The following is a 54,808-nucleotide window of genomic DNA, read 5'->3' on the forward strand; positions in this document are numbered from 1 at the left end:
TTTGATGCAGTCTTAACTCAGCTACACCCTGAACACAGCCATGAACATGGTTGAAGGGCTGAGTTTGAATAATTCTGAACCATCGAAATGATGATAAGTAAATAAATGTGTGTGTGTGCGTGTGTGTGTGTGTGTGTATGTGTGCACCCCTCAGGGACGAACATCATCCTCTAAAGAATCCCAGCTGTCTATTAAGTCTATACAGGGACATTACAGTATCATGTTGGACTTTGGAGTCACACAAATCTCTCTGTAAATTTTGGTTCTGCCCTATAGTGGCTGGTGAGTTTGGGAAAGTTGCTTAACCTCTTTAAGTTTCTATTTGCTTACCTGAAAATTGAGGATAATTAAATATCCTCCCTGAGTTGTTAAAAGAAATCAAAGAACTAATAATAATAATGACTCTATACTACCTTGCACATAAATGCTAAATGAATGCTGGTTATTATGATTATTATCATCGTGGAAGCTGGAATTTATTTTGCAGCCAAAGTCTACATGTTACCCTGTCTGAACTGCAAGCTGTTAGAATGTGTGAGTCAGTTCTAAGATTCTGAATGGCAGGCATCACAGCGAAGACTGTGTGTACTGGAATACCACCCATCAACTTCTGTCTGCTGCAGAAACTCTCCTCCCCATTCATGAATTGGTCTTAATGAGGGTAACTAAGGCTTTCATTCCTTCCTGCAGTGAGCCCCTCAGCTAATCCAGCTGTCCTTCCTCCTGGTTGACCCTATGTCTTCCCGATCTACAGATGTGGCTTTTACTTCTGAGGATTTAGTGAAAACTTCCTGGTTCAAGCATGAAAAAAAAGATTATATATATATATTTGCCTCTGTGTGTGTGTGTGTGTGTGTATATATATATATCTATAGGGTTGCCTGTAAGTGAGGCATTACAAAAATCAAAAATCAATTGCTTTTAATTCATCAAAAATGGATTAAACACCATGTTCTGTAACTATATTTGAATCCACGTTGGCAAATCAATGTTATTCAAGTAGTTTTATTTATAAGACAGCCTCATGACTAATCAAGTAGGATTCTTAGCTTGATCTTCTGTTTTAAGCATTTGGCTTGACCATAGAAGTCTTTTGGCTATTTAAAATATCAAATTTATTTTCAAAGGATAAAGATTTTTCCCTTTTGGAAAACAGCACCTCTGAAAGCAATCCCAAAGATGTAATTACTGCAATATAAAATTTGGAACTTAACTTCCAACAGTGACCGCTTCAGAAGTTTATGATTAAGTATAAATTCTGGTGTAATAGCTTAATTTCATTCTCATTATTTTTACAGCCATATCTATAAAGAATACGTACTAGTGTTACGTTTGTATACTTAATGCATGTATGAAGTTAATGTTTTAGTGTTTTAAATCTGCCACTGTCATAGAGAAATTTAGATCTAGTTTTCCAGTTTAAGGATGTCCTTGAAGTACATTTATTTTATATTTGTTTTATCTAATTCGATGTAATCTCCTAAGCAGATCATTTTAACTTAGCTATAATTACATAGCCAAACACTCCTCTTATAACCCTGATTGGTCTGGAAAACATGATTCCTTTATTTTTTCCCATAGGAAACTTGATGAGAGAGCAAGGGTGAATCTGTACAAAGAATTCGACTCTTGAAGAGACAGCTCAGCCCTCATGTCTGTCTGACAATGTGTCTTCAGCACCAACTTTTTATATGAGAGGTTATGTACATTATCTCCTGTCAGGTACACAGTGTCTGCAAAGGGATAGCAAAATGTAGATGACCAGCTCTTACCTCTTTATGGTTCTTTTTGAGGTAAGTCATCTCCTCACTCAGGGTTTCGTACTGAATCTCCAGATCTGTTCTGCACAGGGTTATTTCATCCAAAACTCTTCGTAACCCATTGACATCAGCCTCTACACTCTGGTGAAGAGCCAGCTCATTTTCGTACCTTAAAGAGTGTTAATGATTTCCTAATTTGTCACATGGTTGGAGACATAGTCACCGATCAATGACAAATGCTAGAATTCCGGAATTTTGAAGATTTGGCCACAAGAGGCATTTTCAAAACTTGTTGCATAATAATAATTATTATTGTTTCTACTTTGCAGTATTTGACAGAAAAAGAACTAGTTTTAATAGCAGTTCACGCTTTGTATTTAATAGTCAAAGCATAAAAAAGTAATAACATCCTGTTTATGTGAAATTCAAGTGTGTTATAGTTTTGGAATAAGAGTTGCAAATTTGATGTAATGCTTTGCATGAATTGCCATGAATTCATTTCACTCTGGCAGTCTACTTACTTGAGTCTGAAATCATCGGCTGTAAGCCTGGCATTATCGATCTGCAGAACAGCATTAGCGTTGCTGGTGGTGGAAGCGATGATCTAGAAATGGGAATTTGACTTTTATCATGAACTAAACCAACTGAATCTACTTAATGCTTATTTCCAATGCTAAATTGGAATTCTCTTTAAGAAATCACAAGTAGGTGGGTGTGGTGGAAGGCGCCTGTAATCCCAGCTACTCAGGAGGCTGAGGCAGGAGAATCTCTTGAACCCAGGAGGTGGAGGTTGCAGTGAGCTGAGATCCTGCCACTGCACTCCAGCCTGGGCAGCAAGAGCAAAACTCCTTCTCAAAAAAAAAAAAAAAAAAAAATCACAAGTAGGAACAATAAATGTTTTTAGAATTTAATAAAGAAAGGAAAACAAAATTTAGAAATAAAGGTACATGAAAATGATTGTGAAGTATGATTTCTTACCTGGTTTTTAAGGTCATCAATTATCGGGAAATATCTGCTATAGTCATGATCAAGACCACGGCAAGAGCCGGGCCCAAATTTCTCATACCAGCCCTTGATCTTCTGCTCCAGGTCAGCGTTGGCCTCCTCCAGAGCACGCACGTTGTCCAGGTAGGATGCCAGGCGGTCATTGAGGTTCTGCATGGTCACTTTCTCATTGCCAGAAAGGAGCCCCCCCTCATTCACAGTGAAGCCAGCACAGGGATTGCCTCCCGCTGCATTTCCTCCCGATGAGCTGCCTCCGAGGGCACAAGAGAAGCTACTTCCAATCCCCGAAATGCCACAAGCATTTCCAGCCCCAAAGCTGGTTCCCCCACCAGAGAGTCTGAGTGATCCTGTGGTGGAACGAGGACAGGACCTCCTGGAGGCACTGGAAAGTCGAAGAGACATGGTATCAGGGCAGACACGTTGCAGAGCTGTATTCGTGAAAGCTAGAATGGAGTCCCTTCTTGTCTAAATGGTTCTGTTTGCCTTTTTATAGGCAAGTCCCAAGTGTGTTCTGAATGAGATTCTGCCTACATAGAGTAAAACATGGCTTGCCAGTCTCAGCAAGTTGGCATAATTGGGTGATTTTTTCTAATTAGTAACTCACTTTGCTGGGCTCATTCCTGTAGGAGGGCAGTTGCCCTCAGGTCGGTGGTAATCTGAGAAATGGGTCTGGGTGGAGCAATGTCAGGTTCATTATTACATTTTTAAATGTTGGGTGAGTCATTCTTCACTTCCATCCTTAGAAGATAAACCTCATCAGCTCATTACTGAATAGAAATTTGGCATCATGGTTTTGGGCTATTATGCCAAGGCAGGCTGTGATGTTTCTGAGACTTTTTCTGCTTTTATTGTCACAAGTTTTTCTACATAAGTAGAGAATAGAACTGTAATCATTATTTCCCCAACCTGGTTCTTCAACCAATAGGTTTTTGTTTTTATTTTTAAATTCCTCTTGCCACTGTTTCCCAAGGGAAGTTAACTTCCATTCTGGCTGACATGTGCATCATATTTTGTTGACACTTATGACTGGGGAGAGTTGCCTTATCTTATCCATTTTGATAATTACGAGCACACCCCTAATTGGTGTTATGTTTTGTGGGAGTTTGGAAAGACATTAACTTATTTCCTGACCCTGCAAAATCTGAAGCAAACCTGGAAGGAACTATTTCTTCTGTCTTAATTTACTGTGGTTTAGCTCAGGTGAAAGTCATCAGTAAGGTATTTAGTGGGCGGGAATTCACATATATTTACTAAAAACTCTACCTATTATGGAAATATAAAATATTGACAAATAAGGCCGGGCGTGGTGGCTCACGACTGTAATCCCAGCACTTTGGGAGGCTGAGGCAGGTGGATCACTTGAGGTCAGGCATTTGAGACCAGCCTCACCAACATGGTGAAACCCCGTTTCTACTAAAAAATACAAAAATTGGCCAGGCATCATGGCGAGGCGCCTGTAATCCCAGCTACTTGGGAGGCCGAGGCAAGAGAATCTATTGAACCTGGGAGGCAGAGGTTACAGTAAGCTGAGATTGTGTCACTGCACTCCAGCTGGGGTGACAGAATGAGACTCTGTCTCAAAAATTTTTTTTGACAAATAAAAATTGTATATATTAATGGTGTACAACATGATTTTTTAATATATGAATATATTGTGTACCAAATCAAGCTAATTGACATATCTATTATCTCACATACCTATTTTGTGGTAAGAACATTTAAAATCTACTTTCTTATTGTTATTAACTATAGTCACCATATTGTAGAATAGTTATCCTCAACTTATTTCTCCTACTTAAATGAAATTTTGTATTCTTTGACCAAAATTTCCCTAGCGCACTTCCCTGATGATTAGTGATGTTGAGCACCTTTTCATAAACCTACTGGCTATTTGTATGTCTTTTGAGAAATGTCTTCTTTTTTTCTTTTTTTTTTTTTTTTTGAGACAAGTCTCGCTCTGTTGCCCAGGCTGGAGTGCAGTGGTGCGATCTGGGCTCACTGCAAGCTCCGCCTCCCGGGTTCATGCCATTCTCCTGCCTCAGCCTCCCGAGTAGCTGGGACTACAGGCGCCTGCCACCAAGCCCGGCTAATTTCTTTTTGTATTTTTACTAGAGACAGGGTTTCACTGTGTTAGCCAGGATGGTCTCGATCTCCTGACCTTGTGATCCACCCGCCTCGGCCTCCCAAAGTGCTGGGATTACAGGCATGAGCCACTGCACCCAGCCGAGAAATGTCTGTTTAATCACATTCTTTTCTTGTTATTGAGCTGCTTGAATTACTTATATATTTTGGATATTAAGCCTTGATCAGATGTATGGTTCACAGCATTTCATCCAACAGGTTCATCCATGTTGTCACAAATGAGAGAATTTCCCTTTGTAAAGGCTGAATAGTATTCCGTTGGGTATATATACTATATTTTCTTTATTACTTCATTTGTTGATGGATGTTTAGGTTGAATCCCTATCTTGGCTATTGTGAATCATGCTACAATGTGCATGGAATGCAGATATCTCCTTGACATACTGATTTCATTTCCTTTAAATACTCAGTAGTGGGATTTTTGGGTCACATGGTAGTTCCACTTTTAATTTTTTGAGGAATCGCTATACTGCTTTCCATAATGGCTGCATTGATTTACATTTCCACTAACAGTGTACAAGGATTTTCTTTCTCCACTTTCTTACTAACACTTGTTATTCCTTGCCATTTTCATAATAGCCATTCTAGCAGGTGTGAGGTGATATCTCAGTGTGTTTTTCATTTGCATTTCATTCATGATTAGTAGTGTTGAGCAATTTTTCCATATACCTGTTGGCCATTTATATGTCTTCTTTTAAGAAATGCCTTTTAAATTGGATTGTTTTTGTTATTGTTGTTGAGTTGCTTGAGTTTCTTATATATTTTGGATATTAGTCCTGTGTCACATGTGTGCTTCACAATATTTTCTCCCAATCCGAGAGTTATCTCTTCATTCTGTTAATTATTTCGTTTGCTATGTAGAAGCTTTTTAGTTTAATGTAATCCTATTTATGTATTTTTTCTTTTGTTGCCTGTGTATTTAGGGTCATATAAAAAAAATTTTGCCCAGACTAATGTCAAGAAGTTTTTCCCCTGTGTTTTCTTCTAGTAGGTTTACAGTTTCATGTGTTATGCTTACCTGCTTAATACATTTTGAGTGGATTCTTGTATGTAGGGTGAGATAAAGGTCCAATTTCATTTTTCTGAAATATAGTTTCCCCAGCACCATTTACTAAAAATACTGTTCTTTCCCCATTTTGTGTTCCTGGCACCTTTGTTTGAAAATCATTTTGCTATAAGTGCATAGATTTATTTCTGGGCTCTTTATTCTGTCTCATTGGTCTGTATGTCACTTTCTGTGCCAGTGTTGTGATGTTTTCATTACTATAGATTTGTAGTAGATTTTGAGATCAGATAGTGTGATGCTTCCAACTGTTCTTTTTGCTTAAGATTGCTTTGGCTATTCAGGATCTTTTGTGGTTCTATATGAATTTTAGAATTCATGTTTTTTTCTCTTTTTGTGAAAATGCCATTGGAATTTTGATAGGAATTACATTGGATCTGTATATCACTTTGGGTAATATAAACATTTTAACAATATTAATTCTTCCAATCAATGAACATGGCATATCTTTCCATTTATTTTTGTCCTCATCAATTTATTTCATCAATGTTTTATAGTTTCACTTATTTCTCTTCTGATCCTTGGTATTTTCTCCTTCTACCAACTTTGGGCTTAGGTTGTTCTTCTTTTTTTCTAGTTCCTTCATGTGTAATGGTAGGTTATTTCTTTTTTTTTAATGTAGGTATTTATTGTTATAAACTGCCCTCTTAAAACTGCTTCTGCTACATCCCATACATTTTGTCATATGTCTCCATCTTCATTTGTCTCTAGACAGTTTTTGATTTCCCTTTTGATTTCTTCTTTGTTCCACTGGTTGTTCAGGAACATATTGTTTAATTTTCACATATTTGTGAACTTTCCAAATTTCCTCCTGTTATTGATTTCTAATTTCATACTATTGTGGAGAAAAAATACTTGATGTAATTTTAATCTGAAGTTTGTTAAGACCTGTTTGTGACTTAACATATAATCTGTCATGGAGACTGTTCTGTGTGTGCTTGAGAAGAATGTGTATTCTGCTCTTGTTTGATACAATGTTCTATATACATCTGTTAGGTCCACTTGGTCTAAAGTGTAGTTTAAGTCTAATCTTTCCTCACTAATTTTCTGTCTGGACGATTGATCCATTGTTGAAACTGTAGTACCGAAGTCCCCTACTATTGTTGTATTGTTGTCTATTGCTCCCTTCATATCTGTTAATAATTGCTTTATAAAGGTGCTCTGATGTTGGGTGCATATTTATTTACAATTGTTATATCCTCTTGATGAATTGTCTTCTTTATCATTGCATAATGACTTTCTTTTTATAGTTTTTGACTTAAAGTCTATTTTTCTCTGATATAAATATAGGTACCTTTGCTCTTTTTTGTTTCTATTTGCATGGAATATCTTTTTCCATCCCTCACTTTTAGTCTACGTGTGTCCTTAAAGCTGAAGTGAGTCTCTTGTAGACAGCATATAGATTTTGTGTATGTGTGTGTGTTTGTTTGCCTTTTTAATACCCTTAGCTATTCTGTGTCATTTGATTGGAGAATGTAATCCATTTATAGTCAAGGTAATTATTGATAGGTAAGGACTTACTACTGCCATTTTGTTGTTTTCCAGTTGTTTTGTAGATCCTTTGTTTCTTTTTTCCTCTCTTGCTGTCTGCCTTTGTGATTTGACAACTTTCTGTAGTGGTATGCTTTGATTCCTTTCTCTTTCTTTTTTTGTGTATCTACTATAGATTTTTGCTTTGTGGTTATCATGAGACGTACACTGAACATGTTAGAACAGGTTATTTTAAGCCGATAACTTTAATCGCATTAAAAAATTTACAGTTTTACTACTCCTCCATCTACTTTTTTGATGTCATAATTTATATCTTTTTATATGTATATTCCTTAACAAAGTATTGTACCTACAGTTAGTTTTAATAGTTTGGTCTTTTAACCTTTATACCAGATATAAGTGATTTGTACACCACCATTACAGTAGTATATTTTGAATTTGTATATTTACCTTTAACAGTGAGGTTTTTTTTTTTACTTTCATATGTTTTCATGTTGTTAATTAGAGTTCCTTTGTTTCAACTCATTGACCTATCTTTATCATTTCTTATAAGGGAGGCAATGAACTCCCTGAGCTTTTGTTTGTCTGGGAATATCTCCTTAATTTCTGAAGCACAGACTTTTCTGGGTATGATATTCTTGGTTGGCAGGCTTTTTACCTTCAGCACTTGAATGTATTATCCTACTCTCCTGACTTGCAAAGTTTCTATTGAGAAGTCTGTTGATAGCCTCATAGGGGTTCCATTGTATGTAATGAGTCTCTTATCTCTTGCTGCTTTCAAGATTCTTTCTGCCTTTTGACAATTTTTAAAAAATTTTACTTTAAGTTCTGGGATACATGTGCAGAATGTGCAGGTTTGTTACATAGGTATACATGTGCCATGGTGGTTTGCTGCACCTATCAACCTGTCATCTAGGTTTTAAGCCCTGCATGAATTAATGTGCCTCATAGTGTTTGTTTTTGGGTTGATCTTGCTTGGGATCCTTTGAATTTCGTGAATCTATATGTCCATATCCCTCCCAAGATTTGGGATGTATTTCTTTACATAAGCTTTCTTTCCTTTTCTCTCTCTCTTTCCTCCTTCTGAAACCCTCATAATGTATATATTTGTATGCTTGGTGGGATAGAATAGATCCTTTATGCCTTCTTTACTCTTTTTTATTATTTAAACATTTTTGTTCCTCTAATTGGGTAATTTAAAATGCCCTGTCTTTGAGCTTGCTAATTCTTTCTTCTGCATGATAGAGTCTGCTTTTGAAGCTTTCTACTGAATTTTTCAGTTTTGTCATTGTATTCTTCAGATCCAGGATTTCTGTTTGTTTTATTTATGGTTTCTATTTTTAAAATTAAACTTCTCATCTTGTTTATGCATTTTTTTCCTAATTTCATTTAGTTATTTATCTACATCTTTTGCATCTTATTAAGCTTCTTTAAGATAATTATTTTGAATTTTCTTTCAGGCAATTTATAGATCTCCCTTTCTTTGGGGTCAGTTACCAGATCCTTATTAGTTTCCTTTGGAGGTGTCATTCTTGCCTTATTCTTCATATTATTCATGGAGTCTTGCATTGGTATCTGTGCGTCTGAAGGTACAATACCTCTTACTCTGTCACCCAGGCTGGAGTGCAGTGGTATGATCTCAGCTCACTGCAAGCTCTTGTTCCTAGGCTCAAGTGATCCTTCCACCTCAGCCTCCTGAGTAACTGGAATGATAGGCATGTGCCATCATGCCCAGCTAATTTTTATATGTTTCGTGGAGATGGGGTTTTGCCATATTACCCAGGCTGGTCTTGAACTCCTGAGCTCAAGCCATCCACCCACCTCAGCCTCCCAAAGTGCTGGGATTACAGGTGAAAGCCACCACACCTGGCCTTCTTTAAATCTTTATAGACTGTTTTTGGCAGTTTAAGGCCTTCTTCTATTAGGTTCCTGTGCTGATGGGATTGTGGTCAAATGGGGTTGGAGCTGGATCACATGGCTATTGCTGAGTCCACAGTGGGGTCTATAGTTGGTAGGTCTGTTACCAGGGGCTCTAGTAGCTGTGGATTCTGTGTAATCTCTGGGTTGGCTGGACTGTCTGTAGAACCTTAGTCCATAGAGCTGGCACTGGAATGAGAGTCCATTTCAAGATCTGTAGATGATGGGCCTGTTACCAGGTGTGTGGGTGGGTATGTCTTCTGTGTCTCTGGAAAGTTTCCCTGTGGATCACTAAGTGAGACCCTGGGTATGTAGTGCTGCTCAAGTCCATGGCTGAGACGAGTTAGAACTGAGTTTTGGGGCTGCTTTAGAGCCTGTAGCTGAGACTGAGCTCTTCAGACCTGTCTTTGGGGTCACAGATGGGTATGTTTTCTGGTGGGTCCCTGGGCAGGCAGGCTTGCTCTCAGACCACAATTGATAGAGGCTGGTGCTGAATTACAGGGCCATTTCAAGATCCACAGCAGGACCAAGGTCAGTGGGTTAGATTATAGGAGCACTGATGAGCTTGTCTATCTCCAGGTCTCATGTGGGCAGCACTGCTCTCAAGCCACAGATGAGAGGGGCTGGGACTGCTTTTCAGGGCCATTTCAGGATCTTCTGTGGGACCCAGGTCAGCTGGGCTGCCTGTGGATCTCAGATGAGAGTGCCTCCCTCTGGATTCCTGGGCAGGTAGAACTTCTATCTGGCCACAGCTGAGAAGGGCTAGGGCCCAGATTCAGGTTTGTTTTAGGGATGCTGTAAAATTGAGATTGGCAAGCCTGTCCTGAGGACACAGAAGGGTGTTTCTCCCAGCAGGTCTCTGACAAGGCAGAAGTGCCTAGTCTGCAGCTGAGAGGGGCTGGAGTTGAGATTTAGAGCTATTTAGGGATCTGTTGTGGGACCAAGATTGGCAAGCCTGCTCTGCACACTCAGATGGACATGTCTCCCTGTGGGTCCTTGTGGAAGCAGGACTCATCTCATGCTATAGCTGACAGGGGCAGGGGATGAGTTAGAGGATATTTTTAGGATGTATAGCTGAGACAGAGGTTGGTGGGCCTGTCTTCTGATGTACTAGTGTGCATGACTTCTCTTTGACAAATGGTTTTGGCAGCAGGACCAACACAAAATGGGGTTGTAGCCAAGCTTGCAAGGATATGGGGCAGTTTCTAGGCCTGGAGATGGGACCATGATCAGTAAGTACCAACTGGGTGTGGGTCTATCCTGTAAAAATGATACTCCTAGGTCTTGGGCTCTACCAGGGCTTTATAAACTCCTACCTGAATCCCAAGGCTCCTATAAAGGTACTTTTGTCTGTTGATGACTCTTACAAAATTATTGTTGCTTTGGGACATATGAGCAGGGGATCTCCTATTCCACCATCTTGCTAATGTCATTTCTGTTTTATGACTCTTTTAAATACGTAGATCCATGGATCATTTAGAAGTATGTCATTTAATTTCTGAGTGTTGAGAGATTTTTCTTTTCACTTTGTGTTATTAATTTCTGATTTGATTCCATTATGATCAGAGAACATATTCTGTATAATTTCAATTCTTATAAATTTTTAAAGGTTTATTATATGACCTAAGACATGGTCTATGTTCCATTGGTGTATGAGAAAAATGTGTTTTCTGCTCTTATTGAGTGCAGTGTTCTATAAATGTCAATTAAATTCTGTGGTTTGATGGTGTTGTTCAGTTCCTCTATTCATCGTCATTAATTTTCTGCCTAGTAGTTCTATCAATTGCTGAGAATTGGGCATTGAATTTCCCAACTGTAATTTTGGATTTGCCTCTTTCTTCTTTCTACTCCATTAGTTTTTGCCTCATGTATTTGAAAGCTTAGTAGTTTAGTGTATTTAGAGTTGCTGTATCTTTTTAAGGACCTCTTTATTATTATATAATATCACTTTTTGTCTCTAGTAACATTCTTTGCTTTAAAGTCCACTTTGAAATTAATTCGGTCACTCCTGATTTTTTTATTAATGTTTGCATAATATAGCTTTTTCTATCCTTTTACTTTCAGCCTACCTGTGTCACTATGTTTGAAGTGAATTTCTTGTAGATAGCATATTGTTGGGTTGTGTCCTAGAGAAACGCATGCAGTCATGTACTAGGTAACATGTAAGGGATATTTATAGTAGTAGTATTCATAATAGTTTCAAATTGTAAACCATTCCAGAATAGAATGCATAACATTGTGGCAAATATTTTAAAAGTGCTGCCAATCTGGCGGGTGTGTGATAGTATTTCATGTGGTTTTAATTTGTATTTTTTCTGGTTAATATGGGGCTGAGCACTTTTTAGAAATTTAATGACAATTTGAAATTTCTGTCAACATATTGAAGATATTGTTCTATTGTCTCCTGCCTTCCACTGTTCCTGTTGAGAAGTCACTGTGCATTCTCACTGTCACTCATTTGAAAGTAATCATTATTTTCCCTTGTGACTGATTTTTAAGATCTTTTGTTTGTGATTTTGTGGTTTTATTATGATTTTTCTACATGTGGGTTTCTTTTTATCTTGTCTTTAGTTTCACAATTGGTAGCTCACAAATAAGGATGTCCCATAAAATTTTTGGGACTTGTCAAGTGTTGGTGACAGCTTTTCACCTTTTACATTTTTTTTTGCTAATACTATCTTTTTGGAAACAAAGCTAAGTACTCAAACTTTCCAGCCTTCATTTCAAGAAGTATGGTTGATTCATCAACAGCATGTATTTTGGAGTCATGAGTTATGCTTGTATTAGGTGCAAATCAGTCTTATGTAGATAGGCAAATCTATTTAAGTAGAAAGAGTGGATATAGAAAAATGGAAGTTAGCCCGGTTGTTCTTGGAAAGAATAGGACCTCTGTTGGGAATAAGAAAGAGAGAATATTACTGGCGGCACAAGAGAAAGAGAGTCAACACTGTGTTTGTAAAATGGTGAGTTAAGCAAGTGTCTTGAGAGAGCTGATAATGTGATTTTACTCCTTTAATTCCTGGGGGATAGAGCCTCTGAGTGACCTTACCAGTCAGAATGAGAGAGTAATGAAGCATAGTGACGGAAACTGTAGCAGAAGGGAGGGGGCATCCAGTAACCAGGGTTTAATAAATATGGGGACAGAGAAGGGAGGTGCTGGGAGAGGAGCTGGAGGTGGGTAACTAGCAGATAGGAAAAGACTGTACACATACTGTAGGCAGGCTGTAGGCTTTCTGTAGGGATGCTGTAGGTATCTGTAGGCATAATGTAGATATACTGCAGGCATACTGTAGGCATCTTTCAGCATACTGTAGGCATACTGTAGGCGTGCTATACACTGTAGAATGCAGCAGGCATACTGTAGGCATAGATACTTGAGGGATTTGTAGTCAGGTTACAAGCATGCTTGTTTCATGTTACAAGAAGGCCACTGCACTGAAAGCCATACTCCTGGCTTTCATTGTATCATTGATAGTCATGCACATAAAAGTCTGCCTGATTGTGGTCCCTCTTGGGTGGCAGTGGAATCTTAGTGTGAAAACAGTGAATTCCTATGCTTATTTTTGTTCTGATCAATGGAACTCAAATCACCATGGCAGAGAAGGAGATCTGGATTTGCATCTAAGCCCCGGTACACGTCAGCTGTGTAGCCCTGGAGAAATTCCTTAATCTCTGAGACTCTGCTTTCCTCATATATAATATAAAGATGATAAAACACCTACCTCATAAGCATTTATGAAAATTAAATTGGTTAATGCATGTAAAGTGAGTTAAAACACACTCAGTAAATTTAAGATATTGTCACTATAGTTCTGCAATTGAAAGTGCTTCTAAACAGACTTAATCTAACTCTATAACATTGAAATATGGCCTTTGTCATCATGGTTGGCACCATTCATCACAAGAAGACCCTGACAAAGGTAACTTTCAGCTGTATCTACCTCTCCAGAAAGCATCATTAGGCTAAGGTCAACTACCTTATGTGGAAGCAGGAAATAATGGTGACCAAGCTTATATTTGAGACTTGTAGAATACAACCTCACAGGGTTTAGCACACTGAAATGGTGCAGTTCAGTCTTCATGGGTCATTTTGAATCCCACATTGTCTATATGCCAGTTGATTAAAACCCTTCAATGATGCTCTGCCATGCAAGTTGGAAATCTAGGTGGTTATAGAGGTCACTGCCTCATTCCACCCCAGCTGAAAAAAACCTCTTTAGCCTAGAACTTTGCTGCTTTCCAATCCCAGTGGCACTTTCCAAAATAATTTAGTAAGGATGTCAGGCAGAATTTTGTGTGCAGGAGAATATGAGCAAGATTTAGAACCACCCCAGGCTTGAGTTCTAAATTTGCTTAGTCATCACCATGGTAGGGGCAGAGAGATGTATGTGCTGGAAAATGGAAAAATAGCTTTCCAGGTTCAGATTTTACAACAAACATTTGCTGATCACCCAGGCGAGGTATTGCAAGGGTAAACAAGTCCTAGTGATCAGTGGGTATTATCTCCTTATTTTATGTCCATAGACGTTCAAACACAAAAAGATCAAGTTATTCACATCGTTAACCAGGGACAGATTTGGGACCAGATATTAGTGCTAGTGCTCTTGACACCTTATTCTGTTATTAATTGAGGTAACTGTGACTATGAAATGAAACACATTATTTTATTAGCAGGTCCTTAGTATTGTCACATTGGGATCAACTTTAGAAATTAATAAGAACCAGATATTTAAAAATAACTTGCAACAGAAGAATTTTTAATGAAATGTCAAAAAAGACCCCCAAAATAAAACAAAAATTAGGGACAGAGCAGGATTTTTCTTCTCTGGAAAAGGATTACATGCATAGAACGTGAGAAAAGGAAGAGAAGGAGAACAAATTCTAGCCCTTTTATCTTTAAGAACAGAAATGAATAATTTCCTTAGGTTATTTAATCAGTAGGGCTTTTGCAAAGGCAGGCTGGCTGGCTTTCTTTCTTTCTTTCTTTCTTTCTTTCAATAAGTTTTCCTCCTTATGGTGCTTTAGAAGGTACTCGTTGCTCTACTGTAATGTTGCTTATTTTAGAGGACTTTTCTTCAACTGAGTGGACTCTCAGTGAAAGGACACTGCCTATTTGATCCAGTTCCTCAACCACTGTTTTGACAATAGTTTCTTTTGCTGAGTCTGAAATAAAACAAATAAAACGTTAGTGGTCATTTTTTAACAGGTTGAAAAATATTTAGCCATAACAGGTATGCTTTTGGTTTGTTTGTTTGTTTTTTGAGGAGTCTCACTCTGTCACCCAGGCTGGAGTGCAGTGACATGATCTTGGCTCACTGCAGCCTCTCCCTCCCAGGTTCAAGCGATTCTTCTGCCTCAGCCTCCCAAGTGGCTGGGATTACAGGTGCCTGCCACCACGCCTGGCTAAGTTTTGTATTTTTAGTAGAGATGCAGTTTCACCCTGTTGACCAGGCTGGTCTCAAACTCCTGACCTCAAGTGATCCACCTGCCTTGGCTTCCCAAAATGCTGGGATTACAGGCATGAGCCACCGCACCTTTTAAAAAATGTTTGCTTTTTTAAAATGTTTTTTGCAAGTCTGCAGTAAATTGATATATAATACTGTGTTTGAAGTCAGTGTTTAGCAAGAACCTGGACTATCTCTCTTATATTTGTTTTTAGAGCAATGGCTGTTTGAAAACATAAATTAAACATGGATTAAAACAATCTAAGTATCAGGCAGTAAAGGCTGGCTGCAAGTAATGTCTTCTTTTAAATACCAGCTTGCCCTATTTTTGTGGTTTAAGATAAAGTAGCTCTTTTATCAAAGTATTGAAACTATGAAAGATAATACATTCCAGGTAAGAAATATGTTGTGGGATTAATTCCTCACTCAGTAATTTCATAATTTGACCACATCTGTTGTTCTACAGCAATATAAAATACAAATGTTAAGAACTATAATAATGACCCCTCATGCCTTTATTCACCACAAGTAAACTTAAAAACAAATTTTATTTAGTTAACAAATAAATAACTTAGTTAACACAATTGATGGAGTTTAAGGAGTTACACTAGGTAAAAAAAACATCTATACCTTTGCCTTGATTTCCAGAATTCACAGGCCTGCATCCTTTTGATTTGTAACATGTGGATTTGCTTTTTCTGTGAAGAGAAGAGTAAATTATTGCATTTTTTTCTTTCCTTAGTGAGCTTATAAATACCTCTAAATTGGAAATAAGCATTTTGGAATTCTAGTTTCAACAAGATTCAAATTCCTCATATACTTAAGGGACACTAGTAAGCTTTTCATGACTTCAACATAGTGAAAGAAGAGATGAAATGGATGTTTATGAATAGAAATTTTCTCATGACCAGATATTACCTCTTTCATCTAGCAATATTTCTCACTCTGACTTTTCAATCAGCTGGCCAATGAATGTGTTTGGAGTGCCTACCGTGAAGAAAGTGTTGCTGGGCTAGGTGCTGCAGAAAATATAGGACCAAGACACAGTTTTTACGGTTGGAAAAAATTATACACATGCTAAAAATTACCTATAACTTGAAAAGTGCTGTAAATTAAGTGAAAAGTGAGTGGTATAATGAGTGCTTTGTTCTGAGGAGGGAGCAATCACTGTTGGGTTCCTGTGAGAATAGGCTGCAGAAGGCTGATGGGCCTTGTAGTGTGCAAGACCTTACCTCCTCACTATGCGGCCATGGGCAAGCATTTAGTAATAGGCAGTGATTACCAGATACCTTTTCTGTGTATGCTACGTAGGGAGACATTATAGTTAAGACTTGTTACAAGTATGGTTTTGGCGTTATCACAATTTCACCAACGAGGAAACTGCATTTGAAAGGTTAAACAATGCGCTTGTAATTCACCCAGTATTTGATTCACAGCTAGGGCTGCAATTCCAGGGCTGTTGCTATTGACTAAGAAACTATGGTGCTTCTCCAATTAATTCTTCCTATATCTTCATCGCTCACCTTTAATACAAGGTACATGTGGGGTAACTAGTGAAGTGATAAGAAAAGAGAGTGAGTTATTTATAAGAAATGTGCTTACACACTAAATCACAGAAAGCACGTTTCCCCTTGAATTGGAGTACGGGAATTGTTAAATATTCTATACTTAAATGACCTTTATATTATTATACATACAAATATTTTTACATACTTAGAAATTTGATTTTCAAATTTCTGCATGTTTTAATTTCACTTGGCTGCAATAATATACATTCCTGAGGATAAATATATGTGATCTCTAGAGTAGGAAATTCTAGGATGCAATATTGGCATACCTATACTGTGAGAAAACCTAGTTGATGGGAGACTTTTTTTTTTCCTGCAAGTTAATATTTACCTTTCTTCTCCATCTAGTAAGTTGCAGTAAATTTCAATTTCTTTTTCTAAAAAGATTTTTACATCAAGAAGCTGTTCATACTCCAGCTTCTGGCCTTCTGTTTCTGTTCGAATCTGTTGCAGTTGTTCCTCGATCACCCCGATCTGATTCTGAATTTGCTGGAGTTGATTGCAGTAATTTTCTTCAGTCTCAGCCAAGGAGCATTCATAGGAATGTTTCTGAAAGACAAACAAAGCAAAGCTTCATTGTGTAAAAGAGAAATGGCATGGACATTTTACATTATTTTATTTACTTTTTTGAGATGGTATCTTGCTCTGTCACCCAGGCTGAGTGCAGTGGCACGATCTTGGCTCACTGCAACCTCTCTTCTTAGGTTCAAGTGATTCTCCTGCCTCAGCCTCCTGAGTATGTGGGATTACAGGTGCCTACCACCACACCCAGCTAATTTTTATATTTTTAGTAGAGATGGGGTTTCACCATGTTGGCCAGGCTGGTCTTGAACTCCTGACCTCAAGTGAGCCACCTGCCTTGGCCTCCCAAAGTGCTGGGATTACAGGCATGAGCCACTGTGCTTGACCAGCATGATCATATTTTAAATATTCTCAAGGTAGAAATAATTATTTGTATAAGGTCTGAATATTTTTAATTGAAAATCAACATTTGCAAGATTTAAAAAAAAATTCCTCTATTGTAAAAAGGCATTTTTTCAAGTTTTGGAATTGGTGAATTTAGGGACAGAATTCTTGATATTTAATATATTTTATACTTTTAGTCATATGTAAATGGTTATACGTACTTGGTGTTATATACATTTTTATATCTGTATTGACTTATACATATTCACACATAGATTCAATTCAATGGTGATTCCTACATACCACAGCCATGAGGGACTGAAGTTCTATTTCCAGGGTTTGCAGGTTGCGTTTCACTTCGGTCAGCTCATTTCTGGCTGCTGTGGCTGCTCCCTCATCATTGGAAATCTGTTGTTGCAGTGTTGCACTCTGAAGTGTAGTTGTCGAAAGGGTTAGTGACCGGCCTGATTGTCTCCTGAGCAAGCCCTTTGTAATTTGCCATAGACCTACCCTCTCGTTGAACCAGGCTTCAGCATCTTTGCAGTTCTGCTCAGCCAAGGCCTCATACTCAGCCCTCATGTTGTTTAACAGGAGAGTTAGGTCCACTCCTGGGGTTGCATTCATCTCCACGTTCACATTCCCCCCAGCTGTACACTGCAAGACTTCCATCTCCTAGAAAACGGATTGGTATTCACCCTCAGTGGAGGATTTTGATTGATGTTCATGCCCTGCTATGAAATGAACAGTGGACTTGAAGAAGGAAATTGGACACTATATGAAGCCACTCTGCAGGCTTCCTTACCTCCTCGTGATTTTTTTTGAGGTAGGTCAATTCCTCACTGAGGGTCTCACACTGTATCTCCAGGTCGGTTGTACAGAGGGTCAGCTCATCCAACACTCTGCGAAGACCATTGGTGTCAGCCTCAACACTGTGGTGCAGAGCCAGCTCATTTTCATACCTGAAAGATTAGTAAGGCACCTGGGAGTTGTCATCATAGGCAGGTGCAAAGCACAACTTTTTAAGGCATTTCATATGCTGAAAGACATGATGTTCTCTACATGCTTCTGAAGCTTCTTGCAATGGCAAACTGCTAAAATGGTTTGAGATACCTAACAATTCATGAATTGTATTTTGGGGATGTTATTTCTTCAGAGTTGATTTTTGTCATCCAATGCGCTTAACAATTAAATACAATATTGCTAGATTTTAGATTTTAAAAAATGTAATAGCTCTTTTTTTTGTTGTTGTTTGCTTTTGAGATAGTCTGACTCTGTCACCCAGGCTGAAGTGCAGTGGCCCCATCTCAGCTCACTCAACCTCCGCCTTCCAGGTTCAAGTGGATTCTCATGTCTCAGCCTCCCGAGTAGCTGGGAATACAGGAGTGCGCCACCATGCCTGACTATGTTTTTGTGTGTATACTTTTAGTAGAGACGGGGTCTTCCCCTGTTGGCCAGGCTGGTCTTGAACTCCTGACCTCAAGTGATCCGCCTGTCTTGGCCTCCCAAGGTGCTGGGGTTACAGGCATGAGCTACTGTGTCCAACCATGATAGCTCTTTTTATAAGGGTGTATTTAATTCAATTTCTTTATTTATCTAGTCTGACTTTAGAAAAACATTTTGGTTTTCAAAGCAAAATATATATTCCTTAATCCAACTGTAATATTTTAACTTTTATTCATATAATTAATTAGTTTGTTTTCACCTACTTCAGCCTGAAGTCATCTGCGGTCAGTCTGGCATTGTCATTTTGTAGAACAATGCTGGCGTTGCAGGTGGTTGCAGAAATAATCTAAATAGGGAAGATTATGAAAAATGTTGATTACCAAAAGTCAAAGGAGGCTCCAGATTTCAGTGTGATTTTATATCTTCTTAATCTGTCAAACATCTGTTTTAGTATCTTTTTTCTATGTTAAAGAAATCTGGATTTTCTTCAGATAATAAGCATCCAGAGCTTAAGTGCCACATAGATACTTTTATTACTTTTGATAAAAGTTTGTATGATGAAACTTAAGTGCCACATAGGTACTTTTATTACTTTTGATAAAAATGGTATGAGCTAAATATAAGAAAAACAAAGTGAATATATCTGTTTTGAAATGATTTCTTTTTCATTATTTAATTCTACAAGATTTTATTGCCAGGTACTGCACTTAGCACTGGAAATACCGAGTGAACAAATCCTACATCACATAAATTTGTTAAACACATTTTATATTTTCTCTTCTTTAAATTATCCAGACACAAAGTCTGTAGTAAAAGTATGCAAATCCCTATTTCTTACCTGCCTTTTAAGATCTTCAATGACTGAGAAGTATCTGCTATAGTCATGATTGTGTCCCCGGAAAGAGCCAGGCTCACATTTCTCATACCAGCCCTTGATCTTCTGCTCCAGGTCTGCGTTGGCCTCCTCCAGAGCACGCACATGGTCCAGGTAGGATGCCAGGCGGTCATTGAGATTCTGCATGGTCACCTTTTCATTCCCAGAGAGGAGGCTGTGCTCATTGCCAAGAAAACCAGTACAGGCACCACTTCCCAACCCTCCACCACTACTGCAGAAGCTTCCTCCAGAAGAGATGCCCCCAAGAGTACAAGAAAAGCTGCTTCCTGCTCCCGACCCAACACACACATTCCCAGCCACAAAGCCTGTTCCTCCACCGGACAGCCTACCAGATCCAGTTCGCGAGCAGATCCGCCTGGATCCACCAGAAAGTCGAAAAGACATGGCGGCAGCACAGACGGGCAACCCCTTGCCAAAGAGAGGAGCAAAGCCAGAGTTCACCTTCCACACACGTTAGCTCCCTTGGCCTTTTATAGGATTCACTGGGTCATTTCAGTCTTGACTATGCCAGTCTGTAATAAAATTTACTTGCATCCTAATTGTTGTTTTTCACAATTGGGTGATTTTTAACAGCGTCCAGTCTGTAGGTGGAAAGGTGCCCCAAGGATATTTTTTATATATAAAAATGGTGCCAGGTGAAGTAAAACTAAATCATAGCCTCAAAGGCCAAAATTAAATATGACTAAATATGCATCTTTTTGACCACTGGAATATTAATAGAATCTAGAGTCTCCCCGTCACATATAACAAAGAATTAATAATTCCAATGAGAAATGTCTCCTACTTTTGTCCTGTTAATGCTCATAGAGTATTTCTAGTATTCCCACTTCGTTGAGTGCCTCCTTTCTTCCTTTCTTTGTTTCTTTTATTTTTCTTTTTTCCTTTTTTTAAGAGATGTGGTCTCGCTATGTTTCCCAGGCTGGTCTTGAACTCCTGGCCTCCAGTGATCCTCAGCCTCGGATCCTCAGCCTCACCCAGCTCAGCCTCCTGTAGCCAGCATTACAGGTGTAAGCCACTGCACTGGGTGTCTGGGTGTGTGTTTTCCTTCTTCTTGACACCAGAGAATCTCAGCATCTATTGATCTTTTGGTAGTGGGAGATTTTAAAAGAAATCTACCATTTCTTGAATTGAGAACTGAAGTAACAGAAATCCTGCAGTCTTGCTTATTATTAATTTCAATATAATTCATGAATATGTCATCGTGGTGGAGAATTATTTTGATTGAGATTTCTTGGTTCAGTCCAGGCAGGAGTAGGATATCAATTCAACTAAGAGTCTCCAAATTGTTCACTTCCCTACCCCTAAATAGTGTTTACTGTCTTTTAGTTTAAATGTATGTATTTAAGACATTAGGAATTATTTTGAGAAGTGAGCATCATATTGATTAGCAAGGAGTAAAATATATAAGGAGGGAGGTATTTTCATAATTACCTAGAAAACCAGTACTTATGGTACCCTAGAGAGAAGATAAGTTATCACAGGGAAGTACTCTTTATTCTCTTGCCTTGATGCCCTGGAAAGTTATCCAGGCTTGGATCATTTCCCTACTGGGCAAATGAAAATAATAGCATCGAACAGTCTCAAATGAATGTTGAGCAGTTCCAATCATGAATGACTATAAGACAGTTCGAGAGGCACAAACATTTTTAAATGTTAATTGTTTAAATTATTATAATAAAGTAGACATGTCAGACAGGGTAAAGTCTCTATCACCTATAACGATACAAATTGATTGGTTAACTAATTATGGGTTTAGTTTTGAAACAGTAATTTTTTTCCGAATGATATTTTTCAATGTTGTAGATACTGAATACTTTGGAAAACATCCAACATTATTGTCACTAAAACGTATGTAACATTTAGTGGACTGCATGGATTTTCTAAATCAAAAATATTTAAAAATAAATAGTAAATACAAAGCTATAACTGGACCATCAGCTTAGGTTTAAAACAGTGCATGATAACCTAGATACAGTTCCTATTTAGAGACTTTTTACTGGTTTTGTTGTGACCTGGTCAAATTTTTAATCTTTTGCTCATTTTTCCCAGGAATAAAACGAGAAAAACAGAGAACATTGTCAGTTTAATGGTTTATAAAGCTTGAGTTTCTTAGATGAGTTATTATGAGATTTCAAAGTAGTATTAACATAATCTATTTATCTCTAGATACTTTACAAATACAAATTATCTTTTGTGAAATAAGTTAAACACATATTATTAGGACCATTTTGGAGATGAGTTGTCTCTGAAGCTAAGTGGCCACAAAGCATTTCCGTATCAAAGCAGGACTGGAATGTATGATGCTTAACTCCTTCTTGAAACGTTGTCGCCTATTTACTCATGTGAGTAGGTCTCTTAAATTATTTTAATCATAGATTTTCCTCTAAACTAATACTTATTTTTAAAATGTAGGTATGCTCTAGTTCTTTCTGGAAGTGGAGAATAGATTTAACAAATTCTCTGGACCACTTCAGTCTATACATTTTTTCCCCGAGATGGATTATTTTATTCATGGCAAAAAAGTGGTATTTGGATGTATATAATTGATCATTTCTTAATAATCTACTAGGTAGTAGAACATTACATGATGTGCATACGTATTTTAGGTATTCAAAATGAATCGAATTAAGCTTTATGCAGTGTTGCTGTCTCCTTATTTCAGGATAAAGTTTTTCATTACATTATCTTATTCTGATGATCGTATGCTAATTTTCCCCCAATAGATTTATTGTTTAAAGTACGCTGTTGTTTAAAATTCACATTCCATATTTCTGTTAGATAACCCTTTTTCTTGAACTTGAATGAGGTTTGTTTTGTCACTAGATTCCTAGTTTTTGGTTTTGTTTTGTTTTGTTTTTGGTTTTGTTTTCTGAGAATCAGATTCTGGTATACTAAGTCCTTCCACAAAATGGCTTCCCTCGTTTGGTTTGGAAAGAAGGAGATACTGATGTCTCTGCTAATGTCAGACCGACTGGAGTGAGCATGCACGTAGTTTCTTTATCCCTTCTCTTGCTAGAAGGAAAGTGGAGTCATAAGGTTCTCACTAGCATGGTATTATGTCGTGGTGAGCACCAGACTCTGAGCCATTCTGTGTGGTTTACACATTTCAGCACTTCCTGTTATTAGCTGTGTGATCTTAGGCAAATTACTCATCCAGTCTCTGCCTCAGTTTCCTTATCTGTAAAACGAGGACGATAACAGTACCTACCTCATAGGGTTGTCGTGAGGAATAAATGATGCTTTGAACAGAGTCTAGCACCTAGTAAGTGCTGGTTATCAATCATTATTGACTCTTTCCTGGAAGTCATATTTAAAGGTCTTGAATATCGGCCTGGTTTTAGCAGAAAGAATTTATTCCCTGAATTATGGTGAGTTGGTGGTCAGGCGTCTCAAATACTGTGAAATCTGAGCTAAGTATTCGGTGGCTGACGCCTGTAATCCCAGCACTTTGGGAGGCCGAGGCAGGCAGATCACGAGGTCAGGGGATCGAGACCATCCTGGCTAACACGGTGCAACCCCGTCTCTACTGAAAATACAAAAAAATTAGCTGGGCCTCGTGGTGGATGCCTGTAATCCCAGCTACTCGGGAAGCTGAGGCAGCAGAATGGCGTGAACCGGAAGGCGGAGCTTGCAGTGAGCCAAGATGGTGCCACTGCACTCCAGCCTGGACAACAGAGTGAGACTAACTCAAAAAAAAAAAAAATTAATTAATTAAAGACTTTTTAGTATTACGGTTTACTCTTAAGTGTTGTACATTCTACGGGTTTGGAAAATGTATAATGACATGTATCCATTCTTATGGTATTATCCAGAGTATTTTCACAGCCTTAAAAATCCTCTGTGTTCTGCCTCTGCATCCCTCTCCTTCCATTTCTGGCAGCCACTGATCTTTTTACTATCTCCATAGTTTCGCCTTGTACAGAATGTCATATAGTTGGGGTCATACAGTATGCAGCCTTTTCAGAGTGGCTTCTCTCACTTAGTAATATACGTTTAAGTTTCCTCTGTGTCTTTTCATGGCTTGATAGCGCATCGCTTTTTAGCACTGAATAACATTCTATTGTCTAGTTGTACCACAGTATATTTATCCATTCGCCTACTCAAGGACATCTTAGTTGCTTCCAAGTTTTGCCTTTATGAATAAAGCGGCTCTAAACATCTGTGCACAGGTTTTTGTGTGAATGTAAGTTTTCAACTCTTATGTGGTAGGATGTTTCCTTTTCCTAATTTTGATATGAGTGTATATGATGCGAGGACTGGTTAATTAAAAAGTTAAGTGAGAGGGTATCTGCCTTACATTCACCTAGGTATTACTACATGCATGTGGGAAAGAGAGGAGGAAAGACGGCCCGAAAGTGACTGTGTTTCAGCTGGACTGAACCAGTTCTACAGAGTTCAGTAACAGGATACTGGTTCCAGAGAAAAACGGGCTGTTTTTGTTATGGGGTTGGTGAGGGGGAGCCAAATCTCTCACCCACAAATAAACCTCTGGAGGGTTTTCTGCTGAGTTTAACCTCCTCCCACTCCCAGCCTTGAAATAGGTTCATTAATGGTAGGTGCTGAAATTATTGCACTAAAACTTACATTTGACTTGAGAGCCACATGGCTCTGCAGTCTTGGATGGCAAAAATGAAGTAGAGAACTTGTGAATTCCTACCCTTATGGTGGAGTGATCAAGATTATGAATTAGACACCCGCTGGAATTCTCCTCTTACCCTTATCCTCACGGCTCTCTTTTTCCCCTTCTACCTTCAAATATCACCACTTATAGCCTTTCCTTTATGTTTAAGGTTGTTTCTGATTCTTCGGTTTCTTATTTCTATGTCTATGAGCATATTGACCTCAGGGACTGGATCTTATTAACTGTTTTATCCTCGTTATCTGGCATATAGTGTGTGCTCAGTAAGTACTTTTCGTACTGAGACAAGGGAGACAAAATTTTACAGAGAAGTGAAAAAGACTCCAACTAGTTTTCATGTTAAACTTACTTCCAACTTGTGAAGACCATTGAATTAAACAGAAGAAATTAAAGACAAAATTCAGCACCCATTGGAAGGTATATCTAAAATGCAAAGATTGGCCAGAACCAGGGAAGATGACTTGCAACAGGAAGAACTTTTATTGAAACACCACCATAGAGAAAAAGCCAAAGAAATGGTACTATTCTAAAAATAACTTGTCTTAATTCATTGGAAGAAAAGCAGAAAAATAAGGGGACCCTTATTTAGGAAATGAGTTTCATTTTGGTATTTTAATTTGGGGGCCATTGTTTCTCAGAGGCGGGAGTTCAGGAAGGCACCCTCTGTTCATTCTTGTTGTTGACTTTGGTGGCTTTCTCTTCCACGGTGTGAACTCTGGATGAGAGAACTTTGCCACGAGGATCTATTTCTTCAACAACTGTTTTGACAATGGTGGTTTTAGATGAATCTAAAATGCCACATATAAACTGTTAGAATTTATCAAATTCATAAATAGGAAATAACTCATCATTTGAAACACATACAAAGGAACACTGAATACCTAACACAGCTTTTGTTTACCTTTTGTCTGATTTCCTGGGCCTCCATAGCCTTTTGATTTAGAACAGGAGCTGTAAAAGTATAGAGCACTTATATTAATCATTTCATTCTGTTTTACTGAGGAAACTGAAAAATAATGATTTAAGGTGGGAATTCACTGCATTCTGAAATAACACTAAAAGAGTGTTATCTCCATGTGATCTAGATCATTAGATATTTTGTAATTGATTTCAAATAATTTTTAGTAACCTTAGAAATGAATTGTTATCTCAATGACAGCAATACTGACCCATCTTCTCCATCTATCAGGCGGCAGTAGGTCTCAATTTCTTTTTCCAGGTGGACCTTGACGTCGAGGAGCTGCTCATACTCCAGCTTCTGGCCCTCAGTCTCGGTTCTGACCTGGTGCAGCTGCTCCTCCAGGGCCCCGATCTGAGCCTGGATCTGCGCCAGCTGCGCACAGTAGTTGCTCTCGGTCTCCGTCAAGGAGCCCTCCAGGGAGTGTTTCTGTAGTTTGGTAAGACATGGTTTAATAGAAAAGGTCACAGTGTTTTAGAATAAGTCAAAGCATTTAAGAGATAATTAAGATAATTATCCTTACATCACGCAAATAATTACATTTACCCAAAAGATTCTATTTGTTCAATATTAATTATTGCCTTTATTAAATGTCATATTACTTTTTGATTTGAGAATGACACAGCTGGTGCTGAATGTCCCTCAGATGCCCAGGTGTGCTAAAAAAAGATGAAATTTTCTCTTCATAGGGCACAGACAAAAAGATCCCTCCCCTGCACCAATGTAGCCTGTGCTTGTAGAGTTTGGCACAATTTGCCACTTTCCACACAACTGGAAGTCCGCCTACACTTTGCTACTCATTTCTAGCCATGTGACAGTCTTGGCTCATGAGGACTGTAGCTTTCTATTAAAAAGTCATCCTGCAGTGAACTGCATAAATGTTCCATGAGTAGAATAAACCACAGAAAAGAATTACCTTCTTAGGCTTTAAATAGAGTAGTTCAGTTCATTGGCTTGTGAATCTGAATGGGTTTATAGAGATACTCAGAGGGAACACTCACTGCAATTTTACATGGAATGAAGATGAGCGTGTCTTATCCTTTCACCTGCAAGTATTTTTTATATAAAGCCTTGATTTTATGTACATTCATAGCTTCATCTGTGGATAAACTCTGGTGGTTTACTAGCCATAGTGGGAAAAGTATCGACTTGGGAGTTAGAAAATTAGGAGAGAACTTCTGGATGCCTTCGTTACCCAACTGTGGGACTGTGGGAATTGCTTAACTTCGTCGAATCTCAGAGTCCTCTTTTGGAAATAATGACATGAGTTATAACGTCTGCCCTGCCCTGTGCCCCGGGGTTGTTGTGGACTCACATGTGGGTGGAAGTGCTGGGCAAACGCTTAATGAAAGCAGTTATGATTATCATTACACATGTTTAGTTTTATAGTCAATCTTCATGCCTCTACTTTGCCTCTGTTTATGCCACTTAAAAGGAACTTGTAAGTGCTCTTGATTGAGTGGTCAGAAGGAATGCTAGATGAAGTTGGGAGTGGCGCAAATGTATTTTTACTCTCTTTAAGCAGTAGGATTTTTTCTTCTTTTTCTTTTTAAATGGACACATAAGAATTGTACATATTTATGGGGTTCCATAATTATATTTCAAAACACACATTGTGTAGTGATAGAATCAGGGCAATTAGCATATCCAAGGTCCCAAACATTTATTTTTTTGTGTGTGTTGGGAACATTCAAAATCCTCTCTTTGAACTATTTGAAATTATAGAATAAGTTATTCTTAATTATAGTCATCCTCAGTACTATAGAACACTTGAACTGATTCTTCCTATTCTGCTGTAATTTTGTATCCTTTAACCAACCTCTTCCTATCCCCCCATCCCCTTCCCAGGCTCCAGTAAGGATTATCCCACTCTCTAATTCTATGAGATCAACCTTTTTGGCTTCCACATATGAGAGTTTTTTGATATTTTGACTTAGGATAGAAGATTCAAAGTCAAAACTATTTTCTTTTTCCAGTATCTTGATTGTATTTGCTAATTTCTAGTATTTCATAATTATTAGCATCCAGCTATACTTTGTAGGCAAAGAGGATTGTCATGTGCAAAATGCAAATGTGTCTTATGTCAAGCACTGTAATTAATGGCTAAAAACTAAAATATGTAATTATGTTGGAAGAAAATTACCTTCGATTATTTTTTTCTCAATTTCTAAAGCAAATGTGTTTTGTAACTTTTCGCTTACCGTTGCTAAGAGGGACTGAAGTTCAATCTCAAGGGTTTGAAGAGTGCGTTTCATTTCGGTAAGCTCATTCCGGGCTGAGGTGGTGGCGCCAGCGTCGTCAGAGATCTGCTGCTGCAGCGAGGCGCTCTGGAACGGCAGGGGCCGCGTTAGGGTGCTGCTGGCTGCTTCTGCGCCCGGCGCCCACGGAGCGCACCCAAGCATGGTTTTACCTTCTCGTTGAACCAGGCCTCCGCGTCCCTGCGGTTCTGCTCGGCAAGGGCTTCGTACTCAGCTCGCATGTTGTTCAGCAGAACCGTGAGGTCTACCCCAGGGGCCGCGTTCATCTCCACGTTCACGTTGCCTCCAGCCGCGCACTGCAGAGCTTTCATTTCCTGAAAGATATTTGTTTAACGGAATTAGGATCTGAATATTTTATTTATTTTATTTTTTGAGTTAGGGTCTCGCTCTGATGCCTAGGCTGGAATGCAGTGGTGCGATTATGGCTCACTGCAGCCTCGAACTCCTGGCCTCAAGCGATCCTCCAGTTTGGGTCTCCTACAGTGTTGGGATTATAGGCGTGAGCCACCGCGTCCGGCCTGAATATTTTTAAAGGAGCCAGATGGACAAGATCTATAAGGTTAGAAACTTTTTGGGAGGTTTGTTTCTTTTGAGAGGATGAACAGAAGCATCTTAAACAATCTAAGCCTTATGGAGAAACTGACAGGTTCCTTCTTGAACGTTAATTTAATATATTCTATTTATCATCTGAAATTAATTTTAAAATTTGGGAGGGAGGAGATTGTGAGAGCCAGCCGGGTGGAGCTTCTACCTCCTCATGATTCTTCTTGAGGTAAGCAAGCTCCTCACTGAGAGTTTCCAGCTGGATCTCCAGGTCCGTTCTGCACAAGGTCAGCTCATCCAGGACTCTGCGCAAACCGTTGATATCCGCCTCAACGCTCTGGTGAAGTGCCAGCTCATTTTCAAACCTCAGAAAAGTATTTGAAAGTTTCATGATTAGTCGTTAGACATGGCACATCACAACTCAGACTAAGCTTTGAGCTAAAACTACTAAGATAATACTTAAAACTTCAGTGAGGTCACCTATCACGCCACAAATACATTTCATTGAAGCAAGAGAATGGGAAGAGCCAAAATTCTTTCTCATATGACTTTGACATTCATTTTTGTTAGTCCTCAAATTTCCCAGGTAAAATATGTTGCTCAGCTAGTTACTCATTCTAATATGCATTTTGTTTAAAACAAATACACGAATAAACAAGAACAAAGACTTGAGCCAACCTCAAATAACTTAGAAGAATAAAGGAGAAAAAATGCTCAGACAACTTTTTTTTCCTATTTATCTTCAGCTCTACTTACTTTAGTCTGAAGTCATCAGCTGTTAGTCTTGCATTATCATTTTGCAGGACAACATGGGCATTACTGGTAGTTGCAGAAATTATCTGACAAAAGAAAAGTTAGTTAAGATTGAGGAAATATTTAAGACGCATTTCAAAGTTCCTTGAAATGAAATTACCTATGAAATTATAGTGATATTTTTGGCATCTGTCTCTAATAATCAGATGATTCTTTTGAAGATGGGTAGTTTAAGTATGGTCTCTCTCACTCTCTTTTTTTCTTGAGACCGAGTCTTGCTTTATTGCCCAGGCTGGACTGCAGTGGCATGATCTCGGCTCACTGCAACCTCCACCTCCCGGATTCAAGTGATTCTCCTGCCTCAGCCTCCCAGATAGCTGGGATTACAGGCACGTGCCACCACACTGGGCTAATTTTTGTCGTTTTAGTAGAAACAGGGTTTCACCATGTTGGCCAGGCATGACCACTGTGCCTGACCAGGTGTGGTCTCTTTTATTCCCCACCCCAAGCATTAAAAAAAGCTCTTTCTGTGGGAAAGCCTATAAATATATAGCTGGAGACACTGGGCAGCTTTTGATATTTTAATATTACCAAAAGCATACACACTACACACATACCTAATACCACATGATGGATGTGCCATGTTCAAATATTAGAATTTACTAGAAATTATTTTTAGTATTGAAAATGAAGTCCTAAAATTTAGAAGCTGAGGGCAAAGCCCCGTTATTGTGATAGCTTATACGTTTGTGCATCTGTGAGTGGCTGAACACTCTCCGGAGTGCTAACACTCACGCCATGGCGTTTCTTACCTGGTTCTTAAGTTCGTCAATAATTGGGAAGTATCTGCTGTAATCATGATCAAGACCACGGCAAGAACCCGGTCCAAATTTCTCATACCACCCCTTGATCTTCTGCTCCAAGTCGGCGTTGGCCTCCTCTAAGGCTCGAACATTCTCCAGGTAGGAGGCCAAGCGGTCGTTGAGGTTCTGCATGGTCACCTTCTCATTGCCAGAGAGGAGGCCATGCTCATTCGCTGTGAAGGCAGCACAGGAAGCACTTCCCCCGCCCAGACCTCCGCCATAGCCTCCTGCAGATGAGCTGCCCCCAAAAGCACAAGAGAAGCCACTTCCAATGCCTGGCACACTGCATGTGTTTCCGGCCCCAAAGCCTGCTCCTCCACTAGAGAGCCTCACAGAGCCAGCGCCCCCGCAAGAGCCAAGTCTCCTCGAGGTAGAAGAAAAGCGCACAGACATGGTGTCCAGGCTGGAGCGTTTGTTTCTGCGGTGTTGCTCTGATGGTGAATGTGCTACTCAAACAGCTTGGTTTGCCTTTATATACACATTATTAGGGTGTTTCTTGATGAGCTTTGCTCATAGCCAAGTGGTGTTTGCCAGCTCATTGTGAATTATCCATAATGGGGTGATTTTTTTAATGAATGGCTTTACCGTACTGTGTCCATTTCTGTAGGTGGATAGTTATCGTGGAGTTATTTGTTATCTCTGGAGTTGGACAGGGTGGAGTATTATCAGGATTATTATAGTGATGCATTTCAAATGTAGTATGAGTAACCCTTCCTGTCTTCTGGGCTTCAGGAATGTATAATACCTATAAGAATAAAAAAGTACGATAGACAGATTTCTCTTTCCCTTACCCAAATCAGCATTGTGTTTTCTTCAGCAATGAAGTATCATAGTCATAGTTTTCTATCAGATATGTTGAAAATAATTTCAAGACCGTGTGCCCATAGTACCAGAAGAAGGAGGGGAGGTCCTAAAGGAAAACAGAGGCATTAAAGGGAATCTTCTTTGGAGACCGAAAGTGTTCCTTTGATCCTTATCCTTCCTGAATTACCATTTCATCTGTACTGGTTTTCTGTCTAAGTTCCATTGCTAACCAGGTTAGGTAAAGGAATTGGTCACCTCCTCGGGCCTCAGTTTCCACATCTGTAAAGTGAAGAGTCTAGACTGTGGCCTCTGTGTTCCCTTTCTATCTCTAGATCGCTCATATTTCTGCATTCCTTCTGTTGGCTGTCCGTTTCCATAGCACTTTTCTGCATTGCTTCTTGTACTTTTCACCTCTTACTTATTTCTGAATTGTGGTCCCACCATTTTACTGAAATTAACCTCTCAAACGTCACTGCACATCTCTAATCATCATTTATTTTCTTTATTCTCCTATACTCTCTTGGTTACATTCAGTACTGACAACCTCAGTCTGATGAGTCTGATCGAGTTTCAGACAGCTGCTTTCTGAGAATTTTTCTACATCTCATGTTGTTCCCCTTTTCTCTTCCACTTATGGCTCCTGCGCCCTGCCTTTGTCATTTCTTATAGTTTTGTGCTTGGTATTTACGACTCTCTCTCCTTTTTTTTTTTTTTTTTTTTTTTTTCTAGACAGGGTCTCGCTTTGTCCCCCAGGCCGGAGTGCAGTGACATGATCAGAGCTCACTGCAGCCTCAACCTCCCAGGCTCAAGTGATCCTCCCACCTCAGCCTACCAAATATCTGGGACTACAGGCACATGCCACCATGCCTGGCTGATCTGTGTATTTTTTTGTAGAGATGGGGTTTGCCGTGTTGTCTAGGCTGGTCTTGAGTGCCTGGGCTTGACAGATGCTCCCACCTTGGCCTCCCAAAGTGCTGGGATTATAGGCAGGAGCCACCTCACTGTCTTAATGTAGATTTTCCCTCACTGACTTGTCCGTTCTGTTTTACTGCTTCCCTCTTTCCCATCTCTTTCCCTTTGTTCATGTTTTTCTTCCCACCTGGTTTTCTTCTTCAGACTAAAAATTATAACAAATCATTTGAGATCTTGCATTTGCCAAGAATGATTGACATCACTTTCAATTACCTAGATTGAAAATCAAGTTGGCAAAAATTGAAATTTTCATGACTTAATAAATGAGCTTGCAGAAGAAAAGCCAAAAAGATTTGTCAATCAATTTAATACATTAGTAAAGTATTATGGTTTATTGTTTTACATAAAACTAGGACACCAAAACATTATTTCTTTGCTGTTTATAGTTTATGCAGTTATAAATGTGTCCTCATTACCTCATTACATGTTATAAATAATAAGACATTTTTAAAAGAAAAAGATTTATATTTTAGTATTTCTTTTTTTTTTTTTTTTGAGATGGAGTCTCGCTCTGTCACCCAGGCTGGAGTGGGCTAATTTTTGTATTTTTAGTAGAGATGGGTTTTCGTCATGTTGGCCAGGCTGGTCTCGAACTCCTGACCTCAGAACACCCACTTGGTCTCCCAAAGTGTTGGGATTATAGGCTTGAGCCACCATGCTGGGCCTGTTTTAATATTTCTAACTGAACCTTTTTCCTGACTTTTCAAGAGGAGACCTCACATTTTCATTTTGCACGGGGCCTTGAAATTATGTAGCCAGCCCAAATTGTTGGGTCTCTCTGAGGAAGCTGAAGAATCTTAGAGAAAATACCTCCAGATAGAAATGTTTGAGTGTTCTCCCCAAAAGGGAGCTCACCATACAACCACTTTGGAAGGACACTTCACGCAAAAGTTCCGAGTGTTTAAGGTCTTACTCAAAATGAACATATTTTAAAATATCACCATGCGTTAAAGAACACTTCAGCAAGAAAGAGACTCAAACAAACAGAAAATAGTACTCAGGGGAAACAGATAATGAAGAACATTGAAGAAAACTTTAAAAAAGAAACTACCTATAATTATTACTTTCAGAAGTAACAAAAATACTGTATATTTCAAACATGGATAGAACATCATTATAATTGAACAGGAAGCACATAAAAGACCTCTTAGAATTAAAAACCAACTCCCAAAATAAAACTTCAATAGATGAATTGGAAAATAAATTTTTAAAAAACTCCCCAAAATTAGAACAAAAAGATAAAAAGATAAATATGTGAGCCTTGAAAGACCCAATCTCTCTCTCTCTTTCTCTTTTTTTTGTTTTGTTTTGGGACTAAGTCTTGCTCTGTCACTCAGGCTCGAGTGCAGTGGTACAATCTCAGCTCACTGCAAACTCTGCCTCCCGAGTTCAAGCAATTCTCCTACCTTAGCCTCCCAAGTAGCTGGGATTACAGGCACGTGCCACCACGCCTGGCTAATTTTTGTATTTTTAGTAGAGATGGGGTTTCACCATGTTGGTCAGGCTGGTCTTGAATGCCTGACCTCAAGTGATCCGCCCACCTCAGCCTCCCAAAGTGCTGGGATTACAGGTGTGAGCCACCGTGCCCGGTGTAAAGAGCCAGTCTCTTAAGATGAGTCCTGAGCAGCTAACTGGGCCTAAATTCAAATTAAAACCAAGCAACCTCCTGTTTATGCCACCTGAACCAAATAATAGACTGTAACCTACATGGATCAATCAGAAGTCTGCATGCCCTGACTAATAAGAGCTAAGTAAGCAAACATCGACCAATCAGAACTAAGTAAATTTCAATCCTGCATTTTGCATAAGCCGACCTAAGTGGGAACCTGGGTGGGAACTTTCTCTAAAAGACAAATTCCCTCCCTTTGTTCTCTGGAACACACTTTCATTTTACACCAAAGGCTGTGTCTCACCAGCTTACTAGCTGTTTGCTGGAATGAAGTCTCTGTCCTTGAATTTTCTGCTCAGAGAACTTTTGTTCACAGATAAAAGAAGAGATTAGAAAATGAGAGACTTGGTCAAAGAAGAACAACGTCAAATAAGTCTTCTGGAAAGAGACCTACTTATTATTTTATAATCATATTTTCTGAAATACTACTCAGAACTAAACAACTGAGCTTCTAAATTCGAAGAGACCACCAAGAAACATGAATGATAAATGAAAAACAACCACAGTGAGGCGCATCCACAGGATCTTTCAGAGAACCATGGCTGGGAAACAAACACTTAAAATGTCAGGAGCAAAGCCAACACATATTCAATTTTAGGAAAGCCATCGTTCCATTGAAGAATGCTTTCAAAATACGAACCCAGCCCAGGTGCAGTAGCTCACACCTGTAATCCCAGCACTCTGGGAGGCCGAGGGGGCTGGATCACTTGAGATCAGGAGTTCAAAACCAGCCTGGCCAACATGGTGAAACCCCGTCTCCACTAAAAATACAAAAATTACCTGGGTGTGGTGGTGCATGCCCGTAATCTCAGTTATTTGGGAGGCTGAGGCAGGAGAATCCTTGAACCCAGGAGGCGAAGGTTGCAGTGAGCTGTGATCATACCACTGTACTCCAGCCTGGCTGACAGAGCGAGACTCTGTCTCTTAAACGGAAAAAAAAAAAAAAAAAAAAAGTGAACCCAAAATGATATCCAACCCTTTATTTCTAATCCTTTCCTAAGGTTTGTCACCTCGTTTCTAAGTTTTTTTTTTCTGATTGTGACTTATGTAGAGAAGCAAAATTCTCTACTTTCACAACCACAAGTGAGGGTGGAATAAAAAATCTTTTCAGACGTGAAAGGTCTCAAAAAAGTTATCTCCTTTGCACATTTTGTTGGGAACCCGCGAGGGAGAAAAACATGAAAAAGGAAAACTTAGGTTCCTGGAAATGGAGCTCCAATGAGCGCACTGAGTGAGTGTTCCCACATGACAGCTGGGTAGCAGGCTTAAAAAACAGATAGCCCATATTGCGTAGGAGGACAGGAGAGTCTGAAAGTGAGGTCTTCATGGGAATAGATGAAAATGATTGCTTGGTAGTTTTAATTGTGTAAGAAAGTGGCATGAGAGATAAAGATATGGAGAAAACAGGGTTAAACTAGTTAGAAAATTGTTCTAACTTTAACTCTAAACTAGGGATCCTCCATGAATTCAGAAGGGAATGGAACAGCCTACATCCTGTGAATTCTCAAAGCTGACCAGCCATGATTCCCTCCTGGGAGAGCAACCCACGACGAGGAGAAACTGCTGGGGGAAGAATCAAAATTATTCAGGAGAGGTTCATAGACAGGAAGGAAAGAGAAGGTCTAGATACAAGTAGGGGAGGGGAAAAAAGATAGGAAATTTCAGAAATCAAGCCAATGTATTTTTGAATCCTAGATAAAAGCAAGAGAAAAGGGAACTCTGTGAAGTTAGTAAAGCTATTTGGAATTATACTTTATTATTATTATTATTATTATTTGAGATGAAGTCTCACTCTATTGCCCAGGCTGGAATGCAGTGGCACAGTCTTGGCTCACTGCAACCTCGCCTCCTAGTTTCAAGTGATTCTCCTGCCTCAGTCTCCCGAGTAACTGCGATTACAGGTGTGCACCACCACGCCTGGCTATTTTTGTATTTTTAGTGGAGAGGGGATTTCACCATGTTGGCCAGGCTGGTCAACTCTTGACCTCAAATGATCCACCTGCTTCGGCTTCTGAAAGTGTTGGGATTACAGGTGTGAGCCACCATGCCCAGCCTAGAATGATACTTCAGTCTAGAAGTTAAGGAACACGAATTGGCAATAAAACCAAGCAAAAGAAAAGGATTGAAGTAAAATCCCAAGAAATGTGAATACAAGATAATAAGGGTGAGGAGTTGATAGTGTCCCCATAGAAAATGAAAGCATACCAGAAAGAAATGCCTACAAAACTGAGTAAGATACAACCCACCATTTCAAAGTGACTTAAAATTGCTAAAAATGACAAAAGAAAAAAAATCCCCATAAACCAGAATTAGAAAAAAACTTAGAAATGAGGTGACAAACCTTAGGAAATGATTAGAAATAAAAGGAAAAAAAACTAATTAAGGTACAATCACAGAAAATGAGAAATTTAGGGGAATCAGTCCCCAGAAGAAAGACATATTCTGGAAATAATCTTAAATAAAATATTAGCAAATATAATTCAATAATATATTAAATAGCGTAAAATATCTCAAGGAAGTTATTTACCAGAAATGAGAATGACTCAATATTATGTGGAGCAGATAAAAGTGTCCTGTGACAGAAACCATATGATCACCTTAAAAGTACTAGAAGAAAACGTGGGTCCCAGCAGTTGTAAAACTCAGAACCTAAGATGGAAATTTTTATAAATATGACAATGAATTATACATTCCTATATGATGACAAAAATCAAAAGAAAAATAGAAATGTCAAAACATTTGCTACAGTCAGTAACAAGTGGCAATTTATTTCCCTTGCAAAAAGCTCCCATAAATCTTGGGTTTTTGTTAAAAGAAGGAATAGCAGCATGTAGTTTTTGCTTTAACAACCACTCAAGTACAGTGGTTGCTTTCCTTTTCCTTCAGATGGAGACTGATTTTTGGGAAGTACTTTCAGTGTAGAAACTCACTTCAGCAAAAGCAAGGTGAAGCTTCAAGGACTGGAGAAGAATAGGTAACCATTAGCAGAATGCGTAAAGAACTCAGGAGCCCTAGAATTCTGCCCAGCAAAGGAAAACAGTGAACCAAAGACCATAGTCAATTTTTACATGCCCAGGAAGGAAGGACAGATTTAAGACCCAAAAGACTGAGGGCAGGATGTTTCCTTCCATCCTGTGGACTCAACAGAACTTAAAGGAAGCTTATCCAGAATTTAATTTTACTCCCATTCCTTTGCTGAATAGATGCACAGGGAATTCTGGTTTATTTTTTTCAACAAGAAGTAGTGAATTTATAGTTATCTTTTCAAGTCAACAGTCCCCTCACCACAAAGTGTAGTGTGCACTTTCTGTGCTGTAATGGGCCTTGCCTTGGAAAGCAGGCCACCATGAAGACAGTTAAAAAGAAAAATCAATGTGTCATGAGCATACCTGATAAGCAGATCTGGCATCATGGGCATAAAGCCTGTGCAGTTGCACAAGGTCTCATGTTCAGAAAGGCCCCACATTTGGATTAATGCTCTCCCATTACCATCTTGAAAATCTTAGTTTCAAGATGGTAGCAGAACTTTGTCTTTTTAGCCTGTCTCTTGTTAGTGAATTCTGATGGGACTATGGGGCATACAAGTGAGCAGAGAAGCACACCAAATATGTTTGCCTGCAGGTGCTCCTTACTGTCTCAGGGGCATATGCCCGTGTGCCCAACATTCTGGTGGATCCACAATGTGCAGGAGTCTAACAAAACCCAAAGCAACTACAAGGTAAGTATATTGTGTCTATGACTGAGTAATCCCAATTTCTATCGAACCCAAGAAACCAGGCTTTCCATTCAAACCAGAACTTGCTCTCTGAGTATAGAAAGAAGACACTGGTCTTCTAAAAAAATGTGAATGACCAAGGAACTCTATCATGTACTTTTTTTTTTTTGAAACAGCATCTTGCTGTGTCATCCAGTCTGAAGTGCAGTGGCGCCATCTTGGCTCACTGCAGCCGCCACCTCCTGGGTTCAAGTGATTCTCATGCCTCAGCCTCCTGAGTAGCTGGGATTACAGGCATGTGCCACCAAGCCCAGGTAATTTTTGTATTTTTAGTAGAAATGGGGTTTCTCCATGTTGACCTTGCTGGTCTCGAACTCCTGACCTCAGGTAATCCACCCGCCTTGGACTCCCAAAGTGCTGGGATTACAAGAGTGAGCCACCACACCTGGACTATCATATAGTTTTTTGTGCTGCTTTCCTGCTTGCCTGTGTTGCCGACTGCTTAAGTGGAAAATGATGATATAGAAAGGTCAAACAACCCATAGTTCCTTTTCCTTTTAGTCTTCTTACTCATTGGTAAACCAAAGGTAGAGAATGCTGGTAGAAGGTGGGTATATACAGAAGTGAAATAAAAACACTTTGAGTTTGTTTTGTGCAGTGTTTCCACTGTTTTGATAGGAACAATATACATATACATGTATGAGCTACAAATTATGAATTGTGTGATCTTGGGGATTCTGTATACAAGTTAAATGTTCTTATGCTTGGATTTCAATATAAAACGAATGGTAACATTTATGCCAATAACTTAAAATTTTAATTTTTCTTTATGATATGGTTTGGCTCTGTGCCCCCACCCAAATCTCACCTTGAATTGTAATCCCCACGTGTCAAGAGAGGAAAGTGATTGGATTATGGGGGTGGTTTCCCCATGGTGTTCTCCGAGATAGTGTGAATTCTCACGAGATCTGATGGTTTTATAAATGGTAGTTTTTCTTGCGCCCTCATACACTCTGTTTCCTGCCGCTATGTGAAGAAGGTCTTTGCTTCCCTTCACCTTCTGCCATGACTGTAAGTTTACTGAGGCCTCCCCAGCCATATGGAACTATGAGTCAATTAAACCTCTTTTCTTTATAAATTACCCAGTCTCAGGTAGTTTCTTTATAGCAGTGTGAGAACGGACTAATATACTTTACTTAGAACAAAACTAAATAGCAAAAAAAAAAAAAAAAAAGAAAACAACAACAACAGAAAACCCCAAATCAAAACAACAAAATCCAGGACAAGTTGAAAACATAAATGTGGATGCAAGGAAACAGCTTGATATTTTAGTGCCTTTGGGTGATACATTTTGCCTGATTGTTGAATAAGGAATCCCATGATTTCCTTTGGCACTAGGTCCTGAAAATTATGTAGCTGGCCCTGAACATTGTACATTTGGAAATTATTTCTCTGTGAATTTCTAGTATTTGCTTCATTTGATGGCTTTTGGCTGAAGATTTTGTGAATATCTCATTTTTCACCACTTCTCTAAATCCCATGTGACTGGAGGGTTATGAGACAGAATTCCTTCTCTTGCTGGAGATTTTCACTGGAATCAGGCCATATACCAGAGAAATAAAGGAGCTGCTTTCCATTTAGGCAGTTTAATACTTGTTGGGAATTCCTACCATACATTTTGATCCAGAAAGGTATAAATAGTCATAATCACAAGAATCATGATGTTCATCAGCCTCATGGGGCTTCACGTTTGAGAACAGGTGTTGGTGGGTTAAATTTGGCCTGCTATGTGTTTTTGTACAGACTGTGAGCTAGGAATGGTTTTACATTTTTAAATGGTTGAAAAAAGTTAAGAATAATATTCCATGACAGGTAAAAATATTTACAGTTCAAATTTCAGCATTAATAAATTAAGTTTTGTTGTTGGAACACAGTCATGTTCATTCATTCATTTATTGTCTATGGCTGAGGTTTGTAGTTGAAATAGAGACTGTGTGGCCTGCCATGCCTAAAATATTTACTATCTGAGTCTTCACAAAAAAAGCTTCTGACCCCTGTTCTAGGAAGTGTCACTGACACAAGCCGTATTGCTGTGGAGTTTTCTGGAGATTATCCTGTTTAGACGAGGAATGATATCCTGGGTATTGTGAAAAGAAGAGTTTGAGAGAGGCTCTTGGTAAAATACCAGGAATGCGTCATCTAGTGGTGAGACTTTTCAGTCACAGGAGAATTTCTGAATTTTTTGATTATTTGCCCACATAGACATGGTGTGATTTAAAGATTATGCCTAGTGAATGTTTAATATTCAAATGCCATGTGGCGGTATTGACTATTATTTAAAACAACAGTGAAAGGCAATTAAAATATATTCCACAAATGTTTCTCTATGAATTAGACAGAGAAAAAAATCACAAATAATTATTTATTAGTCATCAGTGAATGGAAATGAATGCACATCAACTTTTTTATTTATTGGAAACAAACACCCAACATCCTGTAAAACTAAGAAAACAGATATTTTTGCTAAGTAACTTATCTTTAAAAGTAAAAAGTGTGTATATTCTCTCTGATATTTAGAATAACACAATTGTATAGGATCCTTTCCCAAATTATTCTTTTATCTAAAATGACAGCTAGAAAGGAACCCTTTGTTCTGTCTTGCCATTGGTCATTTTAGATGTCTTTTCTTCAATGGAGTGAATCCTTGATGAAAGAACTTTACCACGCTGATCTATCTCTTCAACCACTGTCTTTACCAGTGTGGTTTTGGATAAATCTAGAAATAAAACATAAGAATACATATATTCAACCAAAAAGATTATGTGACAATTCCACTGCTAGTTCAATATAATATATTATGCATATTTTTGATTGAGGCAGTAAGTGTATGTTTATAATAATAGCTTGGGATAGTTTTAGGCACTTAATACTTCCCATTCAGAACAGTTTAGTTAAAGTTACTTAAATATTGACTACGGTTGTAGTGTGTGACTACCATTAACGTAAAAGTATTGCTCTGATAGAAATAGAACTAGAGGGCTGGTGTGGAGGCTCACGCCTGTAATCCTAGCACTTTGGGAGGCCAAGGTGGGCAGATCACTTGAGGTCAGGAGTTTGAGACCAGCCTGGCCAACATGGTGAAACTCTGTCTCTATTAAAAATATAAAAAACTAGCCGGGCATGGTGGTGGGTGCTTGTAATCCCAGCTGCTCAGGAGGCTAGGGCAGGAGAATCACTTGAACCCAGGAGGTGGAGGTTGCAGTGAGCTGAGTTCGCACCATTGCCCTCCAGCCTGGGCAATAGAACGAGACTCTGTCTCAAAAAAAAAAAAAAAAAAAAAAAAAGTAGAACTAGATTTTATTACCTTTAGATGAATTCCCAGAGCTTCCTGATCCAAAGCCCTTTGATTTGGAGCATGAACTGTAAAAGAAATATAATTTATTCTTTTATATTTCTGCTTACTATCAGTTAAGAAATATTCATTGGCTCAATGAACTCAAGTGAAATTTGTATGCCAAAAACAGGTCTTAGTTTTCTATAGAGGAAACTCTTAAGATTTTTATGAGTAGGAGTTGAAAGTAATTAAATGTTATCTAAAGAGAGAGTATAAATAAATCTTGTTTCCATCTGATTTTTTTTTTACACCCAAAAATGTAAAACTTAAGGACATACATACATATATATGGATCCAGGTGGTTTGTTCAGAGTACATTTATTTCAGGGCAGCAGTGATATTAGGTATGCACTGAAAGAAGGATAAAGCCTGCTAGTGAGAGGTGGAGAGAATCTTGAAACCCACAGTGATTAACATGGACAACAGATGGAAATGGCTACAGGAACAGTTCCAGTCATCTAAGGCAGAGGAGAACACTGTGATGTACAAGATTTGGAAGAGATGACTCTCTTTGGAAAAAGCAAGAGATGGACATGCTTTTCTGCAGTGGGAATGAAAAAGAAAGGGCTTGGAAGTATGGAAGGCTAATGGGCAGCCCATGTTTGTAGCTTAAAAGAAGTAAAAACTGGATTTTCAAATGACTTTACTTACTTTCCGTCTCCATCTATCAGGCGGCAGTAGGTCTCAATTTCTTTTTCCAAGTGGACCTTAACGTCGAGGAGCTGCTCATACTCCAGCTTCTGGCCCTCGGTCTCGGTTCTGACCTGGTGCAGCTGCTCCTCCAGGGCCCCGATCTGAGCCTGGATCTGCGCCAGCTGCGCACAGTAGTTGCTCTCGGTCTCCGTCAAGGAGCCCTCCAGGGAGTGTTTCTGAGGATATCAAAGAAGCCATGGCAAGGGATGAAAACACTCTGAGGACCAGTAGAACAGTGTTTCTCAGAAACCAGCAGGATTGCTTCCTAGGCAGTTGTGGAAGTTTGCGAGGCATGTCACAATCAAATGGGAAAGAAAGGAGGCTGGCATTTATGAAGTGAGGGCCAGGCATGATGGACGTGGGATCCCAATGTGGGATAAATGGCCCTTTTCCCACAAGACTTTTGATGTTCCACTGGACATAGGTGACATATAGGTTATATTTCTACCAACACCGACTGATATATTAAAGCACCTTTTAAGGATTGCAGAATAAAAACTCGGTATGGGAACACTTGTATTTTGAAATTATATATTTATTTCTGAGTTACCTGTTGTTTCCGTGTTACTCTGCTACTGTCCCCGCAGATCCACCCTGCCAGTGTTCCACGGCCTTTTGTGCTACTGCTTTTTTTTTTTTTTTTCTAATCCATCTTTGATTTTCTGGCCTCTATCAAAGGTCTTTTATTAAGGTACCTGAGACTGAATGAGTGCCTTAACAGATGTGAGATTTCAAGGCAAGAGCTATATCTCATAACACAATACAGGTCATTATTTCGACACTACTCTTACGAATATCATACTTCCTCTTTGCTACTTCTACAGTCTGTAATTTGTCTTGGCATCTGCTCCCTACTTTAATGAAGGTAATTTTCCTCTTTCCTTTATTATAGATAAATATGTCTGGGCAAGTATTACTTCTCTTGATATTAGTCATTATCCAAGTGTCCACCCCAACTTCCACTCTTTCATTTCCCTTTTCTTGTGTGGAGGAACTTCTGATCTTACGTGGTTGAAAATGAAAGATTTATTAAGAGAAGATGCAAGGCTCTGCCTCTTTCATTACATTTTCTAGAGTAGTCGGGCCCATGTATTTACCTAGTAAATTCATTTTATCTTAAAATACTTGCCTTTTTATTGCATTTATGGTATTATACTTTAAAAAATAATTTTGTGTATTTCTAAATCTATTACCTAGTGACTTCATTCTAGCATTGCAAAGAGGGAATTACACAATATTTGTCATCACAGGCAGACATTGGATCTAATGGGTTTAGAACCTAACACTGACTTAGAGCTACTGGCTTAGGCAAACAGGTGTGTTACATAGAGGGTGCTGGGCTCTCCAGGAGCACCTAAGTGGAAGGAGATCAGGATGGTAATGGGGAGAGTGAGGCATCAGGTAGCAAGACGCCAGTGAGGTGTGTGCTCGGCAGCTCAAAATTTTAATTTCCCTGGTAATGCGTCCTCCTAGGGTATTCCTTTTTATGATTGCTAATACACTCATAAGTCAGAGGGGACAGCATCTCTACTCACAGTCTTCCACTGTGAAGGCTGGCTTGTCAAAGAGGGAGGAGAACAGGATGAACTTGAAAGTTTGTACATCACAGGAAGCAAACGTGAACATTTATGTATTTAGACAACTCTCAACTTGCCAATGACTCGTGTTCTAGCTGTAGGAGATTGAGCTTAGAATTCATCATAAGACAACAGGGCCTCAGGGGTGTAAGTTAGGTGCCATGCTCCCATTATTCTAGAATTCAGTTGTGTCCTGTGTTAAGTGGGCTTTTTGTGTGTGGATTATCCTATGAGCCCAAATTATAGTACCACTGGCTGCACAGACTCTAACTACTTTATAACATCCTTGTTTTTATGTGAAAATGCTCACAATTCTGGTCTGGGAACTCGAAAATGTATTTCCATCAATGTAGCTCAGAAATAGAGGGAGGATTCACTCACACAGCTCCTGCACCAGGAACAGAGTCCTCGGGGATCTAGTTCAGGGAAGAAGGGAAATGGAGAAGAAACGAAGGCTCCAGGAGCCCACAGTGGCAGGGGGGTCTAGGGTACCTGCTAGCAGCAGTGATGAGGGAGAGGAGAAGAGGGCCATCCTGGTTAAGTTAGGGGCCAGTCAGTGTAAAAACAAGTCTCCCATCTAAATCCAACATAGGGAGAAAGCACACACCTTTAGAGGGCGGCTAAATCAAGAGTCTCCCAATGTTTTGAGTCATCTTTTCCTTCTTGGCTCACTGCACTCACTTGGGTAATAGCTGCTCTATTCTTTGTGTTACAGCCTGGTGTCCTCAGGGGGCACGAAACCTCTTATGACGAAGGGAGTCCTTAGGCCACGTGCATGCCGTAATTCTCAAAGTCAAGCCTTTTGAGCACTGCCAGCTCACACTCTAGAAGGGAAGCCATTTTTAATCCTGGCTGGCTTTAATCCATTTTGACTCCAAGCTGATGTTTGAAGTAAGCCAGGAGCTGGTGGTATGTGCCCAAATGGCTGAAGGCTTGGCTCCCAGGTGTGCCCTCCAGGATCTGACCTCCACTCTGGACTCTGTGGCGATGAAGAGCCTGACAGTGCCCATGTGGCATTCAGGTGTGTACCCTCTCTTCCTCTGCCTGGCGAAACCACATGTGGCTTCTAATATGGCTTCATCAGTATCAGGAGATGCTGGTGTGATACTAGCTCCCCGCCCTGTGTGGCACTAGCCCCACGCCCCTGATTATAGACCTGTGGCTAATTTTCAGGTGGAGCAATACTGCTACTGTTTGTTCTGCGGGCCTAAACTGAATTACCCTGAGAAAGGATCTATGTGAAATGTCTATTTTCATGAAATGAGCATTAAGCATCAGGCAGGAAGGAAACCCCCAGTGATGTCAAGGAGGAAGAAAAAGCTCTATTTTGAGGGTCTACTGATCTGTTTTTCCTGCTCTCCTCCACTCTCTGCTAAGTATTTGCAGGCAAAGGTGTAATAGAAAAAAGAGGGAAGGGCAGAGGGAGGTGCTTCTCGGAGGCTTTCTAGAATCACAGGATCCAGGCTGAACTTTGCCGTCACCTACCGTGGCCATCAGGGACTGCAGCTGGATCTCCAGGGTCTGCAGGGTGCGCCTCATCTCGGTGAGCTGGCTCCGGGCGGAGGTGGCTGCGCCTGCGTCGTGGGAGATCTGCTGCTGCAGCGAGGCGCTCTGCAGGACCGGGCAAAAGGGTCACACGGAGTCCCCACCCGCCCGGGAGGTGTGGGCACAGGAAGGGGGCCCACCTCACCTTCTCATTGAACCAGGCCTCCGCGTCCTTGCGGTTCTGCTCTGCAAGGGCTTCGTACTCCGCTCGCATGTTGTTCAACAAAACCGTGAGGTCTACCCCGGGGGCCGCGTTCATCTCCACGTTCACGTTGCCCCCAGCCGCGCACTGCAAAGCCTTCATCTCCTGGAGGGAAGCAAGAGCGTGGTTTTAGGGGCATTGCAGGTTCACACTCAGTCTGAGAAGTTTTCAAACGTGTTACTTTATGTCTCAAAGTTTGTGGTCAGGTGTATAATTTATGGCACACAATTTTTTAATTGACATATTCGGTCCATATTCATGCCAATCATCTATTTAATTAGTGACCTGTTGGCTGGGCGCGGTGGCTCACTCCTGTAATCCCAGCACTTTGGGAGGCTGAGGCGGGCGGATCACTTGAAGTCAAGAGTTCCAGACCAGCCTGGCTAACATGGCGAAAACCCTTCTCTACTACATATGCAAAAATTAGCCAGGCGTGATGGTGTGCGCCTGTAGTGCCAGCTACTCCAGAGGCTGAGGCAGGAGAATTGCTTGAACCTGGCAGGTGGAGGTTACAGTGAGCTGAGATTGCGCCACTGCACTCCAGCCTGGCGACGGAGTGGGACTCTGTCTCAAAACAAAAGAAAACAAACAACAAAAAAAATTAGGGACCTGTTAATTAAAATCACCACCATCACCAAAAGCAGTCATAGCACCCCAAGAGAGGTTAGTTATTCTTTTAAATGAGAAAGGGATTTAAAGACCAGAGAGTTACTCAACATATGGTTACTGACTAAATGTCAGGTTGATGGGAATAGAACAGTGGAAAAAATCCTGAAATCCTGGCCCTCATAGGCATTCATCCTAGGGATGACCGCTGTCATTTACTGAGTGATTACTATATGCCAGGCACTGTTCTGAGCATGTGACATGTATTAACTCACTGAAGCCTTTTAACATTCCCTCGTAGTAGGTAGTATTATTAGACTAATCTGTCTATATCCATTGGCAAATGTTAACAATTAACCTGAATTACTATTGCGATTTTTAACCCCCAACCCCTGCCCAGTTTAAAATGTACAGAATTGTGATTGGACTACAGGTAAAGCTTCTCCTACCTCTTCATGGTTCTTCTTGAGATATGTCATCTCCTCACTCAGAGACTCATATTGCAGCTCCTGGTCAGTCCTACAGAGTGTCAGCTCGTCCAGGACTCGCCGTAATCCGTTGATGTCAGCCTCTACGTTTTGGTGAAGGGTGAGCTCATTTTCATACCTTGGGGGGGCATTTAAGTGAATTTCAGTGCCAGTAAGACTACCTCAAGAAACAGAAATATTCAATCCCAATTGCTTTAAACTGAAAATTAGAAATTGAATTAGGACTCTAAGTAGTATAAAAATATATGAAGAAAGCCCTCCTCCATTACCCCCACCCAATTCTGTACTGGATAATTGGCTGTTATTTCATCACACAAATTCCAATAGCATAACCTAGTTAAATAAAAATACACCATTTTGCAATTTTATTTTAGTTAATGTTTTTCCTTAGTTGACTAATGATTTACTGAGCATCGACTTTGTGCTTGGCAGTATTCTAGGCAGGCAGAGAAATATATTGATATTTTGTCCCAGGAATATAATAACTATGTATAAGTTGATTGTAACATTATAATACAAATCCTTTGCTTCCTTTTATCTTTTAGTTGATAGTTCATTCTACTTGGGATGAAATTGAAATTTTATTTAACGAATTAAATAAATAGAAACTTTTTTCTAGAGCAGGATTTTTTCTGTCACTTACTTTAGCCTGAAATCGTCAGCAGCCAGTCTGGCATTATCAATCTGCAGAATGACATTAGCATTAGTGGTAGTGGAGGAGATAATCTAGAATAAACCAAAACAGAGAACACAACAAGTAAGTGTGCTTTTATGTAATTCATTATTTCAGGAAATGAAAAAGGTACTCAAGGTTTTGCATAAAAATCTCACCTCCTTATGTAATAATCAAAATGTTTCAAATGTAACATTTAAAAATTAAAGACATGGTTTTATTTATTCTCATGTATTCGCCTAACTTTAGAACTACAATACTTTTTTATTCATATGTCTATGAATGTACTTCAACATAAACAATGGAACTAATAGCATTTTAACTACATTAAAACTCATGAATCAAAGGGCCCATTTTTGAATAATAGGAAGAATTGTTTAAATAAATAAATACAAGTTACAGATAACAGTCACAAAACATTTCTTATTGTATGTCTTTTGCTAGGTATTTCTTAGTTTTAAATACTTGGGATAGTTCCAAATCTGTGATTTCTCACCTTATTCTTAAGATCCTCAATTGTTAGGTGATATCTGCTATAGTCATGATCAAGTCCACGGCAAGATCCGGGTCCGTATTTTTCATACCAACCCTTGATTTTTCTCTCTAATTCAGCATTTGCCTCCTCCAGAGCTCGCACGTTATCCAGGTAGGATGCCAAGCGGTCATTAAGATTTTGCATGGTCACCTTCTCGTTTCCAGAGAGGAGTCCCCCTTCGCTTCCAGCAAAGCCAATACAAGCAGCATTTCCAAGGGCACCACCAGCATGGCTCCCACCAGGAACGCTGCCCAAGCCCCCTCCCAAGGCACAGGAAAATTCGCTTCCAGCAACAGAGCTGCCACATGCACTGCTGCCCGCAAAGCCTGCACCTCCATTGGGTGGTCTGACAGATCCAGCTCCAGACCTTAAGCAAACATGTCTGGATCCATTAGAAAATCGGAGAGACATGGTGTTTTGAGAAATGTTCACCTTGTCTGTGTGAAACTGTAATGTCCCAGGAGAACAAAATATCATGCACTGATTATTTCTTTGGGCTTTTATATACAATTATTGGGGCGTTCCTATTTGAGTTATATATGCCAAAAGAAAAATGGCATACTTAGATTAGCATAAAATTATGTATAATTGAGTGATTTTAAAAATAATTAATGTCTAACATCCCTAGGTGTTGCTTTGGGCTATTTGTTATCTTAAATATAATAGGGTTTGTTCTATATTAAGTTTATTAATTTAACTTCTAATTTTGAGTGAGTAATCCTTTACTTTCATCTAGACCCTAGGCATGTACTATCATTATCTGGCGCCAGGTATTATCAAAGTTTTTATAAAGTTAAGTAAGATTATGATAGAGTTCTGTGAGGTACAGTAGGGTCTCAATTACCACTGAGGGGTATAAAGGACTGCTAACTACAGAAACAAATATTTTATCCCACCAGAAAAAATGTGTTATTTAGAAAACAGAGACTAGCAACATCTCTGTTCCTACCATAATTGTAACATCTGTTTATTATCTTGGACAATGACACAAATATTGACCTGTTATTTTGTTTAAAATAGCATGGTTATGATGTCTGGTGCTCTATGCTAAGTGCTAAAATGAAAGACATAGTGTTAACTAAATGCAGAAATGAAAAATGCACGATTACCATCTTTAAGAAATCTATTGCCAGGTTCAGACAGGGGCTGGCTCATGGTTAGTCTTCTGTGTTGGTCTAAAGAGTTTGTAATGAATCCTAAGTAAAAAGCAGAGGGCAACATGATCATGTTGAAATGAAACAAGGTGGACAATTGCAAGGTTGGAACAATGGTCCAGGTGAGAAGAATGAAGGCAGTGGGGATGCAGAGAAGATGGCTTTGAGAGCATATGGTAATATGATTGAATTTGGAGAGTAGGGAATAAGGCAGAATTGGGGATAACTCTTAGGTAATTAATTTTAGATTCTGGGAATTCATAATATTCACTGAGATGGGGAATAGAGGAGGAGGAAGACACTGAGTTTAGGTTTGGACCAACTGGATTTGAGGGGTTGCTAGAATGTTCCAGATGAAGGTGGCTGATAGAAAGAATGACTGTTTAGAATATGTACACTGAACTGGAAAAATACTTGACTAGCAATGAGTAAAAGAAAATTGGAGGTCCAGCTCTCATTCATAATGATGTTCAACTGCATGTTTGGAAGTAATCCTGGTGCAGGAATAGAAAGGATGATGATCAGACTGATGTGGGTTTTGGGATTTGAAGACAGGTCCAGAAGAAGGAAACAATGGCAAAGAAGTTTCTGGTGTTCTTGAGAAAACGGTTGAGGCGATTGACTCTATGATCATATAGCAAGAAGAAAGCAAAACCAGAGGGACAGATGGACTGAAGAAAAGGGCAGAGGGTGAGTCATTGGGCATCCTTATGAGGTCATGGAGCAGGCAGAGTGTGAGGGGGAGATTGATAAAGGTGAAGGATGACAGGCTAAAGTTGGATAGTGGAAACCAGAATTTAGAATTTTAAAGTAAGCACAACTCCAGGTGTCACCAAAGTCCAGTGAGTAGTCATGGGACTGGACCAACAGTCACTGGAACAAGAAGTCAGAAGTGGATTGGACCTGAAAGGCAAGAGAGTAGGAGGTCAGGAACTATCTGTCTATGACGTTAAATGGACCATCTATAAAGGCATGAACTTTCTCATGATGGCAGGAGACGAGAGGGAAGTGGGCTGTGAGCCAGTGTCAAGGTTTTTGGACAATGAGGCAGAGGGGAGTGTGTGTGGTGAGGGGCTGTTGAATGGCATTTGCCTCAAAAGAGGAGTCTTAGCATAAGAATTAAGTGGCATAAAGCTAGATGTGGCATTGGAAATCTAGAGAACACAGACTCTGCCTTGAAGTCCTTATGTTAGGTGTGTGGAAGTGGGAGCAGAAGAGGAGATGGAGGTGAAGAAGGTGGATGGAGAGGAAAAGACATGGGAGAAAATGAGAGGAAGGGGAGAGAGATGGGAATGCAGATGGAGGATGAAGGATACGTTTCTGATAGAAAAAGTTGTTAGGGCAATTCACCAGAAAGTGGTTAATGCTATTAAAAAATCATTTCAATTGAACTATTTTGCAGAGAGGTCTGCAGAAAATGTTCATGTAATTGTCAAAATATGGATAAATATGTCCATATTTATGGACATAAATTGTCAAAATATGGAGTTTCCACCTCATAAACCTGTTGAAAAACTAAATGAGATTATGCTTACTGCGGTGCCTGGCAAATGGAAAACTGTCAATGAATGGCAGCCATTATTATTACTGTTGTTGTTGTTCCTCACTGGGTGTGTGAATGTGGAGGGCTGGGATATCAGGCTGCAAGAGAAGGAGAGGTGTGCAAGGAGAGGCCTCCTTCCTCTTGAGGCCATGGCTATAGAGGGTGGGGATGAAGAGGGTTGGCAGGGCAGGAAAAAGGAGGGACAAGGGACAGGAGGCACTTGGTTGGATGTGACTGGTTTTGAGTCCACTCGGTTGGATTTGACTGGGTTCAGGGAGTGATGACAAGTATAAAATTGTTTTGCCACCAGAATAGTCAGGGGTAGTCTCCTGGAAGTGCCTTGGCCTAAGCAGTCTGGAGCCTAATTAGCTGGTGCTGAGGGCGGCTCGCGTGTGGCCTCTAAGATGCATTTTCTGGACAAAGTTGTAGGATATTTTTAGAGTTGCAAAGAGCCTTAGACATCACCTAATTCAGCCCCTTATTTGGCAGTTGAGGGCAACTGAGACCCAGAAATGTTGAACAATTTGCTCAGAGTCGTGAGGGATAGGCCAGGTGAAAACCTGGCATATGTTCAAGTTGACCTTGGTATGCTGGCACCGTGAACATATTTAGACATAAATAATTACTCTATGATGCATGCTCATACAAATACTTTATATGTTGCCATTTGTAGTCTATTTTTTAAACATTGGCAACCTCTTTAATATCTGGAGACTAGATATTACAAAATTAGGACTCATTTGTCCAGTATGTACACAATATTCACAGTATAACAAAGTTAAATAAAATGCACGTAACATATAGGGAAATATATAAGCTGAAATTTTCTAGTACACACCATCTATAGTCTTAACATGCATGAGTTGTAAAATGATTCTAATTGAATTGTTGAGATTTAAATATAACGAATTAGAATATCAAAATATATAAAGAATTGTAAATCTCTCATTTACCACTAAACTCCAAATAATAATTAGACAAGTCATTGGTGAAACGTGTCTGCATCCTTTATAAGTAAATAAAATGTTTCCAAAGGCCATTTTACAACAAGAAAAGAAACAACAATGCATTGCGTACTTGAAAATTGCTAAGAGAGTAGATTTTAAGTGTTTTCACCACAAAAAATGATACAGATATGGCGTAATGCATGTGTTAATTACTTTGAGCCATTCCACAATGTACACATTTTTTGTCTTTTTTTAAAACTTTTCTTCATCAAAAGAAAGCTGGTTTTTTTTTCTTTAAAAATGTATACATATTTTACAACATCATGCTGGGTTTTTTTGTTTTCTTTAAAAAGTACACATATTTTAAAACATCATGTTGTGCAACATAAATATATACAATTTTAATTTGTTAATTTAAAAACAAATGAAAACAACAAAAAGAAAAAATGACAAACTATTTCTTTAAAAAGTATATGCTTAAATAAGTGGATTCTCCTTTTCAGCCAGCATCTGTCATTAGGACCCCGGCCATCCCACGTTGCCAGCCACACTCACCCCATCTCCTTCCACCAGGGGGCAGGGCTCGTCTACATATGGATCTCACCGCGCAGGGGCGGAACCTCCTCTCCAGCCTGGGTCCCTGCTGTCCTCAGGTGGAAACGATTAAACCTCTGCAAACAAGCAGCTTCAGCATTTATTTTTGTGAAGTTACAGAGTGTGATTAGTACAAAGACATGATGGCCTTACATTGATATGCTGCTTTACAGCTTCCAAAGGGATTTCTTGTATATGATCTCATTTGAACCTTACAATGAAGCTGGGAATTAGAAAGAGAGAGGTTTCCTTTCCCTGTTTTAAAGATAAGGAAACAGAGGAACAGTTCAAGGATCCACAGTGTGAAACTGGATGGACAAGGCCCAGAACGCACCTTGCATCTCAGTGCGGTGGTCCTTTCAGTACATAATTATCTTAAGGTCAGGTAGAGAAATGAAAACCAAACAATGCAAAATCTGTCTTTAATGTCTTTGTCTTCTTACAAATTCTTTGCAGAATTTTGAATTAATAGCAAAATAAAATTTTGGCCACAGTTCTGCTATCAGGTGTCATTCATTCATTCACTCATTTGTTCAGTCAAGAAAAATTTAACGAGTACCTATTTTTTAAAACGTTTATTTTAGGTTCAGGGATACATGTGCAGGTTTGTTATATAGGTAAACTTGTATCACAGGGGTTTGCTGTGCAGATTATTTTGTCACCCAGGTTCTAAGCCTAGTGCCCAACACTTTTTTTTTTTTGGATCCAATGAACACCTATTATGTGCCAGGCATTGCGTTAGTGGCAGGTCGTACCAAGGGGAAGAAAATAGATGCCTTCTCAACTCTCATGGAACTTATTGTTCATTGGGGAGTTGAGCTTTAAGCAGATAAGCGTAAAATTATAAATCGTGTTAAAAATTAAGGAAGGAAGGAACAGGAAGCTATTAGGTGAGGACCTAGTTTAGATTAAGGCAATTCTTTTGAAGAAATGACATTAAGCTGGTACTGGAAAGATGAGAAAGAGATTGCTAGGCAAGGGAGTAGGGGGTGGGCGAAGAGGCATTTTGGGAGGGGAAGAAACTACAAATAATTTTTTTTTTCTTTTAGCTTGAGAAGGGAAGAGTATGGTGCCGTCAAGGAACTGGAAGAAAACCAGTATTGCTGGTGGTGAGTGTGCAGGGAGACAGGACTGCAGAGGGCGGCCCATGAAGAGATTTATTGGACCAGGCTAGGGATTTTGAATTTGAACCCAAGCATAAAGGGAAGCCATTGAGAAGTTTAAGTAGAGGAGTGATGGAGAATGGATGGGAGGGGAGTGAGAGTGTGTGTGGGGAAACCATTACAAAGCCAGTTGCAGTAATTCAGATGAGCCAGGGTAGTTAAGATAGAAGTGGATGGAATTGGGATAATTTTGGAGAATGTCTTTATTGCACCTGGTACTAAATAGCTGTGGTAAGGATAGGGAGGACAGAAAGAGAGAAGAATTAAAGATGATTCTTGAGACAGGCAAAATAATGCCCCTACCAAAGATGTCCACGTCCTAACCCCCCAGAACCAGTGAATACATTACCTTCCATGGCAAAAGAAACGTTACAGATGTGATTAAATTACAGATGTTAAGATGGGAAGATTATCCTGGATTATCTGGGTGGACCCAATATAATCATAAGGGTCCTTAGAAGGAGTAAGGAGTGTCAGAATCAGAAAAGGCAATGGGACAATGGAAGCAGAGACAGAGATTGGAAGATGATACGCTGCTGGCTTTGAAGATGAAGGATGGGGCCATGAGACAAGACATACATGTGGCTTCTAGAAGCTAGAAAAGGCAAAGAAATGGATTGTTTCCAAATGGTGAGTGATGGTGCTAGCATTTGCAGCTGTGGTTTTTTCACTGTGTTGTGCTGTCTTCTGGGATTATATCATCAACCATCAATACCCTACTACTGAAGGTGATCAGAAATAAAGATTCTGGGCTGGGTCCTATGGCTCATGCCTGTAATCCCAGCACTTTGGGAGGCTGAGGTGAGTGGATCACTTGAGGTCAGGAGTTTGAGACTAGCCTGGCCAGCATGGGAAAACCCCGTCTTTACCAAAACTACAAAAATTAGTTGGGGGTGGTCACGTGTACCTGTGATCCCAGCTACTGGAGAGGCTGAGGCTGAACCCGGGAGTTGGAGGTTGTAGTGTGCCAAGACCATGCCACTACACTCCAGCCTGGGCGATAGAGTGAGTCTATCATCTCAAAAAACAAACAACAAAAAATTAGCGAGGCATGGTGGCATGCATCTGTGGTGTCATTTGGGAGATGAGACAGGAGGATTTCTTGAGCACAGAAGGTAGAGGCTTCAGTGAGCCGTGGCAACAGAGTGAGACTTTATCTCAAAAACAAACAGCAACAACAACAAACAAATAAAGATTCTGTAGAGATATTTTATGGATCATAGTTTTGAAGTTGGGTACCTCAGTGTAGCATTTGTAACTATGCCCTCAGTTGTTCTATAGTGCTCTTCCCAACCGTTAAAAATATTTAATTTCTACTATCCACCAAGGCTCAGTTCAAGAGCCACATCTTCTAGCAAACCTTCTCTGACATTGCTTTCTGATTTGGATGCCATGGTGCCTTTTCCATGGTCCTTAGCCCCCGACATGTACATTTACTATGGCATGTATCACAGGGAATGGCTATGTCTTAACTTATTATCTCCATGGCCTAGCACATTGTCTGCCTCAATGATGCTTGTTGAATGAATGAATGAATCAATGTATTTCACCCACTGAATTAAAGTCTCAGGAACTCCAAATCCCCACCTTCTTCCTGGCAAGGTCCTGGGGATGATTGTTCTGAAAAGGGCTGGTGCACCAAGCCCTTGATGTAGTTCAGCTGCTTCATCCGTTGTTGGACACAGTTGTTTCTACTACATCATTCCTCTGCTCTGTTCATGGTGGAGAGGGTTTTCTTTGCCCCAGCGTTTGCAGTTTTTATGAAGCTCCCATAGGTTACTGTTTATTTCAGTCCTTCTCTTGGTCCCTTAGAAAGAGGGGAACAAATAGCCCCAGTGAGTGAATTGGAAGGCATTTGAGTGACACTACCCAGATTTGCACTTAGAAGTGTCCTCACTGGTTATGATCCAGTGTCTCAAGCCCCTAAATTACCTGCTGTGGGGGAAGTTGCTATTATTGGGGGCAGTCTTTAACCAAGTTTAGGTATTTACCATGAAGGAAGTCATGAAGATGGAGAGCTAGAAAAGTTCTTAGCATTTGGGAGAGCCTGGATGGCATGAATTATTTTTTCCATGTTTTTAAACCCCAGCATCCCTGGATTTGCCTTGGGAGGTCTTGTAGTCCATGTACTCACTTGTAGGTGACTCACTGATTTTGTCACTGGCTTAACCAATATTTATTGAGCCTCAACTTGTGTGTTGAGAATTGTGCTAGGTGTGGGGTTACAGCTACCTATGAGTAGGGCAGACAGACCTAACCTCGCTGAGATTAAAATCTAGTTTACAAAAGGACTACCCAAGGTGTTTCCAGGGACATGCTGACAAGATTTTTTCCTGCGCTGTGTCTCCCAGGCTGGAGTACAGTGGCACGATCTCGGCTCAATGCAACCTCCACCTCCCAGGTTCAAGGGATTCTCATGCCTCATCCTCCTGAGTAGTTGGGATTACAGGTACCTGCCACTATGCCTAGCTAATTTTTGTATTTTTTAGTAGAGATGGGGTTTCACTATGTTGCCCAGGCTGGTCTTGAACTCCTGGCCTCATGTGATCTGCCCACCTTGGCCTCCCAAAGTGCTGGGATTACAGACGTGAACCACTGCATCTGGCCTCTCTGGAGACTCTTGATACACCAACACTGAAGCCTAGTCCTCAATCTCTGTGCAAGGGGTACTGCTGCTGAGGGCATATTTTGGAAGTGTGTGTGTGTATGTGTCTGTGTGTGTCTATGTGTGAATGTGTGCACATGTGGTCATCATAATGATAGGGGTTGTTGCTGGCATTTGGGGTCGGGGAGGGATGCCAGACATACTGAAATGCATGATACAGTGCTGGACATCAAGGAATTGTCCTGTGCTCCACATGACTTTTGAACCATGAGCTATTCATG

General features: G+C 39.7%; 4 protein-coding genes and 1 long non-coding RNA gene across 5 annotated transcripts in view; 1 reads left to right on the forward strand and 4 right to left on the reverse strand.

Moving 5' to 3' along the window:
• Positions 1 to 4,092, reverse strand: part of KRT25 (keratin 25) — a 7,818-nt gene extending 3,726 nt beyond the window's left edge. The window contains exons 1-3 of the mRNA XM_003912981.3: positions 2,739 to 4,092; positions 2,282 to 2,364; positions 1,773 to 1,929 (exon numbers count right to left, since the gene is read on the reverse strand). Coding sequence (XP_003913030.2) covers positions 1,773 to 1,929; positions 2,282 to 2,364; positions 2,739 to 3,167 — 669 coding nt within the window. The 5' untranslated portion in view covers positions 3,168 to 4,092. The remainder of the gene's footprint in view (positions 1 to 1,772; positions 1,930 to 2,281; positions 2,365 to 2,738) is intronic.
• Positions 4,093 to 13,408: 9,316 nt separating this feature from the next.
• Positions 13,409 to 23,146, reverse strand: KRT26 (keratin 26). The gene is made up of 7 exons (XM_021929169.2): positions 19,578 to 23,146; positions 19,003 to 19,085; positions 18,099 to 18,255; positions 17,600 to 17,968; positions 16,722 to 16,939; positions 15,453 to 15,520; positions 13,409 to 14,541 (listed from the first exon to the last, which is right to left on the reverse strand). Exons 1-7 carry the CDS (start codon positions 20,016 to 20,018, stop codon positions 14,390 to 14,392), a joined length of 1,488 nt encoding a protein of 495 aa, XP_021784861.2. The 5' UTR covers positions 20,019 to 23,146; the 3' UTR covers positions 13,409 to 14,389.
• A 1,584-nt stretch (positions 23,147 to 24,730) lies between these two features.
• Positions 24,731 to 30,071, reverse strand: KRT27 (keratin 27). The gene is made up of 8 exons (XM_003912983.5): positions 29,598 to 30,071; positions 28,789 to 28,871; positions 28,241 to 28,397; positions 27,642 to 27,803; positions 27,433 to 27,558; positions 25,443 to 25,660; positions 25,175 to 25,224; positions 24,731 to 25,061 (listed from the first exon to the last, which is right to left on the reverse strand). The coding sequence occupies exons 1-8, from the start codon at positions 30,039 to 30,041 to the stop codon at positions 24,922 to 24,924; spliced, it is 1,380 nt and encodes a 459-aa protein (XP_003913032.1). The 5' UTR covers positions 30,042 to 30,071; the 3' UTR covers positions 24,731 to 24,921.
• Positions 30,072 to 39,210: 9,139 nt separating this feature from the next.
• KRT28 (keratin 28) lies at positions 39,211 to 46,947 on the reverse strand. Its single transcript, XM_003912984.4, has 8 exons — positions 46,483 to 46,947; positions 45,957 to 46,039; positions 45,275 to 45,431; positions 44,163 to 44,324; positions 43,958 to 44,083; positions 40,854 to 41,071; positions 40,173 to 40,228; positions 39,211 to 39,584 (listed from the first exon to the last, which is right to left on the reverse strand). Exons 1-8 carry the CDS (start codon positions 46,930 to 46,932, stop codon positions 39,442 to 39,444), a joined length of 1,395 nt encoding a protein of 464 aa, XP_003913033.2. The 5' UTR covers positions 46,933 to 46,947; the 3' UTR covers positions 39,211 to 39,441.
• On the forward strand, positions 45,414 to 52,751 carry LOC108582671. The gene is made up of 3 exons (XR_004179282.1): positions 45,414 to 48,600; positions 51,809 to 51,868; positions 52,315 to 52,751. It is a non-coding gene; the product is annotated as an uncharacterized LOC108582671 (long non-coding RNA).
• Positions 52,752 to 54,808: the final 2,057 nt, after the last annotated feature.

The sequence above is a fragment of the Papio anubis genome, chromosome 17 (genome assembly GCF_008728515.1).
Source record: "Papio anubis isolate 15944 chromosome 17, Panubis1.0, whole genome shotgun sequence".
NCBI classification, from domain to species: Eukaryota; Metazoa; Chordata; class Mammalia; order Primates; family Cercopithecidae; genus Papio; species Papio anubis.

What these genes read in the sequence shown, in the direction of transcription:
- KRT26 (XM_021929169.2), bottom strand. Translation starts at nt 20,018, where the DNA reads ATGTCTTTTCGACTTTCTGGTGGATCCAGGCGGATCTGCTCGCGAACT. An exon ending in TTGAAGATCTTAAAAGGCAG is followed by an intron (nt 19,086 to 19,577) that starts GTAAGAAATAGG and finishes TTCCCTATTTAG; the next exon opens with ATTATTTCTGCAACCACCTG. An exon ending in TCAAAAAAAATCACGAGGAG is followed by an intron (nt 17,969 to 18,098) that starts GTAAGGAAGCCT and finishes TCCGTTTTCTAG; the next exon opens with GAGATGGAAGTCTTGCAGTG.
- KRT27 (XM_003912983.5), bottom strand. Translation starts at nt 30,041, where the DNA reads ATGTCTGTGCGCTTTTCTTCTACCTCGAGGAGACTTGGCTCTTGCGGG. An exon ending in GCTGATGACTTCAGACTAAA is followed by an intron (nt 28,398 to 28,788) that starts GTAAGTAGAGCT and finishes TACTTTTCTGAG; the next exon opens with GTTTGAAAATGAGCTGGCAC. An exon ending in CTGATAGATGGAGAAGATGG is followed by an intron (nt 25,225 to 25,442) that starts GTCAGTATTGCT and finishes ATACTTTTACAG; the next exon opens with CTCCTGTTCTAAATCAAAAG.
- KRT28 (XM_003912984.4), bottom strand. Translation starts at nt 46,932, where the DNA reads ATGTCTCTCCGATTTTCTAATGGATCCAGACATGTTTGCTTAAGGTCT. An exon ending in AGGCCTGGTTCAATGAGAAG is followed by an intron (nt 44,084 to 44,162) that starts GTGAGGTGGGCC and finishes CCGGTCCTGCAG; the next exon opens with AGCGCCTCGCTGCAGCAGCA. An exon ending in CTCTGGGAATTCATCTAAAG is followed by an intron (nt 39,585 to 40,172) that starts GTAATAAAATCT and finishes TTTTATTTCTAG; the next exon opens with ATTTATCCAAAACCACACTG.